The 70,631-nt window shown below is 44.5% G+C and overlaps 8 protein-coding genes and 1 pseudogene across 8 annotated transcripts; 6 read left to right on the top strand and 3 right to left on the bottom strand.

Moving 5' to 3' along the window:
• Positions 1-2,617: 2,617 nt before the first annotated feature.
• On the top strand, positions 2,618-3,946 carry LOC120404090 (olfactory receptor 1019-like). The gene is made up of 2 exons (XM_039536096.1): positions 2,618-2,724; positions 2,961-3,946. The coding sequence occupies exon 2, from the start codon at positions 3,008-3,010 to the stop codon at positions 3,944-3,946; it is 939 nt and encodes a 312-aa protein (XP_039392030.1). The 5' UTR covers positions 2,618-2,724; positions 2,961-3,007.
• Positions 3,947-10,593: 6,647 nt separating this feature from the next.
• On the top strand, positions 10,594-11,545 carry LOC120404089 (olfactory receptor 1019-like). Its single transcript, XM_039536094.1, has one exon. It carries the CDS (start codon positions 10,610-10,612, stop codon positions 11,543-11,545), a length of 936 nt encoding a protein of 311 aa, XP_039392028.1. The 5' UTR covers positions 10,594-10,609.
• A 5,986-nt stretch (positions 11,546-17,531) lies between these two features.
• On the top strand, positions 17,532-21,674 carry LOC120403467 (olfactory receptor 1019-like). Its single transcript, XM_039534536.1, has 2 exons — positions 17,532-18,442; positions 21,671-21,674. Exons 1-2 carry the CDS (start codon positions 17,532-17,534, stop codon positions 21,672-21,674), a joined length of 915 nt encoding a protein of 304 aa, XP_039390470.1.
• A 1,647-nt stretch (positions 21,675-23,321) lies between these two features.
• On the top strand, positions 23,322-26,787 carry LOC120404088 (olfactory receptor 10T2-like). The gene is made up of 2 exons (XM_039536093.1): positions 23,322-23,342; positions 25,831-26,787. Exon 2 carries the CDS (start codon positions 25,840-25,842, stop codon positions 26,785-26,787), a length of 948 nt encoding a protein of 315 aa, XP_039392027.1. The 5' UTR covers positions 23,322-23,342; positions 25,831-25,839.
• Positions 26,788-31,107: 4,320 nt separating this feature from the next.
• On the bottom strand, positions 31,108-32,056 carry LOC120404087 (annotated as a pseudogene).
• Positions 32,057-36,996: 4,940 nt separating this feature from the next.
• On the top strand, positions 36,997-37,932 carry LOC120403452 (olfactory receptor 1019-like). Its single transcript, XM_039534521.1, has one exon. It carries the CDS (start codon positions 36,997-36,999, stop codon positions 37,930-37,932), a length of 936 nt encoding a protein of 311 aa, XP_039390455.1.
• Positions 37,933-45,453: 7,521 nt separating this feature from the next.
• LOC120403472 (olfactory receptor 1052-like) lies at positions 45,454-46,566 on the bottom strand. Its single transcript, XM_039534543.1, has one exon. The coding sequence runs from the start codon at positions 46,390-46,392 to the stop codon at positions 45,454-45,456; it is 939 nt and encodes a 312-aa protein (XP_039390477.1). The 5' UTR covers positions 46,393-46,566.
• Positions 46,567-53,357: 6,791 nt separating this feature from the next.
• Positions 53,358-54,455, bottom strand: LOC120403474 (olfactory receptor 1020-like). Its single transcript, XM_039534545.1, has one exon. The coding sequence runs from the start codon at positions 54,294-54,296 to the stop codon at positions 53,358-53,360; it is 939 nt and encodes a 312-aa protein (XP_039390479.1). The 5' UTR covers positions 54,297-54,455.
• An 11,793-nt stretch (positions 54,456-66,248) lies between these two features.
• LOC120403414 (olfactory receptor 1009-like) lies at positions 66,249-67,288 on the top strand. Its single transcript, XM_039534480.1, has one exon. The coding sequence runs from the start codon at positions 66,249-66,251 to the stop codon at positions 67,191-67,193; it is 945 nt and encodes a 314-aa protein (XP_039390414.1). The 3' UTR covers positions 67,194-67,288.
• Positions 67,289-70,631: the final 3,343 nt, after the last annotated feature.

The following is a 70,631-nucleotide window of genomic DNA, read 5'->3' as shown; positions in this document are numbered from 1 at the left end:
ATCAGAATTGTACAGTTCTCATCATGTTATTTTGTGAACACCCTGGGCACACTAGGACTCCGGTTCTCCCCAGACTGTTCTCACCTTCTCAGGGTTGATCCCAGCTAATGTCTGGCATCCACTGCCCCTTTGAGGGACGGAGCATTTCAAAAGTTATTCAAGGTGAAATTGCATGTTCAGGGGGAGGGCTGAAAGCCAGAGGGTTTGCAGGCAGCCTGGCCTCAGAACAACGAGGTGGCTCAAGATGACTGGATGCCAGGGCCCACCTTGCTCTGTGATTTTTGAATCCTGGCTTTGATAGATTTCTACATTTGTGTGTTGTGTACGTATGACAAGAAGGAAGGTGGAGAGGAGAGCTGAATTGCATGTGTACATGCATGTGGTGGGAGGGAAAGCTTGGAGCAGCCAGGTTTTTTGGGGGATGGTCACAGCAATGGATGTGGTGGAGGGCTGGGCAGCAGAGCAGTGGTAGAGGAATGTGTGCGGGAGGTCCACTGTCCAAACACTAGGACTTTGAAAACCCAGTTTGACTAGAGCTCTGAAGAAGAACTGGCTTTTGAACAATGCAGGGTTTTTATTTTCCTGTGATCCCTTGATGTATAACAGATTGTCCTCAAAGGGGCCTTTGCTTTCTGGGAGCTCAGAGACACTGACAGAGCAGAAACACAAGTGGCAGAACCGGTGGGAAGGGAAGTTGAGCCACCTCGTCCTTCCCCACACATACCCCCCTTCCTCCCATTGCCCCACAATTATTCCCCAAGACTGTTCAACCAGGTGGAGGGGGGGGCTCTTCTTCCCTCTACTTTTCCTGGGTCAAGGGAAGGAACCCCAAACTCCCCACCTTCTCCACACTGCAGTGGGAAAGGGGTAGGCTCACCCTCCCCTTGGGGTGTTTGCTTCCAGGGGAAGGGGGAGGTCTGGGGATTGTGGGGAAGAAAGGAGGGCATCAGAGATCGACAGTGGGACATCTAGGGGGAGCTTCTACTCTCCCTCCCTGTTAAAAAAAAAACTCCTCACAGCCAAGCTCTCTAATTGTGTCCCTTCTTCAAACAATTGCCCCCACTGATTCAGTGTTAATGCTTGTGCTGGTCCTGCATCCTCGACCTGCAGGAGGCCAGGGGATTGGAGGACTGGTCTGGTCTGTACAGATAGAAAAACAGGAGACAAGGAGATGATGTAAAGATAGTGAAGCGACTGACATTTAGCTACTGCCTTCTGTGGCCATGGTATTTCTTGCTAAAGGGGCAGTGGTTGAGGAGAGCTGGGCTGTGGAACATGGGGGTGCCAAAAAATTATTTGGCCAGAGAGAGCGAGTGGTTAGGGTACCCACCTCATGGGCAGGAGGCCCTGGGTCCACTCCCCCTGCACCAATCACTCTGTCTTTATCCACAGTGGAACAGCTTCAGCAAGAGAGACACAACATCCCAGAGGCCAGTGGTTAGAGCGCTCTCCTCAGAGGTGGGCGATACCTGTTTAAATCCTTTCTTCCCTCCCTGCCAGGGATGGGGAATGGAATCTGGGTCTCCCACATCCCAGGTGAGTTCTCTAACCACCAGGCCAAAAGTTATCATGGGGGCAGCAGCACCACAGCTGCCTCCTTCTGCCATTTCGTGTCTAATTCATTCCCTCAAGAAACTGCTACTAAGCCAGGAGAGGGGTACCTGTGTGGGGGTTGCTAGGAGGGATAGGCACCTCCCTTCCACCTGGTTTTATGTGACTATCTGTGAGGAGGGGGAAGTGCTTAGCAAATCAGTGGGTCCTATTGGGAAGCTTAGGAGACTCCCCACCTGGCATCATGCTGTCTGTGGTGGAATGAATTTTAAGGTGCCTCTATGTCCCCATTCATTGTACAGGGAGACTGTGGAAGAGCCTTCACTGGAGGATTTCAAAAAGAGGCTAGAGAGTCGGATGGTTTGGGCACAACAAATCCTGCCACTTGTCAGGGGGTGAAACTCGATGACCCTTGGGACCGCTATGGTTCTATGAGCCTACAGGGAGGTACCTAACTCGGCTTTCTGGATTGCAGTGCTGTGCTTGTTTTTTTTAGGCACCTAAAAGTGAGGTGCCAGGGTGCTCGGCGCCACACTGCCTGAGTCCCTTCATGGATTCCAGCCTATGAGACTTAAACACAGCAGGCCAGATGATCATCCCCACAGACATGCCAAATAGCATCATATCCCACCATTGCCCCCATCGAAGTGAATAGCATCACCGCCCAGCTAGGATAAGTTTGCTGCCCAAGTGAGAAAAGGTATCGGATCTGGTGCTCTGAGTGAAGGAAATTTTTTTTCTTTTTCAGAAAGGCAGGGCTGTAAAACTGGGCTTGTGATAAACACGGCCGTGCAGCTTTAAGAGTTGTCAGGGGTGGAACTGAAGAAAGAGGGTCAGTTTTCTGGAGGGACCTAGCTTATTGTGACGTTAGGAGTGCGACCAGGGGTCAGGCTCCTTCTGCACAAATGCTAGAGGCTCTGCAGGGAATGCTGGGGAGCCTCAGGCTGCTGAATAAAGGTCTCTTTCCTGCAACTCTCTGCTTGCCCACATCCCTTTATGCTAATGAAACTACTAGCCTGGCTCCATAACAGAAAGTGCATAAGCACCCATGCCTCAGAGACATTCACACACCAAGTAGTACTTTGCCCTGCAAAAAGTCTCATTGCCCAGTGGTCGTACTAACTGATGTGGGTGATTGTATCAGAATCTGACCCTGGAAACAACATTGTGCAGGTAGGTGGGTTGTCAGCAGCAAAGATTGATCTCAAGAGCATGAGCCACCACTCCCTGAGCTAGGAAACATAGCTTGAAGTCAGTGGTGGTCTCTGAACACTCCAAACCGAGATCTTCATGGTGGGTGTGAGGCTTCTGGAATCCTGAGATGGATCCACTGCCTAGAATTTATGCTTTGCTGAAAGTGACAGAGTTTGAGGTGTTTGCATTCAGCCCTCATTTGTCTCCTCATTCAGGGTGCGCCTCACTTTCTCACATGCAGTGGAGAGTGCATCGGGGATAAATGGCAGAGAGGAATTACACGGCAGTGACTGCGTTCATCTTGGTGGGATTCACAGAAGACCCGAAGCTGCAGGTCATCCTCCTTGTGTTGTTTCTGTTGATCTACCTGCTAATTCTAGTGGGGAACCTCACCTTGGTCACCTTAATCAGGACTGACTCCCGGCTTCACACCCCCATGTACTTTTTCATCAGCAACCTGGCCTTCTTAAATGTCAGCTACGCCACCATTATCACTTCCAGCATACTGATTACTTTAGTATCAGCGAGAAAAGTAATTTTGTTCTCTGGGTGTGCTCTGCAATTCTTCTTCCTATGCATGGCATTGTCCTGTGAATGCTATCTTTTGGGTGTCATGGCGTACGATCGCTTCACAGCCATCTGCAACCCACTGCTCTACACCGTCATCATGTCCAAGCGGTTTTGTGTGCTGCTTGTGCTGGGGTCGTACCTAGTGGGCTGCGTGAATGCAATTGTTCAAGCTGTATTTATATTCCGTTTGTCCTTCTGCAACTCAAACATCATCAATCATTTCTTCTGTGACGTGCCCCCGCTCCTGAAGTTGTCTTGCTCTGACACCCACATTGCAGACATTGTTCATTTCACCTGTAGTGCTGTGGTGCTAACACCTACTATCTTGATCATCCTCATCTCCTACATATACATTGCGATCGCTATCCTAAGGATCAACTCTGCCATGGGCCAACGCAAAGCTTTCTCCACCTGCGCCTCTCACCTGACTGCTGTCACCATCTTCTATGGAACGGGCTCTTTCATGTATTTACGGCCCAGTTCAAAGTACCTCATGGATCAGGACAAAATCATTTCTTTGTTTTATACCCTGGTGATCCCCATGTTGAACCCCCTGATCTACAGCCTGAGGAACACGGAAGTGAAAAAGGCCTTTATGAGGATGTTACACAGGAAGATTGATTCTCACTGAATTTAAATGTTGGGAATGGGTTTTTAACAGTAAACGGGAGTGAAAGGGGGAGTGAGTTCTTTACAACACTATCTCATTTTTTGTGCATAACCAACCATGTGTGTCTTGCATCTGCTCAGCTCCCAGTTAGGAACCATTTTGTGCTAAGGCCGCATTGCCATCCTCAAGTGAAGGGCAGGCTGGTCCCGGGGTTCAGGCACTGGCTGACGACATAGAAAACCTGGGTTCAGTTTCTTGGTCCACAATGGGCTTCCTATGTGACCTTGGGTCAGTCACCTAGCGTCCCTGTGCCTCCATTCTCCATCCTTACAATGGGGATGGTGGCACTGCCCGGTCTCCTGGAGTGCTGAAAGGGGAGCAATGTTAAAGAAAAAAGACAGTAAAGTGCTTGGAGAGCTACTGATGTAAGCAATAGGCATTTATTTATTTATTTATTTATTTAATATTTATTTTATTAAGTGTTTTAAAAGCATGAGCTGGGCCCTCTAATAATGAGGAGAGTGGCTGAAAAATCATTTCTATTTCATAATAATAATGGTGTGTGTGTGTGTGTGTGTGCTTATTATTTGCCTTCTAGGTTTTGAATATCTGTTATTCAAACCAGTGAATATTTGGGTGAACTCTGGTCATGATTAGGAGATTTCATTACAGGGTCTTACCTAGAGTTCACGGCATGCCCCAATGAGCCACTTAGGAGCATTTCATCTCTGCCTTATACAATACTAGTCCACTTATTTTGTACAACTTTCTACTAACTCACCAACAGCCCTTTCTGTTTCATGGATGGCCACATATAAGAACATAACATAAGAACATAGGAATGGCCATACTGGGTAGGACCAAAGGTCCATCTAGCCCAGGATCCTGTCTACCGACAGTGGCCAATGCCAGTTGCCCCGGAGGGAGTGAACCTAACAGGTAATGATCAAGTGATCTCTCTCCTGCCATCCATCTCCACCCTCTGACAAACAGAGGCTAGGGACACCATTCCTTACCCATCCTGGCTAATAGCCATTAATGGACTTAACCTCCATGAATATATCTAGTTCTCTTTTAAACGCTGTTATAGTCCTAGCCTTCACAACCCCCTCAGGCAAGGAGTTCCACAGGTTGACTGTGCGCTGTGTGAAGAAGAACTTCCTTTTATTTGTTTTAAACCTGCTGCCCATTAATTTCATTTGGTGACCCCTAGTTCTTGCATTATGGGAATAAGTAAATAACTTTTCCTTATCCACTTTCTCCACATCACTCATGATTTTATATACCTCTATCATATCCCCTCTTAGTCTATAATTTACATCTGATAGTTGCTTGGTCATCTATGCTAAAAGCTTTGTATGGGTTTGTTCGTCTCAGGTTTCTAAGGATCACCTGACAAGATTACATAGAAACAAAGCATCAGCATTAGAAGTAAGTTATGCCTACTGAGAATTTGGTCCCATACATATGTTGTGATAAAAATGACAAATGCAGGCATGATGTTGAGACTATTGCATTAACTTTATCAATGTTATCTGTATGTTGATGAGCATAAACCTCAGGAAACATGACAACATCACAGACTGTGATATATTAAGAGGTGCCCAGGAAATATTCATAGCCCTTTGTATTCAATAAGTGTTGTATGTATTTGTGTGTCCTGGTTTCGCTGGGTGGGTTTTCCTTGGAATCTGGTTGAATAATGCAGAAACTTGTCCTTTGGAATAAGTGGCACTGATTGGTTTTACCTGTTTCCGAAGGCCTGAAAAACAAAGAAAGCCTTTTGGGTACAAAGGCTGAATTTAAATTAACTGAGGGGCCCTTGTTTTGATCCAGCAAACTGGCATGAGCCATTAATCAGGGGGGCAAAACCTACTGGGGCCACTTACCTTGAGTGACTCTGGAGTGGCAGTGGTGCGCACCAGGGCTGGCTCCCTGCCTGCCTACCCTCACCCCACGCTGCTCCTTGAAGTGGCCGGCACCATGTCCTTGTGGATTCTGGGGTGGGGGTGGGGCAGCAGAGGGCTCTCTGTGCTGCCCTCACCTGCAGCTACCTCCCGAAGCTCCCATTGGCCGTGGCTCCCCAAAAAACAAAAGTTTGCTGCAAGAAGAACCTGTGTGAACAATCGTGTTGTTGACAGGAGCACTCTCCCGCCGACAATGCAACCGCCACTCGTTGGGGATAGAAATATTTTGTTGGCAAAAGTGCCAACCAAGAGCGTTCACCCTGCCCAACTTTTAGCAACCCAGACATGTCACTAAAAGCTGTGTAGTGTAGACATAGTCTAAGACATAAAAATATATGTGCGTGTTTCAGAATCTTAAACCAACTCATGTCTCAATGTAGGGCTTGAAGAAGAGATGGGGTCTATGGGGGGGGGGATAAATAGTTTGTTCAAGATGGGGAGTTGGAACAAGTTCATTTATATTCATTGAGAATATATATTTAACATACATACAGAGAGGAACCAAATGTCAATGATTTTTATGTTAAATTAAGGAAAACAACAGAACAAGAAAGAACAAATGTAAGTCTTCAGGCAAAAACACAGTGTCTGCATGTCTCTTTAAAAAAGTGCTTTAACGTTGAGTGCCCATATTTAAACACCTGGGCTGACATCAGTAGTTCCTGAGTGACATTTTCTGCAATTTTTAATGTGGTTGTAGCTCTCAAGAGTCTAAAACCAGAGCCCTGTGTGGATACAAAATTTGTCACCGCATCCGATCCGCAATCCGCAAAAACGATCTGTGGATATGAAGTGAATATCCACAGATTTGCAGGGCTCCAGAGACAAAGTTTGTGTCTGCATCCGGTCCGCGATCCACAGAAATGGTCTGCAGATATAAAATGGATATCTGTGGCTTTGCAGGGCTCTAATTAAAGGAACCAGTTATGAATCTGATTTCCAATATATGTCACTTTTTGAACCTTCTGAGGTGAGTTACCCCATGAGCATCTGATCAGGCTTTGGAGGATGGGAGGGGAAGAATGGGCCAGTTCTCCTTGAAACAAAGAAAAGGGGAAGAAAAAAAACACCCAGAAGTTGGAGCAATAACTGGACACAACACATCTTTGTGTGGTTATCCCCAGGGGACATGAAGGTTTTAATGATCCCATCTGAACTGCAGAGCTCTGGGGCTCTCCAAGGAGTCCATCCCCAAATGCCACTGAAACAAATCTATAAACAAGGCTTCCAAACACAATCCGCTTTGCAGTCAAGAGTAACTGATGTCTCCCTCCTGCAGGTAGGTTCAATTGCTCTGGTTCTGATGAAAGTGGAATAAATATTCTCTCTTGGTTCCGGCAATTTGAATGAATTCTGATTCAGAGCCACATCTCATGGAGATCAGATTTATTGACTCCAGAGGTCCTGACATTTTAAGAAGGCTGCATCCTCAGCTGGTCTCAGTTGCTGAACTCCACTAAAGCCAATTTTCCATTTACATGTGCTGATAATCTGGCTCATTAGAGCAGAGCAGTAGCTCCGCTATAGTAAAGGTTGTGACTCACTTTCCATTGCCTCTAAAATCCAGTCTTACTCAGACTTGAAAACAGCTGGTCCTTGTGGAGGTCCAGAGTAGGGTTAATGGAGTAAATTTGGGGTCATGTGTGCAAGGGAAAGCCCCTTGAAAAGTGACTGGATATCAGAATTGTACAGTTCTCATCATGTTATTTTGTGAACAATGTGGGCACACTGGGGCTCTGATTCTCCCCAGACTGTTCTCACCTTCTCAGGGTTGATCCCAGCTAATGTATGGCATCCACTGCCCCTCTGAGGGAAGGAGCATTTCAAAAGTTATTCAAGGTGAACTTGCATGTGCAGGGGGAGGGCTGAAAGCCAGAGGGTTTGCAGGCAGCCTGGCCTCAGAACAACCAGGTGGCTCAAGATGACTGGATGCCAGGGCCCACCTTGCTCTGTGTTTTTTGAATCCTGGCTTTGACAGATTTCTACATTTGTGTGTTGTGTGAGTATGACAAGGAGGAAGGTGGAGAGGAGAGTTGAATTGCATGTGTACATGCATGGTGGGAGGGAAAGCTTGGAGCAGCCAGGTCTTTTGGGGATGGTCACAACAATGGATGTGGTGGAGGGCTGGGCCTCAGAGCAGTGGTAGAGGAATGTGTGCGGGAGGTCCACTGTCCAAACACTAGGACTTTGAAAACCCAGTTTGACTAGAGCTCTGAAGAAGAACTGGCTTTTGAACAATGCAGGGTTTTTATTTTCCGGTGATCCCTTGATGTATAACAGATTGTCCTCAAAGGGGTCTTTGCTTTCTGGGAGCTCAGAGACACTGACAGAGCAGAAACACAAGTGGCAGAACCGGTGGGAAGGGAAGTTGAACCACCTCGTCCTTCCCCACACATACCCCCCTTCCTCCCATTGCCCCACAATTATTCCCCAGGACTGTTCTACCAGGTGGGGGGGGCTCTTCTTCCCTCTACTTTTCCTGGGTCAAGGGAAGGAACCCCAAACTCCCGACCTTCTCCACACTGCAGTGGGAAAGGGGTAGGCTCACCCTCCCCTTGGGGTGTTTGCTTCCGGGGAAGGGGGAGGTCTGGGGATTGTGGGGAAGAAAAGAGGGCATCAGAGATCGACAGTGGGAAGTCTAGGGGGAGCTTCTACTCTCCCTTCCTGCTAAAAAAAAAAACTCCTCACAGCCAAGCTCTCTAATTGTGTCCCTTCTTCAAACAATTGCCCCCACTGACTGTGTTAATCCTTGTGCTGGTCCTGCATCCCCGACCTGCAGGAGGCCAGGGAATTGGAGGACTGGTCTCAGTCTGGTCTGTAGAGACAGAGCAACAGGAGACAAGGAGATGATGTAAAGATAGTGAAGCGACTGACCTTTAGCTACTGCCTTCTGTGGCCATGGCATTTCTTGCCGAAGGGGCAGTGGTTGAGGAGAGCTGGGCTGTGGAACATGGGGATGCCAAAAAATTATTTGGCCAGAGAAAGCGAGTGGTTAGGGAACCCACCTCATGGGCAGGAGGCCTTGGGTACACTCCCCCTGCACCAATCACTCTGTCTTTATCCACAGTGGAACAGCTTCAGCAGGAGAGACACGACATCCCAGAGGCCAGTGGTTAGAGCGCTCTCCTCAGAGGTGGGCGATACCTGTTTAAATCCTTTCTTCCCTCCCTGCTAGGGATGCGGAATGGAACCTGCGTCTCCCACATCCCAGGTGAGTTCTCTAACCACCAGGCCAAAAATTATCATGGGGGCAGCAGCACCAAAGCCGCCTCCTTCTGCCATTTCGTGTCTAATTCATTCCCTCAAGAAACTGCTACTAAGCCAGGAGAGGGGTACCTGTGTGGGGGTTGCTAGGAGGGATAGGCACCTCCCTTCCACCTGGTTTTATGTGACTATCTGTGAGGAGGGGGAAGTGCTTAGCAAATCAGTGGGTCCTATTGGGAAGCTTAGGAGACTCCCCACCTGGCATCATGCTGTCTGTGGTGGAATGAATTTTAAGGTGCCTCTATGTCCCCATTCATTGTACAGGGAGACTGTGGAAGAGCCTTCACTGGAGGATTTCAAAAAGAGGCTAGAGAGTCGGATGGTTTGGGCACAACAAATCCTGCCACTTGTCAGGGGGTGAAACTCGATGACCCTTGGGACCGCTATGGTTCTATGAGCCTACAGGGAGGTACCTAACTCGGCTTTCTGGATTGCAGTGCTGTGCTTGTTTTTTTTAGGCACCTAAAAGTGAGGTGCCAGGGTGCTCGGCGCCACACTGCCTGAGTCCCTTCATGGATTCCAGCCTATGAGACTTAAACACAGCAGGCCAGATGATCATCCCCTCAGACATGCCAAATAGCATCATATCCCACTATTGCCCCCATCGAAGTGAATAGCATCACTGCCCAGCTAGGATAAGTTTGCTGCCCAAGTGAGAAAAGGTATCAGATCTGTTGCTCTGAGTGAAGGAACTTTTTTTTTCTTTTTCAGAAAGGCAGGGCTGTAAAACTGGGCTTGTGATAAGCACGGCCGTGCAGCTTTAAGAGTTGTCACTGTGGTAATGTGAGGCGTGGAACTGAAGAAAGTGGGTCAGTTTTCTGGAGGGACCTAGCTTATTGTGATGTCAGGAGTGCGAACAGGGGTCAGGCTCCTTCTGCACAAATGCTAGAGGCTCTGCAGGGAATGCTGGGTAGCCTCAAGCTGCTGAATAAAGGTCTCTTTCCTGCAACTCCCTGCTTGCCCACATCCCTTTATGCTAATGAAACTACTAGGCGGGCTCCATAACAGAAAGTGCAGAAACACCCATGCCTCAGAGACGTCCACACACCAAGTAGTACTTTGCCCTGCAAAAAGTCTCTGCCCGGTGGTCGCACTAACTGATGTGGCTGATTGTATCAGAATCTGACTCTGGAAACAACACTGTGCAGGTAGGTGGGTTGTCAGCAGCAAAGATTGATCTCAAGAGCATGAGCCACCACTCCCTGAGCTAGGAAACCTAGCTTGAAGCCAGTGCTGGACTCTGAACACTCCATGCAGTTCAGAGAGTAGAGGGAAACCGAGATCTTCATGGTGGGTATGAGGCTTCTGGAATCCTGAGATGGATCCACTACCTAGAATTTATGCTTTGCTGAAAGTGACAGAGTTTGAGGTGTTTGCATTCAGCCCTCATTTGTCTCCTCATTCAGGGTGCGCCTCACTTTCTCGCCTGCAGTGGAGAGTGCGTCTGCGATAAATGGCAGAGAGGAATCACACGGCAGTGACTGAGTTCGTCTTGGTGGGATTCACACAAGACCCAAAACTGCAGGTCATCCTCCTTGTGTTGTTTCTGTTGATCTACCTGCTGATCCTAGTGGGGAACCTCACCTTGGTCACCTTAATCAGGACTGACTCCCGGCTTCACAGCCCCATGTACTTTTTCATCAGCAACCTGGCCCTCTTAAATGTCAGCTATGCCTCCATTATCACTTCCAGCATACTGATTACTTTAGTATCAGCGCGAAAAGTCATTTTGTTCTCTGGGTGTGCTCTGCAATTCTTCTTCCTATGCATGGCATTGTCCTGTGAATGCTACCTCTTGGGTGTCATGGCGTACGATCGCTTCACGGCCATCTGCAACCCACTGCTCTACACCGTCATCATGTCCAAGCGGTTTTGTGTGCTGCTGGTGCTGGGGTCGTACCTAGTGGGCTGCGTGAATGCAATTGTTCAAACTATATTTATATTCCGTTTGTCCTTCTGCAACTCAATCATCAACCATTTCTTCTGTGACGTGCCCCCCCTCCTGAAGTTGTCCTGCTCTGACACCCACATTGCAGACATTGTTCATTTCACCTGTGCCACTGTGGTGGTAACACCTACCATCTTGATCATCCTTATCTCCTACATATACATTGTGGTCGCTACCCTAAGGATGAACTCTGCCAAGGGCCAACACAAAGCTTTCTCCACCTGCGCCTCCCACCTCACTGCTGTCACCATCTTCTACGGAACGGGCTCTTTCATGTATTTACGGCCCAGTTCAAAGTACCTCATGGATCAGGACAAAATCATTTCTTTGTTTTATACCCTGGTGATCCCCATGTTGAATCCCCTGATCTACAGCCTGAGGAACACGGAAGTGAAAAAGGCCTTTACGAGGATGTTAGACAGGATGATTTATTCTCACTGAATTTAAATGTTGGGAATGGGTTTTTAACAGTAAACAGGGGAGTGAGTTCTTTACATCATTATCTTGTTTTTTATGGATAACCAGCCCTGTGCGTCTCACACCAAAAAGAACTAAGGGGCAGATTTTCCAAGGAGATCTGTACCAAACAGCTATGATTTGGCATCTCATCAAGTATCCAGCTTCTCAGAGCTGCTCAGCTCCCAGTTAGGAACCATTTTGTGCTAAGGCCGCATTGCCATCCTCAAGTGAAGGGCAGGCTGGTCCCATGGTTCAGGCACTGGTCGAGGGCATAGAACACCTGGGTTCAATTCCTTGGTCCACAATGGATTTCCTGTGTGACCTTGGGCAAGTCACTTAGCCTCTTTGTGCCTCCATTCTCCATCCTTACAACGGGGATGGTGGCACTGCCCGGTCTCCCAGGGGTGCTGAGGGGAGAAAAGGTAAAGCAAAAAAGACAGTAAAGTGCTTGGAGAGCTACTGATGTAAGCAATAGGCATTTATTTATTTATTTGTTTGTTTGTTTGTTTATTTTATTAAGTGTTTTAAAAGCATGAGCTGGGCCCTCTAATAATGAGGAGAGTGGCTGAAAAATCATTTATATTTCATAATAATAATGGTGTGTGTGTGTGTGTGCTTATTATTTGCCTTCTAGGTTTTGAATACTTGAGTTATTCAAAGCAGTGAATATTTGGGGGAACTCTGGTCATGTTTAGAAGATTTCATTACAAGGTCTTACCTAGTGTTCAGGGCATGCCTCAATGAGCCACTTAGGGGCATTTCATCTCTGCCTTATACAATACTAGTCCACTTATTTTGTACAACTTTCTACTAACTCACCAACAGCCCTTTCTGTTTCATGGATGGCCACATATAAAAACATGACATGAGAACATAAGAACGGCCATACCGGGTCAGACCAAAGGTCTATCCAGCCCAGTATCCTGTCTGCAGACAGTGGCCAATGCCAGGTGCCCCAGAGGGAGTGAACCTAACAGGTAATGATCAAGTGATCTCTCTCCTGCCATCCATCTCCACCCTCTGACAAACAGAGGCTAGGGACACCATTCCTTACCCATCCTGGCTAATAGCCATTAATGGACTTAGCCTTCATGAATTTATCTAGTTCTCTTTTAAACGCTGTTATAGTCCTAACCTTCACAACCTCTTCAGGTAAGGAGTTCCACAAGTTGAGTGTGTGCTGTGTGAAGAAGAACTTCCTTTTATTTGTTTTAAACCTGCTGCCTATTAATTTCATTTGGTGACCCCTAGTTCTTGTATTATGGGCATAAGTAAATAACTTTTCCTTATCCACTTTCTCAACATCACTCATGATTTTATATACCTCTATCATATCCTCCCTTAGTCTATAATTTACATCTGATAGTTGCCTGGTCGGCTATGCTAAAAGCTTTGTATGGGTTTGTTCGTTTCAGGTTTAAAAGGATCACCTGACAAAATTACATACAAACAAAGCATCATCATTAGAAGTAAGTTATGCCTACTGAGAGTTTGGTCCCATACATACGTCGTGACAAAAATGACAAACGCAGGCATGGTGTTGAGACTATTGCATTAACTTTATCAATGTTCCTCTGAATGTTGGTGATCAAAAACCTCAGGAAACATGACAACATCACAGACTGTGATATTAAGAGGTGCCCAGGAAATATTCATAGCCCTTTGTATTCAATAAGTGTTATATGTATTTGTGTGTTCTGGTTTCGCTGGGTGGGTTTTCCTTGGAATCTGGGTGAATAATGCAAAAGCTTTGTCCTTTGGAATAAGTGGCAGTGATTGGTTTTACCTGTTTCCGAAGGCCTGAAAAACAAAGAAAGCCTTTTGGGGACAAAGACTGAATTTAAATTAACTCAGGGGCCCCTGTTTTGATCCAGCAAACTGGCATGAGCCATTAATCCAGGGGGCAAAACCTACCTGTGCAACTTACGTTGAGTGCTCCTTACCGGTGCCACTTACCTTGCGTGACTCTGGAGTGGCAGTGGTGCGCGCCAGGGCTGGCTCCCTGCCTGCCTACCCTCACCCCACGCTGCTCCCTGAAGTGGCCGGCACCATGTCCTTGTGGACCCTGGGGTGGGGGGGGTGCGGGCTGCCCTCGCCTGGAGGTACCTCCCCGAAGCTCCCATTGGCCGCGGTCCCCCAAAAACAAAAGTTTGCTGCAAGAAGAACCTGTGTGAACGATCGTGTTGTTGACAGGAGCACTCTCCCGTCGACAATGCAACCCCCAGTCGTTGGGGATAGAAATATTTTGTTGGCAAAAGTGCCAACCAAGAGCGTTCACCCTGCCCAACTTTTAGCAACCCAGACATGTCACTAAAAGCTGTGTAGTGTAGACATAGTCTAAGACATAAAAATATATGTGCGTGTTTCAGAATCTTAAACCAACTCATGTCTCAATGTAGGGCTTGAAGAAGAGTTGGGGTCTATGGGGGGGGGATAAATAGTTTGTTCAAGACGGGGATTTGGAACAAGTTCATTTATATTCATTGGGAATATATATTTAACATACATACAGAGAGGAACCAAATGTCAATGATTTTTATGTTAAATTAAGGAAAACAACAGAACAAGAAAGAACCAATGTAAGTCTTCAGGCAAAAGCACAGTGTCTGGCATGTCTTTTAAAAAAAGAGCTTTAATGTTGAGTGTCCATATTTAAACACCTGGGCTGACATCAGTAGTTCCTGAGTGACATTTTCCGCAATTTTTAATGTGGTTGTAGCACTCAAGAGTCTAAAACCAGAGCCCTGTGTGGATACAAAATTTGTCACCGCATCCGATCCGCAATCCGCAAAAACGATCTGTGGATATGAAGTGAATATCCACAGATTTGCAGGGCCCCAGAGACAAAGTTTGTGTCCGCATCTGGTCCACGATCCACAAAAATGGTCTGGAGATATAAAATGGATATCTGTGGATTTGCAGGGCTCTAATTAAAGGAACCAGTTATGAGTCTGTTTTCCAATATGTCACTTTTTGAACCTTCTGAAGTGAGTTACCCCATGAGCATCTGATCAGGCTTTGGAGGATGGGAGGGGAGGAATGGGCCAGTTCTCTTTGAAACAAAGAAAAGGGGAAGAAAGAAAACACCTAGAAGTTGGAGCAATAACTGGACAAAACACATCTTTGTGTGGTTATCCCTAGGGGATGTGAAGGTTTTAATGATCCCATCTGAACTGCAGAACTCTGGGGCTCTCCTAGGATTCCATCCCCAAATGCCACTGAAACAAATCTATAAACAAGGCTTCCAAACACAATCCACTTTGCAGTCAAGAGTAACTGATGTCTCCTTCCTGCAGGTAGGTTTAATTGTTCTGGTTCTGATGGAAGTGGAATAAATATTCTCTTTTGGTTCTGGCAATTTGAATGAATTCTGATTCAGAGCCACATCTCATGGAGATCAGATGTATTGACTCCAGAGGTCCTGACATTTTAAGAAGGCTGCATCCTCAGCTGGTCTCAGTTGCTGAACTCCACTAAAGCCAATTTTCCATTTACATGTGCTGATCATCTGGCTCGTTAGAGCAGAGCAGTAGCTCCGCTATAGTAAAGGTTGTGACTCACTTTCCATTGCCTCTAAAATCCACAGTCTTACTCAGACTTGAAAACAGCTGATCCTCGTGGAGGTCCAGAGTAGGGTTAATGGAGTAAAACTGGAGTCATGCATGCAAGGGAAAGCCCCTTGAAAAGTGACTGGATATCAGAATTGTACAGTTCTCATCATGTTATTTTGTGAACACCCTGGGCACATTGGGGCTCTGATTCTCCCCAGACTGTTATCACCTTCTCAGGGTTGATCCCAGCTAATGTCTGGCACCCACTGCCCCTTTGAGGGAAGGAGCATTTCAAAAGTTATTCAAGGTAAACTTGCATGTGCAGGGGGAGGGCTGAAAGCCAGACGGTTTGCAGGCAGCCTGGCTTCAGAACAACCAGGTGGCTCAATATGACTGGATGCCAGGGCCCACCTTGTCCTGTAATTTTTTGACTCCTGGCTTTGGCAGATTTCTACACATGTGTATTGTGTACATATGACAAAGAGGAAGGTGGAGAGGAGAGCTGAATTGCATCTGTGTGCGTGTGGTGGGAGAGAAAGCTTGGTGCAGCCAGGCTTTTTGGGGGATGGTCACAGAAATCGAGATGGTGGAGGGCGTCAGAACAGTGGTAGAGGAATGTGCATGGGGTGGTGTCCACTGTCCAAACGCTAGGGCTTTGAAAACCGTGTTCAGTGGCTGGAGCTCTGAAGAAGAACTGGCTTTTGAACAACGTAGGGTTTTTATTTCCCTGTGATCCCCTAGCCTGGCTCCGTAACAGAAAGTGCAAAAGCACCCATGCCTCAGAGATGTTCACACACCAAGTAGTACTTTGCCCTGCAAAAAGTCTCATTGCCCAGTGGTCACACTAACTGATGTGGGTGATTGTACCAGAATCTGACCCTGGAAATTACATTATGCAATGGGTGGGTTGTCAGCAGTAAAGATTGAATTTGTCCCTCTTGTCAAAGTTAGAATCACAATTTGTCAAGACCCTCTGTTTTATTAGCACAGCGCTCTGCTAATACATTCAGATAATGTGAGACCTCATGCAAGACCCAAACAGTCTTATTTATACCGATAAAAGGGTGTGAACTAAACAAAGGGACAAAGAAAGCAAAACTGTAAAATTTACCTGGGGCACAGCATGCATATCCTACTTCCTTACTAACTCTTATCAATCTAAGGCTAATGCTTCACCAATCGCCCTTAAGTGGAGCAATTGTTCTTCCTTAAAGTCTGCTTTCCTCACACCTGGGATCTCAGCATTCTTTTCATTTCTACTTAAAGGCACATACAACATTCTTTAATTCTTTCTATTTCTTTAATATAATTCATTTCACTTTCACACTGTGGATTCAAGAGCATGAGCCACCACTCCCTGAGCTAGAAAACCTAGCTTGAAGCCACTAGTGGTTTCATAATACTCCATGTAATTCAGCCAGTAGAGGGAAACTGAGATCTTCATGGTGGGTGTGAGGCTTATGAAATTCTGAGATGGATCCACTGCCTAGAGTTTATGCTTTGTTGAAAGTGACAGAGTTTGAGGTGTTTGTATACAGCCCTTGTCAGGGTTCCCTCCCCACTCTGAACTCTGGGGAACAGATGTGGGGACCCGCATGAAAGACCCCCTAAGCTTATTTCTATCAGCTTTGGTTAAAAAACTTCCGCAAGTCACAAATTCTTCCTTGTCCTTGAACGGTATCACTGCCACCACCAAGTGAGCTAGACAGATTCAGGAAAATGACCACTTAGAGTTCCTGTTTCCCCAAAATATCCCCCCAAACCCCTTCAACCCCTTTCCTGGGGAGGCTTGAGAATAATATACCAACCAAATAGATAAACAAGTTGAGCACAGACCAGACCCTTGGGTTTTTAGGACACTAAAAACCAATCAGGTTCCTAAAAGCAGAACTTTATTATAAAGAAAAAAAGCAAAAGTAGCACCTCTGTAAAATCAGGATGGAAGGTAATTTTACTGGGTAATAAGATTTAAAACAGAGGATTCCCCTCTAGGCAAAACTTCAAAGTTACAAAAAACAGGAATAATCCTTCCTCTTAGCAGAGGGAAAATTCACAAGCTAAAACAAAAGATACGCTAATGCATTTCCTTGCTATTGCTTCCAATTTTTGTAAACTTGGAAGCTTATTTCAGGTAGGGTTTTAGGAGATGGTTTTTCCAGCCCTGGTCACTCTGTCCGAGAAAGAACAACAAAGAGACCACAAACAAAACCTCCTCCCACCGATTTGAAGGGATCTCTTTCCCTTCTTGGTCCTTTGGGTCAGGTGCCAGCCAGGTTATTTGAGCTTCTTAACCCCTTACAGGTAAAGGAGGGATTTTATGCTACCTTTAGCTGTATGTTAATGACAGCCCTCATTTGTCTCCTCTCTCAGTGCACTCCTCACTTTCTCACCTGCAGTGGAGAGTGCATCTGGGATAAATGGCGGAGAGGAATCACACGGCAGTGACTGAGTTTGTCTTGGTGGGATTCACACAAAACCCGAAGCTGCAGGTTATCCTCCTTTTGACGTTTGTGCTGATCTACATGCTGATCCTAGTGGGGAACCTCACCTTGGTCACCCTAATCAGAACTGACTCCCAGCTTCACAACCCCATGTACTTTTTCATCAGCAACCTGGCCCTCTTAGATGTTGGTTACACCGCCATTATCACTTCCAGCATACTGATTACTTTAGTATCAGAAAGAAAAGTCATTTTGTTCTCTGGGTGTGCTCTGCAATTCTTCTTCCTATGCATCGCATTGTCCTGTGAATGTTACCTCTTGGGTGTCATGGCCTACGATCGCTTCATGGCCATCTGCAAACCACTGCTCTACACCGTCATCATGTCCAAGCGGTTTTGTGTGCTGCTGGTGCTGGGGTCGTACCTAGTGGGCTGCGTGAATGCAATTGTTCAAACTATATTTATATTCCGTTTGTCCTTCTGCAACTCAAACATCATCAACCATTTCTTCTGTGACGTGCCCCCGATCCTGAAACTGTCCTGCTCTGACACCCGCATCACACACATTGTTCATTTCACCTGTGGCATTCTGGTGGTAACACCTACTATCTTGATCATCCTTATCTCCTACATATACATTGCAGTCGCTATCCTAAGGATCAACTCTGCCAAAGGCCAACACAAAGCTTTCTCCACCTGCGCCTCCCACCTGACTGCTGTCACCATCTTCTACGGAACGGGCTCTTTCATGTATTTACGGCCCAGTTCAAAGTACCTCATGGATCAGGACAAAATCATTTCTTTGTTTTATACCCTGGTGATCCCCATGTTGAACCCCCTGATCTACAGCCTGAGGAACACGGAGGTGAAAAAGGCCTTTACGAGGATGTTACACAGGAAGATTGATTCTCACTGAATTTAAATGTTGGGAATGAGTTTTTAACAGTAAATGGGGGGAGTGAGTTCTTTACATCATTATCTTGGTTTTTGTGGATAACCAACTCAGTGCATCTTGCACCAAAAAGAACTAAGGGGCAGGTTTTCCAAGGAGATCTGCACCAAAGAGCTACGATTTGGCAACTCATCAAGTAGCCAGCTTCTTAGAGCTGCTCAGCTCCCAGTTAGGAACCATTTTGTGCTAAGGCCGCATTGCCATCCTCAAGTGAAGGGCAGGCTGGTCTCATGGTTCAGGCACGGGCTGAGGACATAGAAAACCTGGGTTCAATTTCTTGGTCCACAATGGGCTTCCTGTGTGACCTTGGGCAAGTCACTTGGCCTCTTTGTGCCTCCGTTCTCCATCCTCACAATGGAATGGTGGCACTGCCTGGTCTCCTGGAGTGCTGAAAAGGGAGCAATGTTAAAGCAAAAAAGACAGTAAAGTGCTCGGAGAGCTACTGATGTAAGCAATAGGCCGGGGTTGACAACATGCGGCACGCATGCCAAAGGCGGCACACAAGCCGATTTTTACTGGCACGCTGCTGCCTGTCGGGGTCCCGGCCACCAGCCCCCCTCAGCCTGCTGCTGGCCTGAGTGAACGGGACTCCCGACCGGCAGTGGCTGAGCGGGGCCGTTGGCCGGGACCCCGGCTGGCAGGAGCCATCAGACTGAATCCCATACCGGTAGTGGGCTGAGCCACTCAGCCCGCCGCTGGCCTGGGGTTCTGTTCACCGCCTCCGCTCAGCTCGCTGCCGGTCTGGGGTTCCAGCCGCCGGCCCCTTGCCAGCCGGGGTCCTGGCCATCAGCCCCGCTCAGCCTGCTGCAGGCCTGGGATACCAGCCATCGGCCCCACTCACCTCGCTGCTGGTCTGGGCTTCCAGCTGTCCAGTCCCCTGCCAGCTGGGGTCTGGGCTTCCGGCCCTGCTCAGCCCTCCTGCCAGCCTAGGGTACTGGCAGCCAACCCAGGACTCTGCTCCTGGCCTGGCCCCAGCGCTCTGCAGCCCTTTTCAAAAATTACACTACAATTAACTTAAAAACTTGAAAACTTAAAAACTTTGTATATTACAGGAATCGTTAAAACATGTATAATGTTAATAAATAGGTTTGATGAAACAAAGTATTTCAACTTATGTTCCTGTGCTTAATTTGTGTTTTCTATGATTTACCTTCTAAAAAAATCTCGCATGTCTCACATCCCCAGAAAGGGCATCTCACACCCCCAGGGAGAGTGTGCACCCCAGGTTAAGCACCACTGCACTAAACTGATAAGATCTGCATTTTAATTTAATTTTAAATGAAGCTTCTTAAACGTTTTAAAAACCTTGTTTACTTTACATACAACAATAGTTTAGTTATATAATATACACTTATAGAGTGAGACCTTCTAAAAATGTTACAATGTATGACTGGCACGCGAAACCTTAAATTACAGTGAATAAATGAAGACTCAGCACAGCACTTCTGAAAGGTTGCCGACCCCTGCAATAGGCATTATTTATTTATTTAAGTGTTTTTAAAGTACGAGCTGGGCCTTCTAATAATGAGTGACTAAAAAATCATTTATATTTCATAATAATAAAGGTGTGTGCGTGTGTGCTTATTTGCCTTTTAGTTTTTGAATATCTGAGTTATTCAAACCAGTGAATATTTGGGTGAACTCTGGTCATGATTAGAAGATTTCATTACAGGGTCTTACCTAGAGTTCAGGGCATGCCTCAATGAGCCACTTTGGGGCATTTCATCTCTGCCTTATACAATACTAGTCCACAAATTTTGTACAACCTTCTCCTAACTCACCAACAGCTCTTTCTGTTTCTTGGATGGCCACATATAATTTACATCTGTCATGGAGTGTGGGGGAATCAGGACCCTGCACCCCCGGCTTCCTGCGATTCATCGTGACTCTCAGCCAGCCAGTAAAGCAGAAGGTTTATTTGGACGACAGGAACACAGCCCAAGACAGGTCTTGCAGGCACAGACAACAGGATCTTCCCCAATTAGGTCCATCTTGGGGTCCCAGGAGCACCACAGCCCCATTGGGGGTCAGAGCCCTGTCTGTGCTTCCCTTCCTTCCCCAGCCAGCTCCTGAAACTCTCTCACTCCCCCGCATCTCCTTTCCCCAGCCTTTGTTCAGCTTCCTGGGCAGAGGTGTCACCTGGCCTCTAACTCCTTCCTGGGTTCTCACATTACATGCTCTCTCCCATCCCCCAATGCAGACCATCCTCCCAGGCCAACACTCCCCACTCAGCATTCACAGACCACAGTAAGAACAGTCCCAGTTCGTCACAACATCTGATAGTTGCCTGGTCGGCTATGCTAAAAGCTTTGTATGGGTTTGTTCGTCTCAGGTTTCTAAGGATCACCTGACAAAATTACATAAAACAAAGCATCGTCATTAGACATAAGTTATTCCTACTGAGGGTTTGGTCCCATACATACGTCGTGACAAAAATGCCAAATGCAGGCATGGTGTTGAGACTATTGCATGAACTTTATCAATGTTATCTGTATGTTGGTGAGCAAAATCTCAGGAAACATGACAACATCACAGACTGTCACATTAAGAGGTGCCCAGAAAATATTCATAGCCCTTTGTATTCAATAAGTGTTATATGTATTTGCGTGTTCTGGTTTCGTTGGGTGGGTTTTCCTTGGAATCTGGGTGAATAATGCAGAAGCTTTGTCCTTTGGAATAAGTGGCAGTGATTGGTTTTACCTGTTTCCGGAGGCCTGAAAAACAAAGAAAGCCTTTTGGGTACAAAGGCTGAATTTAAATTAGCAGAGGGGCCCTTGTTTTGATCCAGCAAACTGGATCCAGACCTGAGAAAACAGGTGGAACTTCATTAGCTCACCTTTCTAAGGAGGGATTAGAACTCACAAATGGACTGTCACTGAGTTTATTGCTGAGAGAAACTGTCCCAGAACCCAAGCAGACAAGAGGGGAGATTGTCTGAGGAGGCCTGAGACTCTGAGTCAGGAAATTTTGTTAGGGGAATTATTGGGGCAAGAGACTGATTTGGGGAGGACACTACTGTGCTTGCACAGGCTTTGAAGAAAGAGTCTGCAGGGGGTGGGATTGTGTTTGTTAAGAAGGTTCAGTCACAGAAATGACCTCAGTTGAAGACAGTGCCCCTGGATTCCTTGAGGAAAGCACGGATGAGGGTTACCCCAGAGAGAGAGTTGACCTGGCAGAATGCAGCTTAGTCTGACAGGAGGAGGGCACTGTAAGATAGGCCCGATCTATCACAGTGCCCTTGCTGGGACGTTGAGGGGAAACACAGATGCAGTTGCCCTAAACTGTTACAGGTAGAAGCCCATTATTTTTAGTAGGTTGTCTCTGTAGGGAGTTTTGCCTTAAGACTAAAACTGCGGGGAGGGATAGCTCAGTGATTTGTGCATTAGCCTGCTGAACCCCGAGTTATGAGTTCAATCTTTGAATGGGTCATTTAGGGATCTGTGGCAAAATTCTGTCAGGGATGATACTTGGTTCTGCTGTGAAGGTAGGGGATAGGACTCAATGACCTTTTAAGGTCCCTTCCAGCTCTATGAGATAGGTATATCTCCAGATAGGCAGGGAAATGTAGGGAATCTACTAGACCTGCCCTGAGACTCTATTCCCCAGGGCTGCCAGTGCTAAGCTCCCACCATGGAATTGTAAAGGTTGTTACACAGATCCAGAGTACTCAGATTCCAGGATATAACAAGTATTGATCAGGGTATCACATGTATCAATAATCAGCTTCAAATGTAAACATTTCTATCTTGATCCACATGGCTCCAAATGCACATGGATGGATAATTCCCTTTGAATTGCTTCAGGAGCACCTGGCCTGGATTAGGAGCTGGGAGGGAGCAACAGGGGATTACATCCCAAGCCAGGATAGAAACCCAATATAAACATCTCTAAGCACAGATCCTTCTGGAGTTTCTTTCCTGGTGCTACAGGTATGTTATATGGTGATGGCTTTATGTGGAACTAAATAAACTAATAGATGCTTGTTTAATGTCATGCAAATGTATAGTGATCTACCTGTCTGTCTAGCTATCATCTCAATAATAGAGAGAAAGAAGGATTTAAAAAAGCTGGTAGGAATTCCATTCCATGGGAAATTCTGACATTTTGAAATTTGTTTTCATTCCAAATTGGAAAATAAAGAGGAAAAAAAATCCTACAAAGTGAAATTTTGGGGGGAAAAATTGTTTCAGGCCAAGCAAAATGTTCCATTTCAATAAAATCAAACCAATTCATTTCAATGTCCACCTTTTTAATTTTAAGTTATGTTATAATATAATAAAAAATAAAATACATTTGAAACTGGAAAAAATATTGAAAAGAAAACTCAAAACATCCCCGTCTTCTCAATTTTTCCCCTTCAATTTTGACAAGACAGCCTTTCCTCATGGAAAAATGTTCTATGGGAAAATTTTCCACTAGCTCTAATATATATATATATATATATAAAATATAAAAGAACTGTTGGACTTAGTTTATCAGCTATTTTTCAGTGTGTCTTAATTCAGAAATAATTGCAGGAAAGCATCCTGCGTGCTCCTACATTGCCTCATTCCAGGAAAAATAAAAGCCTCCTGGTCCACAGACAAAGTAGTATGAGTTGGAACATAGGAAAGGGTGACTATTTTAAGATGTATGGATGCACTGAAGGTGCCTAGTGGGAAGATGGTATTAGAAGTACAGTGCCTGGAAGTATAGTGACCAAAATATCTTGGTTGATGCGGTGAATCCTTCATAACTAGAAGTTTTCCTTAGGCACCCAGATTGTGATAGCACTCAGGCTGGTGTAAATCCATGATGTTGCCACTGAAATCAACTGAGTTCCTCTGGATTTGCAAGGTTGTATATGGAAGTTGTCTCTAGCACATTCATCGCCTTATTTCCCCTCTGAGATGGGCGAGAGAGAAGCAGATCGTTTTTACCCATCAGAGTATGATTTTGTCCAGAAAGTTGGATGGTTGGTCTTGCTGTCTCTCTAGGAATGGAACTGAGACTCGCTGAGTGCTGTCTAGCCGTTGAATGGTTTTCAGCAATAGTTCAGAGGAACCTGTTCCTGCACCCATCGTCAGCAACGATGAGAGCTGAATAAGTATGTTAGGGTACAGCTACACTGCAAAGAAAAACTCACGGCACAGAACCTCCGAGCCTGGGTCAACTGATTTGAGCTGGCGGGGCTAAAAATAGAGGTGAAGACATTCAGGCTTAGGCTGGAGCCCAGGTTCTGAGACCTTCCCTTCTTGCCAGGTTACACAGTGCAGACTCCAGCCTGAGCCCGAACCTCCACACTGCTCTTTTTAGCCCCACAGTCCGAGCCCTGTGAGCCTAAGTCCATTGACTCCAGGTCTTTTATTGCAGGTTAGAGACTCTGAGTTACCCATTCCTTGCTAGCTAGTGTTGTAGCTGGGGTTTCCAGGAAAGATTGGATGATGATTATGGTCATATTAATATCTAGCTCTTACATAGCACTTTTCACTAGATTTCAAAGTTCATTTTTTTCTATATCTCCATGCCCCTACCACAACATATGCTTAATAACACTTAGAACTTGTATACAAGTTCCCACATAGATCTCAAAGTGCTTTACAAATGAGTGGTGTGGAGAAAGTGAATAAGGAAAAGTTATTTACTTGTCCCCATAATATAAGAACTAGGGTCACCAAATGAAATTAATGGGCAGCAGGTTTAAAACAAATAAAAGGAAGTTCTTCTTCACACAGCGCACAGTCAACATGTGGAACTCCTTGCCTGAGGGGGTTGTGAAGGCCAGGACTATAACAGGGTTTAAAAGAGAACTGGATAAATTCATGGAGGTTAAGTCCATTAATGGCTATTAGCTGAGATGGGTAAGGAATGGTGTCCCTAGGCTCTGTTTGTCAGAGGATGGAGATGGATGGCAGGAGAGAGATCACTTGATCATTGCCTGTTAGGTTCACTCCCTGGGGCACCTGGCATTGGCCACTGTTGGTAGACAGGATACTGGGCTGGATGGACCTTTGGTCTGACCCAGTATAGCCATTCTCATGTTCTTAAAGCATGTGAGCACAATTTCCCCCATTTTACAGATGAGGTACAGGGAGGTGAAGTGTCTTGCCCATGGTCATGAAGAAAGACAGTTGCAGAGCTGGGAATAGAAACCAGGTCCACTCACTCCCAGTTCTGTGTTCTGTCCGGTTGCTAATAGATATGTGCCCACATCCATTTTTTCCGTAGAGATTCATAGAGTCTAAGATCAGAAGGGACAATTGTGACCATCTAGATTGATCTCCTATATAACACAGACCAGAGAACTTCCCAAAATAATTCCTGGAGCATATCCGTTGGAATTAATAACACTCCTTATGAGTGACATACATTACCCTTCTTTGGGCACTTGCAACAGACAATAAAAGGACTACATAAGACCCTCCTCTCTGATGACTACAAAAACATTGACCGCAGCTAGGCAGATGGTGTGCTGCAGCCACTGCCCATCATCTCATTGCTTCCTTGTACTCCTCCATCTGTCAGTCTGCACCCACCCGTTGTCTATTGTCTTGTACTTAAATTGTAAGCTTTTGTGGGCAGGAACTGGTTTTGTTGTTGTTCTGTTTTCGTACAGCATCTAGCACAATAGATTCTGGTTTATGATTAAGGTTCCTGGATGCTACCTAAATAACTGTAATAATTATAATAAATAATAGTCCATGAAGTCTTGGTTCCTCTTGGAGGATAGGTCCATCAATGGCTATTGGCCAGGATGGACAGGGATGGTGTCACTAGCCTCTGTTTGCCAGAAGCTGGGAATGGGCGACAGGGGATGGATCACTTGATGATTCCCTGTTCTGTTCATTCCCTCTGGGGCACCTGGCACTGGCCATTGTCAGTAGACAGGATACTGGGCTAGATGGACCTTTGGTCTGACCCAGTATGGCCATTCTTATGTTCTCTAGGAGTGATCTTTCTGAAACAAAGTGGAGTCAAGTTGGGGAAATAGGTTGGGACAAACTTACATTGTCGTTGTCCATACTGTATCAGCTCCCCAGAAACAGAGCATATCACAGCCAAAGCTCCTGTTACTACCATAACTTTTATAAATCAATCAAGCAATCAGTCAATATACCCAGCTCCTTAAGTGGGCTCCCACCACTGCCATATCTGAGCAAGGAATACATGACAGTAAAATAAACAATAAAATACCATAAAATAAATCAGCAGTCTCGGGCTTGTTTTAGTTCCTTCACACCCATCATTCGATCATGTCTGAGGCTGTGTTAGAGCTATTGGAAGCAACTCTGATGGTGTTGTATAGCTCCTAAGATCTTTTGCCTCCTTTTCCCCTTGAGTTTAGACGCTTTTGATGATGCCCAGAGGAAACGAGAGCTCCGTGTCTCAATTTCTGCTGCTGGGATTCTCCAGTCTGGAAGAGAGGCAGGTTCTGCTTTTCCTGGTGTTCTCCCCAATGTACGTGATAATCCTGACCTCCAATATCACCATCCTGGCAGCCATCAGTGTTGATCGGAGCCTCCATACCCCCATGTACTTCTTACTCTTCGCTTTGTCCTTCTCGGAAAGCTGCACCACTTTCGCTGTCATCCCCAAGCTGCTGGTGAATTTGCTGCCGGGAAACCAAACGATTTCTTTCCTGGGATGTGCAGCTCAAATGTTCTGCTTCTTCGGCTTCGGGGCCACAAATTGTTTCCTGCTGTCAGCCATGGCTTACGATCGCTATGTGGCCATATGTAAGCCCCTGCAATACCAAGTTGTGATAAACAGGAGGGTTTGCGTTGAGCTGGTCACTGTTTCATGTGCAACTGGCTTTCTTATAGCACTAGGCATCAGTTCCCTTGTATTCAGTTTGCCCTTCTGCGGGCCCAATGCCATCAGACATTTCTTCTGTGACATCTCGCCCGTTCTGAGGCTGGCGTGCAGTGACCATCATATTGCTGGGATGGCCATTGTTTTTCTGTGTGCCTTTGTTTTGTTAGGTCCCTTCACCGCAATCATTTTCTCTTACATCTATATCCTTGCCGCCATCCTGAAGATCCACTCTGCCCCAGGCAGGCACAAGACCTTCTCCACCTGCACCTCCCATCTCATCGTTGTGATCACACACTTCGGCTGTGCTTTTTTTGTATATTTAATACCCAAATCAACCTCTTCCCTAGATGAGGACACTTTCATTGCCTTGTCTTATACCTTCTTTAGCCCCATGTTGAACCCTGTGGTTTATAGTCTGAGAAACAGGGAAGTTAAATCAGCCCTAAGGAAATTAACTGCCCACACATTTCTTTCTCCAAAAATGTGAAAAGTTGCAGATTTGGGCACTTCCAATATATCGATGAACTCTGCATGATGTCACTATTGTCCATAGTATGGTCTTCAAGGCAGTGACCTTGTCTTTCTCTTTGTCTGGGCATCAAGAGCCCCTGTGGCTCAGTATAAATAATGGACAATAAAATAATATTGTTACCCCTTATTCTGAAACTAGTGTTGCCCCTCTGCCAATGTCTGGGGCCTTGCAAGTCAGCTTCTTGGTAGCAGTTAAATCTATGATGCAGAATCTGGCTGTATTCTGAGGGTAACTTGCTCTATTCACACACACACACACACACACACACACACACATATATATATATATATATATACACCAGTCCTGAAATGAGATGGTCAAACAACATGCAGAGCCATCACTTATTCCAGGAATCTCATCCCAACACCGATGCCCAGGGAGCAACTCTGCCTCAAGAATTGTCTCTAATCAGAGGCCAAGGCAGACAGCAAACTCTCCTGCCACTCACACAACTCCCATCCCCTCCAAAGTTGTCTCTACAACTAAAGCCTTACTTTACCCAAATATGATAACACTGCATGTTCCCCCAAAAGTCAAAATTTGCTTGCACACTAAGAGGATGTTTATACTGCCACTGAAGGTGTAATTTCCAGTTAAGGTAGACATACTTCTTCTAGCTCTGATCAAGCTAGCATGCTAAAAACAGAAGCGTAGCCATGGTGGTGAGAATGGCAGGATGGGTTAGCTACCCCGACTATGATCTCATTTGAAACTCTCGGCATGTAATCGGGGATAAGCCCTCGTGCTGTCGGGCTACACGATCAGAGCTAGAAGGGGTATGTCTACCTGAGATGGATGTTACACCTACCAGCTTTAGTGTAGACAGATCCTAAAAAAAAGAACTGAGACCATGGTGGTGCCTGCATACAATATTTTTTCTCTCCTATTTTTTTATTATCTCTGTATATGTATAAGTGCAAACTGTTACTACGTCCAGTCAGTGGCAGTGGAGGAGTTCCTGACTTCTAGCCTTTTAATCAACGTGAAGCATGGACAATCAGTACCTCTCTCCCCCCAAATACACAGATCTTTGCTGGAATGGAGGTATCGGTATTTGGAATCTCAGGGAAGGCGGCTGAACGACTGCCACAGTTTGAATTTTAAGTAGAGCTGGTGGATTTTTTTCCCACAGGAAAAAAGGGATAAACTTTTTTTGTGAATAACGTTCCCCGTTTGACCAGTTCCAGTTTTTGTCAATAGACACCCCTACCCACCCTTCTCCCATCCCCATCTCCCTGCGATAACTGCCAATATCCCAGCACAACTGTTTCCTCCCATGTAAATATTATAAAGGAAAATAATCTCTTAAAGCTCCCTGCTGCCAGTGCCTGCCCAGTGCGCCTCTTTACTTGTGTGAGATGAGGACCGGAGGTATTTGCTTATGTCTCTAAACTTGTTAAACTGAAAAATGACCTCACTTTTTTTTCCCAAAGTGATAAAGGTGAAATTAAAGGCAATTTATGGTCCTAGGCAGATCATGGCATGTTCCCTTCCCCTTCCCTGTAACCTCACTCTCCACTTGGAATGGTGATGACAGAGGGGCCATCCCCTTCCAAAGAGGCAAGGCTAATGCATTTTCTCACCCAGGGGTATCATCATGTTTGTCTGTCCCTCCCTTGGGTAGCATCAGGAGTTTCCTTTGCCCCTAGAGATGAACGGGCTGTGGCAGGACACACACCCCCCCGGTACTTACCCCAGCAGCTAGAGTGTATCTGTTTTTGAAGAGAGCAAGCCAACTGAATTCCTGCATTCCTGCCACACAGAGCTCCCTGCTGGGATGGGTTGACGTAGCTCCCAAAGCAGTGTGTCCTGCAGTTACCTGCCCCATGCATCTGAATGGGGTGTTAACAGAATAGACTCATGGTCACATGCTACACGGTATTGTTATAATGCTTGTACAAGGTTTGCCTTGTGAGGTATTATTTAAAAACACATAGCTTGCTGGTCAAAATCATGGCAAAATGCACGTGGCATCATTACATGTAAAGTTATGAACATAAGATGAAATCATGACTCAAGCATGTTTCCCAGATAAGTCCGGGGAGTAGCTAAACCACTTCCTCAGAGACAAAGGGCAAGCTGACACCTCAGGCATCAAGTCTGAGTCAACAAGGCTGATGGACCATTACCATCTAAGTGGCCATTCTTTGATGAGGAAGTGGGCAGGGACAGAAATCTACATTTGAGCAAAGAAACTTCATGAAGTTTCCTTTCTTCACCAGACTGCCTGTCACCATTCTCCCAGCTGGAAAAGCTTCTCAATGGGGGGCAGGACTATAAAAAGAAGGGGCAGACACCCCAAGACTCCCATCATCTCTCTCCCTGTCTAGCTCTGGAATCACACCTATGAAGATAAAAGAAAACAGCCACTGGACTCGTGGGGAGGGATCCAAACCGAAGAGTTTGGTCAGTAATATGCTGGAGTCTGTAGTGAGAAACTTTGTTTGAATCTAACATAGTTTATTAAGTTAGGCACTTGTAAATATTTTATCTTTATTTTTCTTATAACAGTTTGTGACTTTTAAGCCTCATTACTTGTACTCACTTAACATCTATCTTGTTGTAATTAATAAACATTTTTACTGTTTTACCTAGTCCAGTGTGTTTAAATTGGAGTGCCTGGCTACTCTATTTAAAATAATGAGATGGCATATACTTGGTGGCTAAGACAGATGCTCATGAGAAAGAGGCAAAAGGAAAGGGATAGGAAAGAGGATAAATAAGGTGGGGAAGGAAAATGTCACATGAGGGAGGGTGTGACAGCAGGAACACAAGTCTCCAAGTATTCAGGATTTAGCTGAAGCAGGGCCAGATGGTGATATCATGTGGTTCCTTTTCTCTGGCTTTGTCTGGTGAGGATGTTTTTCAGGATCAGGACAATGAAGGACCAATTGTGTCATGGTGGATGCCAGAGGATGATGGAGGTGGAAGCCATAATGGTAAAGCTCAGGCCTTCCAACCCACTTGTCCCCGTGCTACCATGTACTGACCCCACCCCCAGATAAACAACATCCTTTGAAGCATGAATACTACATCCCATGGATCGTTAACCTATCAAAGCACGTTTGGGCAGATTCAACTATAAACATTTCCTCCCATTTGTGGAATCTTTGAGCTCATTGCCCTGCCAACCCATGACTTTACAAGATGCCTTGCAGACCCTTTAGTGCTGTTCCTTTAACCCAACCATCCAGTTCATAGCAGTCTATCTGTCCCCATCTTTTGACAACTTTTATACACAATTCTATGTTGTGGGATTCATGTTACCTGGGGCATCTTAGATTTCATACATCTGCCCAACCCCAGCATGTAGCACAATGTGGGGCTGGCTCCATGACTGGGGGCACCAGGCAGTACAGCTAATTGAGACTGTGACCTTGTTGTGCCAAGCACTGTATCAGCAGAGAGAGGGAAATAGATTTCCTGAAGGTCCTACAGCAGGTCAAAGTTAGGAATAAAATCCAGGTCTCCTGGCTCCCAGCCCAGTACCTAATGCACTAGACCACATTACTTCTTTGTATTACTTTAAGTGTTATTTTAGCAGCTCTGCAGCTGGGCAAACACTATTAATTGAATAACTTATGTGGAAGCCAGTAAATAATTAACAAGGTTTTGAAGAGATCTTAATGAATGCTAGTTAGCATGAGTTAGGTTAACTGTGACCCTGGTGACGTGAGGAAGCAAGATAATGTAAGACAGAGTGAATTGTGTGAAAGTTATTACGACCTTGCAATGTGCAGTCTTGCAGTCTTGTTTTTCTAGTGAGATAGCAGAAAAACATATGTATAAACAAAATGTATTTGTTGCTTTTTACTGTCTGTATTATTGCTAGAAATTGTCTGTAAAAGGTATAAAGGCTTGCTGTGATTGTTTACCAGTTGAGAGACCTGTCCAGGACCCTGTGTCCTATGGCACTCTCTCCCTCCATGGTAATTACTGGAGAAATAATAAAGTATTTGATTTTGCTGCATCCAAACAAAAAGTGAGAACTGAGTTTTTCTTCGACACTTATATGAGGAATGACATCAACATTTGCTGAATAAATTATCCGTATAATATTTTTAAAGTTCTCATTCAGCTCTGCATAACACTTTGCTTTTGAAGGTACATTTCCTTTGTGAACATCACATGACCTGTCAAAGCGTTACATCGAAGAGTCTCATAGATTGCTAAAAGATGTTTTTGGAAAGGAGAAGAGAGTATGAAAGAGCAGGATAAGCTGTGTCTCAAAAACCTGTAGAAATATATTATGAGATGTTTATTTAAAAAAAAGTTTCACAACAACATTAAAGAGAGTATTTTTAGGCGTATCGTTGATCTCAGAGCGTCCTTTACCTCCTTGTTCCTCAGGCTGTAGATCAGAGGGTTCAACATGGGGATCACCAGGATATAGAACACTGAGACAATTTTGTCTTGTTTGCGTCAGTCTTCAGATTGGGGCAGGACATAAATGCAAATGTCCGTCCCGTAGAACACGGTGACGGCCATCAGGTGGGAGGTGCAGGTGGAGAAGATTTTTGCGCCTGCCCTCAGTAGAGCGGATCCTCAGGATGGTGGAGAGGATGTAAATGGAGGCTAGAAGGATGATTGAAATGGTAGAGATGGCAATAATCCCTGAGAAGGCAAAAAGCATCAGCTCTGAATTGTAGGTGCCGGAGCAAGACAGCTTAACAACTGCAGGGATATCGCAAAATAAATGATTGATGATGTTGGAGCTGCAGTAGGATAATCGAAAGGCACCGCTTGTTTGTACCGAAGCTCCAGTGACCCCAAGGAGATATGACCCAGCCACCAGCTGGGCACAGATCCTTAGGGACATGATGATGACATAGAGCGGTGTCTTACAGATGGCCACATATTGGTCGTACGCCATCACAGCCAGGAGCTAACACTCTGTGGTCAAAAATGTATTGAAGAAGAACATTTGAGCAGTGCAAGCAGCATAAGCAATGGTTTTCCTCTCTGCTAAAAGGTTCTGCAGTGCCTTGGGGGCAATGGCTGAGGAGTAACAGATGTCAACAAAAGACAAATTACGGAGGAAGAAGTACATGGGTGTGTGGAGTCGAGGAATGATTCTAATTAACATGATTATCTCGAGATTCCCCACCAGGGTGATAATGTAGGTCACTAGAAACACCAAGAAGATGGAGACCTGCAGCTCTGGATGATCTGTGAATCCCTAGAGAATGAACTCGGTCACCATAGTGCAGTTTTCTCCTGCCATGGAATCAATACAGGGAATCTACAGCACATAGTATAAGAGGTAGGTTAAAATGAGAGAAATAGTCATGGATTGAAGAAGTCTTTGCACAGGAATCCCCTCTGAATGGCAGAGCATCCCTGCTATTAAACCCATAAGGAACAGAGGTGGTGATAGCAGGGAGGCAATTCATAATCGGGGACAATTTCTGAGTGCCACCAGGAAATATGACAATCTGGCAATGTCTTTTGTACCAGGGAAAAGACACAGAGGGTCAGGTCCACAGATTGTTCAAATTGCTCATCTCAGTGGAGCTATGCTGATTCACAGTAACTGAGGATCTGGGCCACAGTCCGCACTATCCTAAGCGATGACCAAGGGTGGGGTTATCAAAAGCACTCTGAACAGACCAAACTCTGCTCCCATTGAATTGACTTTAGTGGGAGCAGAATGAGACCCAACGATGAGCGTTTTTGCTCCATGAATCCTGTATTGAAAAGTCTTGCTAACACATTTAAGTTGCACATACTGACCAGATTTGAAACAAGTACCTTGTGTGACATGTACCAAAGGCAGGTCCCAGGAGGCTGCATCAGGTATATTTACCAAGAGGATTAACATGGGGAACCATATTTGTTATGTAGAAGGATACAACATTTGTTACCGAGAAGAATACAGTATGTTGCTCTTTGCATCTACAATGAGGCTTTTGCTGGTGAGGGATCCTTCAGCTTCGTGGCTGAGGAAAATGGGCCAATTTTCTTTGAACCTAAGAACAGGGAATGAAATGAGCTCATGAAGTGAGCCCAAGTTTTGAAGACAACACGTCCGTGTGCAGTTATCCCCAGAGGACTTGAAAGACATTTTAATGATCCCATCTGTGCTTAGCCTGATATGCAGAACTCTGTGGGCCACCTAGGGATTACATCTGCAAATGCCACTTAAACTAATATATAAACAAATCCAGCGCTCTCCAAATATAGTTCTTTTGGTGGGGTCAACAATGACAGACATCTGCCTGCTGCAGGTGGGTTTCATCACTCTGGTTCTGGTGGAGGTGGTGTAAATATTCTCTTTTGATTTTTTTTTTTTTGCAAGTGGAAATAGTTCTGATTTGGAGGCAATTCACCTGGAGAACGGACTGTCTGAAGCGTCCATCTATTATTGTTTTCCTTTTGCAGAGTAACACAATGATGAGGAAAGTCATGCTGATGCCTCAAGTTATCTGGGACACACAAGTGACTGGTTAGGTAAGAGTAGTGTATGAAAAAACGTGCAGTGGAGGTAGATTTTACAAAAAGGACATATTCTCCATGGCTGTAATGTCTCTGAAATCAATGCCTATTTGCTCTAGTTGAGGGCCTGGCTTATGAGAGGGGAGTGGTAGCTCTGATATACTTAATGATGGGACTTGTCTACTGTTTAAGATCTGGTTTTTGTAAGTGCTTTACAACCAGCGTGCTTGCTTGGGGTGTCTTGAGAATTGCGATGCCTCCTGGAAGCCAAGGGTAAGGTCCAAACAGATAAAACCCTTATGCTTGAAATTCTCAAGGTACAGCCCCACGGTTCTGAGTTCTTGCTAACCCCAGCCAGACTGCGCTGAGTGTGGACTGAAGGGGACTTGGGCTCAAACCTAACCCAAAACCTGGGCTTGGCGGGCATTGTGGGCATACCCAGGCTGGCTCAAGGTGACAGTCTGTGCTCATCGAGTCTCAGCATCACTCTTCAGCTGTGAGCTTCAGTCCTGGTCTTGGCAGCTTCCTGAGCCTGTGTGTGGACGTTAGTTACATTCTGCAGAGGTTTCTTTTGGAACTTTTGCCCTGAGGCAGGGCTGGCTCCAGACACCAGCTCAGCAAGCAGGTGCTTGGAGTGGCCAAGGGGAAGGGGCGGCACATCCGGCTCTTCGGAGGCAATTCAGCGGCGGGTCCCTCGGTCCCTCTCGGAGGGAAGGACCTGCCACTGAATTGCCGCCAAAGAAGAAAGCAGCGCGGTGGAGCTGCCGTCAAATTACCGCCGATCGCAATCATGGCTTTTTTTTTTATCCCCGCCGCTTGTGGCGGCAAAACCCTGGAGCCGGCCCTGCCCTGAGAGCAAAGCTCCTGGTTTAGGAGCTGATATTTCGAGATGCTTCGAAATGTGTATGCATCAGGGGATTGCCTTTGAAAGTGACATGGTAGAACTGACCCAAGGATGGGATCTGAGAGATAAATTTGGGATCATTTTGTTCCGAGGCTCCAGCCATGCAGCCCTTTCTAAAATCAGCTGCAAATAATTTTCAGGGTACGAAAATCAACATATATATGTAAATTGGTTTCCAAAGTGATATGCTGCAGGGCAGTTTGGAGTAGAGCTGATGGTTCTATTTGGGGGTAATTCGGTTAAGAGATTCCTGAGAAGCCAGGCAGGGGCTTTCAACCTTTTTCTTTCTGAGTCATCCCACCTCACAACATGCTATAAAAACTACAGGGCCCAGCTGTGCCACAACAGCTGTATTTCTGCATAGAAAAGCCAGGGCCGGCATTAGGGGATAAAATTGCCTGAAGCCCTATACCACAGGGGGTCCCGCAAAGCTAAGTTGCTCAGGCTTCGGCTTCAGCCTCGGGTGGTGGGGCTTGGGGCCATGGGCTGCCGTCCTGTATGGTGGGGCTTTGGCTTTCTGTCCTGGGCCCTACCGAGTCTATTGCCAGCCATGCCTGGAGTAAACCCTGAAACCTGCCCCGGACTCCTTGTTGAGAACTACAGAGGTAGGGAACAAAACTAGGGCTCTAACTGCTAGAAACCATATCACATTGGATTGTCCTGGGATCAGCTCCTTTGTGAGTGACACACACTAAGCAGTGTACTCCCTTGGCAATTTAAGGGCACAGGTGCTGTCCCTGGAACCAAAGGACTGTGTGCCCCAACCCTTTACTCCAGTATTTTGTGTGCTGTCCACCTTAGTGCTCTCAAGGTGCCTTTCTGCTCGGTGTTTGGGACCACAAGGAAGCAACTTTGGAAGCATGAGCGGGAACGGTCACTTTAGAGGATGTCCAGCCCTCCACAGACATCCCCCCCCAGTGCCATAGAGCTATCTGCCGAGATATGATGGTGATGGAGAGCCTTGATGATATGGGAGGGAATAGCTGCCACACAGAAAATGACACCGGAGAGGCGAGTGTAAGAGTCCCAGCCAGGATAAATCACCTCTCTGTTGGGATAGACACACTGAACGCATGCCTGGCGGCACTCAATATGATGAACAGGATCTGTGCCAGCCACAAGGAACAAATTCACTCAACGCACAGCACCGGCACACGGGACGGGGTGGGGAGCTGAGAACTGTGCATGGTACAGTACATAGCTCTGGGATTGTAGCCAGGAGCTGAGCATGCATCAATGAGAGCAGACTAAGGAACCATGAATGGGCATGCTCGATGAGTGGCACATGCACACAGTGCTGGGATACGGACTGGGATCCGGGGGTGGGAATGTGATCTGCATGGCACAAGTTCAACGAGGGCTGAGCTGCAATGCTACAGGCACATTCGGGGCACGTTCAGTGTGCGGCATAGTGTACAGACCAGGTGCAGTCAGTGCATGGCACAGAACACAGCTCTGGGATCATAGTTGGGAGCAGGAAAGATGCATGTTTGGTGAATGCACCTGGCACACACTGGTATCAGCACAGGGAGACCAGCACAGGGATCTGGGAATAAGTATGTTTGGTGCCCTGTGCAGGCAGACAACTCTGCCACTGGGATGGGGAGCTGCAAATGGGCTCTGGAGTAGGAAATTTATGTGTCCATGTGTCATATCCTTTCTCACACTGAGTAGAAGCTTGTTATGCAAAGATTCCCATTGGTCAATGGTAGAGCTCATTGATGTGGGTTATGGTCTCAGATTCTGGGTTTTCTATAACCTGTCTTGGAAGCTTATTCCAATACTTACCCATCCTTAGAGTTAGAGAGTTTTCCCCTCAAAACTAACCTAACCTAGAATGGTGGCCGAAGCATAAAGGGGCATATGAGTGTTTAGCATATCTGGCATGTAAATACCTTGCAATGCTGGCTACAAAAATGCCATGTGAACATCTGTTCTCACTTTCAGGTGACATTGTAAATAAGAAGTGGGCAGCATTATCGCCTGTAAATATAAACAAACTTGTTTGTTTTAGTGATTGGCTGAACAAGAAGTAGGACTGAATGGATTTGTAGGCTCTGAAGTTTTACATTGTTTTGTTTTTGAGTGCAGTTATGTAAAAACAATTTTACATTTGTAAGTTGGACTTTCACAATTAAGAGATTGCAGTACAGTACTTGTATGAGGTGAATTGAAAAATACTATTTTATCCTTTTTACAGTGCAAATATTTGTAATAAAATAATAACATGAAGTGAGTACTATACACGTTGTTCTGTATTGTAACTGAAATAAATATATTGTTGAAAACATCCAAAAATATTTAAATAAATGCTTTTCTATTGTTGTCAAATCTGCAATTAATTGCAATTATTTTTTATCTCACAATTATTTTTTTAATTGTTTGACAGACGTACTAGTTTGCTTACGAAAATGTTACGTGCAACTGTGTCAAAAGCCTTACTAAAATCCATATCATATCTACTGCTTCACCTTCTAGGCTGGTTACACTGTCAAAGAAGGGCATTAAGTTGAGTTGGCATGATTTATTCTTGACAAAGCCGTGTTGGCTGTTACTTATTGTTGGCAATGGGGGTCGAACTACGGCTCTGACTTTAACAGTATGAGCTTCTACTGCCAGAACTAAAAGACCCAACTGTGTAGCATGAAGCCAGTAGCAGACTCTTAAATCTTGATACGGTCTAGTCACTAGTGACACAGAGAAGCATAGGGTATATTTGATAGTTATATCTTCAGACCTGTGCACTGACTACAGGCCTTATTTGTCTCCTCTTTCAGTGTACACCTCACTTTTCTCACCTTCCGAGGACAGTGCATCTGGGATAAATGGGAGAGAGAAATCACACTCTGGTGACTGAGTTCATCTTGTTGGGATTCACAGACAACTTGAAGCTTCAGGTCACCCTCTTTGTAGTGTTTCTGTTGATCTACTTGCTGATCCTAATGGGGAACCTCACCTTGGTCACTGTAATCAGGATTGACTCCCGACTTCACACCCCCATGTACTTTTTCATCAGCAACCTGGCCCTCTTAGATGTCGGCTATGCCACCATCATAATTCCCAGCACGCTGATGACCTTTGCAGCAAGAAGAAAGGTCATTTCATTCACTGGATGCACTGTGCAGTTCTTCTTCTTCTCCATCGCCATCTCTTGCGAATGCTGGCTGTTGAGTGTGATGGCGTACGACCGCTTCACGGCCATCTGCAGCCCATTGCTCTACACCGTCGTCATGTCCAAGCGGTTCTGCGTGCTGTTGGTGCTGGGGTCGTACTTCATGAGCTGTCTGAATTCAATGGTGCAAACTGCATTTATATTCCGTTTGTCCTTCTGTGAGGCCTATATCGATCATTTCTTCTGCGATGTGCCCCCTCTTGTGAAGCTGTCCTGCTCTGACACCCGCATCACAGACATTGTTCATTTCACCTGTGCGACGATGCTGGTATCAACTACCATCCTGATTATCCTCATCTCCTATATATACATCGTGGTCACTATCCTAAGGATCAACTCTGCTAAGGACCAACGCAAAGCCTTCTCCACCTGCGCCTCCCACCTGATGGCTGTCACCATCTTCTATGGAACGGGCTCTTTCATGTATTTACGGCCCAGCTCAAAGTCTTCCATGGATCAGGACAAAATCATCTCTGTGTTTTATACCCTGGTGATCCCCATGCTGAACCCCCTGATCTACAGTCTGAGGAATAAAGAGGTCAAAGAGGCCTTTAGGAGGATAAGAGAGAGGAAGGTTTTTTCTCTGTAAATGCAAATACTGGGTATGACTTTAATTCAATAGAGGGAAGGAAAGGCAGGGAGTGATTTCTCTGTATTGTTAGCTTGATTGCTGTGAATAACCCAATGTGTGCACCTTCCATGTAAAGGAACAAAGGAAGGTAGATTTTCCCAGGGCCGCTGACTGGGGTGGGGTGGGGGAGGAGGGGCGGGGAAGGGAGGCAATTGACCACAGGCTCTGGTGACTTAAAAGGGCCCAGGGCTCCCAGGGCCACTGCTGCTGCCAGGGTAGTACCGGCAGGAAGCTCCCTGCCACTTTTAAGTCACAGTAGCGGTGCAGTGCAGTGTGTCAGCAGCTGGGGGAAGCCCCCGGGCTGCTCAGGGCTCCCTGCCACTTTTAAATCACAGTGATTTAACCACTGGCCAGGCCAGCAGCAGAGTGGGGCACCCAGAGCTGCCAGTGGGTGTGGTGTGGGTACCCCAGCAATTCTGTCAGCAGCCCTGGATTTTCCAAAGAGCTTGGCACCCAACAACCACCAGAAGGGCACCCCAGGGAGTAGGCAGATGGTCACAGCAACTCAGATCCCAGTCAGGCACCAGTTTGTGCTAAGGCCGCATTGCCATTCCCAGGTGCTCAAAACCCGTGAGTCAAATCCTCAAATTGAGAGTGGTTGAAAAAAGCATTTTTTTAAAAAATCCCTCTACATCTTGAACCTTTGAGTCCTTTCAAACACTTAATATTTGGATGAACTCTCGTCATGTGTACCGGATTTTCCTTCCAGGATGTTAGTTAGAGAAAAGGACTTGTCCCACTGAGCCAAGCTGAAGCATTTTAAACTCACTTTTATAATGCCAGGCCATTCTGTGACACCTTCTACCTTCTCGGCAATAACCCTTTTTGTATCATGGACATCCACATGTAATTTATACTTAATGGTTGCTTGGTTGCCTAAAAGATTGACAGTGGTTTGTTTCACTAAAGTTTCTAAGAGAAACCTTCCAATTAAGCCTCATAATACGAAGTAAATTACTTCAACAGAGTTATACCAGCTGAGAATTTAGCCTAGTATACACATCTAGAGTGGACATTTGTTTAGGTGGTTGATTTCTTCTTAGAGGAGACAGACTGCTTTGTAGACAGCTGTCACTTCTTCCTGGATTATTGGGTTCTCACTCCACTTTGGCTGGACTGGGCTTAAGGTTAGTCAAGGTTTTGTTAAATCGCACTTCCTTATAATTTCATCTGTGATGTGCCCCCCCAGCCTGAAGCTGACCTCCTCTGGCACTCGTATCGCAGACATGGTTCATTTCACCTGTGCCGCTGTGGTTGTAACATCTCCTCTCCTGATCATTCTCATCTCTTACATGTACATTGTGGTCCCTCTTCTAACGATCAAGCCCATGAAGGGCAAGAGCAAAGCCTTCTCCACCTGCGCCTCTCACCTGATGGCCATCGCCATCCTCTATGGAACAGGCTCTTTTATATATTTATGGCCCAACTCAAAGTACTTCATGGAAAAAGACAGGGTCACCTCTGTTTCATACCCTTGTGATCCACATGCTGAACTCCTGGATCTACATTCTGAGGAACAAGGAGGTGAAAAAATGGAGTCCTGTGGCACCTTAAAGACTAACAAATTTATCTGGGCATAAGCTGACGAAGTGGGTTCCAGCCCACGAAAGCTTATGCCCAAATAAATGTGTTAGTCTGTAAGGTGCCACAGGACTCCGGTTGTGTTTGCTGAAGCAGACTAACACGGCTACCCCCTCTAAACAGAGGTGAAAAAGGTCTTTAGGAGGATGATAGGAAAGAAGGTTTTTCCTCGGTGTAAATGTTAGACATGGAGTTTAATCAATAAATGAGGGGGAGATGGAGAAGTGAGTTTTCTGTATCATTATCTTTATATGAATAACCAAATATGTTTCTTTCATTTAAAAAAAAAAACTAATGCCCAGATTTTTCCAAAAAGCTCTGTATCCAATAGCTAACTTTTCAGCACCTGAACAAGTGAGTAGATTTTCCAAAGGTCTCCGCTCCCATTTAGGGAACTAAATTATTCATTTGGGACCTGCACTATTTATCTCAGTGTTGGGTGCTGACCACTGCTATAATTTGGACTTCTTAACTGCGGTGTCTAACTGAAAGCCCAGCACCTCTGAACATCTGCCTCCAGTTGTAGGTGCTGCTGGACACGTTGTACTGTCTGTCCCGAAATGTACGCTCAAAGCTTTATCCTCTTTTGAGGTGTATTGCCAGTTTGGAAAGATTTCCCATTTTACCAGACTAGAGCTCTTACAAATAAATGTCCCAGTTCTGGAAAGCCCTTAAGTATGTGCTCGTACCCATCTCTATCTAGTGAATCCATTAAACGTATGCTTGACATTGATCACGTGATTAAATCCCATTGAATTCTGGGGGATTTAAGCACACTCTTAAATGATTTCCAGAATAGAAATATTTGCCTAAAATGGGAGCAGAATCTTTAAAAAACAAAAAAACCACAACCAACCATTTGAAGGATTTAATCCTAAGACTTAAAGAAAGAATCACAACAACAGCAGACTTAGATCAAGCCTGATCAGTAATTACCCTAGCGGAATCCATGTCACATGGCAAATGACCATTTCCAAGAGATGTGTTGACTGGAAGAAGGACAGGCCCCATCGTGTGTCCAGCCAGGTCAGAGGCACAATAGACAAACCCATCTTGCAAAGTTCTTACATCACTAAATCTGGCAGGAATAGTTAGTTATCAGAGAAGAAACAGGGGACTTTGTCAATGTTTGTGCAGCTGGCTCTTATAACACAAAAATATATTAGGAAAACCTGTCCAACAAACAGAATCATGAACCAGCAATGCAAATTGCCTTTTGCTGACTAATAGAAAATAGATGCATTCAACTCATGCAGGCAAAACATATTAATGAAATCATGGAATTTGTTTGTTGTTGCAGCTATAAGTTCAATTAAAAAGGAGATGTGATGTAACCACAATAAGAAAGTAGTGAATAGGTATAGTGCATTGTATTTAGAATGTTTTCTATTCATGCTGAAACTGTTCTGCTGTTAGGTGATGTAATCTTTGCATGACCCTTGCTCTGTATACAGCAGGGGAATTCTACATGGCTAGAGAAACACATTCAACCTGAGAGCCTTTAGGTATTCTCCTATGCTTGGCTCCTGCATCTATCTATCTATCTATCTATCTATCTATCTATCTATCTATCTAAATGTTTTATAGTGTTAGCCAATATCACATACAATATTATATATAATAGTAGGTATGTTTATACAAGTATGAATTGTATTCATATTAAGATCTTCCAAAATTATTTTTTACTTATGTTATGCTATTTAGCCAAGGGGAGATGTGAACTATTGTAATCTCAGAGAACAAGGACAAGAGAAATAATTTTGCTAATGCCTCACTAACGTGTGCTTTATAACAAGTTTTTACTGGTAGAGGATACTTCTAAGGTTTTGCCAACTTCTCAAATATAGTGGTCAAAGCATAGATAATAAACTAGTTATACACGTTGTCCTGTTAACTTTCCAGTCTGTGCAAGCTTAGCAAAAACATTCAAAAATATGTCAAAGGTAAGAGATAAAAACCCCTCAACTCTAGGATAGATAGAAACAGAGTGAAGCTGAGATTTTAAGGCAGTCTGACCTCTGCACTGTTACCATGTGGATAGGTTGGTAATATATGTAGTCTTCCTTTCTCTGTTATGCTGCATTTTTCTGTTACTAATAATCTTTTATTCCTAAAAGTTGATTAAGCCGAGCCATTTGGCATTATTAAATTCAGTCAAACCTGTAACACATAGTAATGATTTAGGGCAGGATCCAGTGTGCCTTAAAAGCCAAGTGCACAACTCCCACTGATTTCACTGATGCAAATCAAGCCCTTAAAGGGGGTGGGGAGAGGGAATTCTCTGAGCTTGTCCATTTTCCAAATGATTTTTATTTACCCATCTTGCACAAATATCTGAAGAGCTAAATTCAGCTTGGGCCAGTAAATGCAGCAAAATGAAATTTCCTCTCTCGGTAACATGACATGACATGTCCCAATTTTGGATGGTATCTGTGCCATTAATAGTTTCTCTGTTTATACCTTGGAAACTATTCAAAGTGATACTTTAAAATGTCATGTGATGGGAAGATGGATAAACTTAACTGCTGATCTGTCCCTTAGGTGAGATCCATTTTGATAGTGATAGCTATGGTTTCCATGTATTTGTCTGGCACATTTCATCCACTGAAGGATCTCCGAGGATGCCGCAGGAGTCATATGCGCATTATTTCCCCCACTGCTTTATCACAGTTGCCGCTGTGGTGAGGACGATCTGGGCTAATGCAATGTAGCCAACATGAGACACCTCAAGAGTTAATGGTCCAGCTGCCTCTTTGAACCTCTTTGGCCAAATCCCTGGAGGACTGGTGGAAAGCCTCCTCCACGTGCATCTTCCACCTGGCGGCCATCAAAGAGTTCTTTGGAACTGGCTCCTCTTTGTAGTCACAGTATTTTGTGCCCTACCTCAAGTGTCTGGGCTCCTGCCTTCACCTGTCCTGGGATGGAATCCCCAGACTCTCCCACTCTTAGGTTATCGCCTCCTGTGTATCTACAGGGGCTTCTCATCTGAGCGTGGGGCCTGCCAGTCTTCCCTTCAGGAGCTGTGATGAGTGATTAACACAGTGACCAGCTTTCTTAAAAAACCACACACTTGTATTTCATCTTAACAGCAAAAACACAGCGCAGCATGGGAGGAAAAGGATTTTCAGACAGAAAATCGGTCTATGTGCACGAGTGTCCCACCTAAGGCTTGAGAACCCCCGGGGAGATTAGCAAGGCCCTTCTGCCGGGCTCATGGCTATGTCAACCTAGAGTCTCACAAACAGCACCTGACCACTGCCCCCGGCCTCTCTAGAGATTTGCTTTTTAACTATTTCCTATCCTTTCACTCTATTCCCACCTGTATAGGGACTGATATGCACTGAAAACTAATGTCCGTGTAGCTACGTCTCTCCAGAGTGTGAAAAATCCACCCACACCCTCTGAGAGACGTAGCTATGCCAACATAACCTCTGGCATACACAGTGCTAGGTCCATGGAAGAATCCTTCTTTTAATCTAGCTACCGCCTCTCGGGAATTTGGATTAACAACACAGATGGGAGTACCCCTCCTATCCCTGTCATGAGCGTCTCCACTGAAGTGCTACAGGTGCAGCACCGCCCCTGTGCTGCGTTAGTATTTGAAGTATAGGCGCACCCTAATTTTGGGCTGAAGGCAAGGATTTGGGCACCATTTCTTAGTGCTGTTGCAATGTGAAGGATGGGAGAGTTGATCCATAACCATTTATGGCTCCTGTATATGACATGGATAGTGAGATTAAATACGGTCTAGTTACACTGGGTTCTTGGAAGGATGTCATAGATACATTGATTAAGATGGACTGTTAATAAATTATCATGAAGGCAACAAAATATCTAGTAGAAGTAACATGCTGGTAAACATGGCAGGAGTCATTAGCATCTTCCTATTAATTTCTTTGGCTGATCTCTGATTCTTGTCTTTTGTGAAGGGGGATATAGCATTTCCTGGGGTAAATAACACTGCCTCATCCACTTTCTCAATATCGTTAATGATTTTATTGACCTCGATCATATCCTCCCCATTGTCGTCTCTTTTCCGAACTGAACTGTTCCAGTCCTTTTAATCTTTCCTCATATGGAAGCTGTTCCATAACCCTGGTCATTTCTGTTACCCTTCCCTGTATCTTTTCCACTGCTAATATATGTTTTTGAGATGGGCTGACCAACACTGCACGCAGTATTCTAGATGTGAGTGTAGCGTGGATTTATATAGTGGCCTTATGATATCTTCTTATCTATCCCTTTCCTAATAGACTCCAAGGTCTCTCTCTTGAGTGGTAACAGCTAATCTAGACCCCATTTTGCGTGGATAGTAGTATGACTCCTCAGTCTGGTACGGTTCCTCAGATCCATCACCTAAAATGAAGGGCTCAGGTGTGGGAAACTCCCTCACATCCTCTGCAGTGAAAACCAATGCAAAGAATTCATTTAGCTTCTCTGCAATGGCTTTGTCTTCCTTGAGTGCTCCTTTAGCACCTCAATCATCTAGTGCTACCCCCCTATTCTTTGTCAAGATTCCTGCTTCTGATGTACCTAAAAAATGCTGTTAGTTTTTGAGTCTTTGCTAGTTGCTCTTCAAATTATTTTTTCACCTGCCTAATTAGACTTTTACACTTGACTTGCCAGATTTTATGCTCTAGGTGTATATTATATTTAATAGTTTAATATAATATAAAAGTAAAAAAAAAAATAAGGTTGAACCAAAACATTTTCCTTATTGAAATGATACATTTTTACCTTCTCAAAACAGAGTTTCAACATTATTAAAATGAAATGTTTAGACATTATCAGAATGAAACCTCCTGATGGTCCCAAAGTGAAATTGTTCCAAATTGTGTTTTTTGTGGGAAATGTCAAAATATTGGCTCTCTGTTACAATTCGGAATGAAATGTGGGAATTTTCTGAGGAAGAGGGATAGCGGTTTTTTGACCAGTTCTATGTCTAACACAGCTCTACCAATGTTTAAGGAGCGCTCGGCTGACTGGATGTTGAACAGGGTTATGCCATTGCCTCCAGTGGCTATATTCCTTGCCTGCTGCTCAGCCAGCATGGGGGGGTGGGGAAGTTGCCATTATTGACTCTGATTCTCTCCTGCCTTGCTGCTTGTGCTATCGTTTACACCAGATCACAGTGACTACTAAAGAGAGGATCGACTATTATATTTCACTCAAATACCTAATTCGGGGGGAAAATAACACTGAATTAGGATGATTTCAGCCCATCTGCACCTCATGAAGAAAAGCATCAAATATATCAAGTCCTTCAGAGAGAAATTATTTTAAAAAGCCAGTTAAATAAAGCGGATTGAATATAGAAAAAAACAGGGGCTAGGGAAGCAGACAATCTGGGCATCCTAGAAGTCAGGGCAGTCGCAGATCCTGGGGATGCAGGACTTTCTCCAGTCCATCAGCACAGCAAGCAGGAAGCTTGGGCAACTGGCTGCCAAGGAAGATGGGGATCCCAGGGACCAGGTAGGCTGGGAAGCCTGAGAGCTTGGAGGAACAGGGCGGCTTGCCCACCCACCCATCAGCCAGCAAGCATGCACATGTGGCTTTGAGGCAGCCCTGCAAGTGGCCCCTCATCTCAGTTTCCCTTTTGGGTAACTCCAAGCTCTTAATTTCAGACTCTTACTCAAATAGGAGTCATCCTGGGGGCCAGTTCCCCAGGCTGCCTGCCTGGTGTGCTGCTGGCGGTGGGGAGTGGGGATGACTGCCTGAATCTGGGATCTCCCTGACTTCCAGGAAAGTACTGAATATCATCCCATATTGTCCTGAGTTAGGATGACTCTTTTTTTTTTAAATCTCAACATTTTCCATAGGAGAGAAATTCCATTCTCAGGCCAGCTCCTCTAATTTCTATTTATTATTAAATCATGAAATTCATCCTCTCAGTTAGATTCAGTGAGGAATAATTTTCTGGTATATTGTCTTCCTCAAGGCGTCCTTCACCTCCTTGTTCCTCAGGCTGTAGATCAGGGGGTTCAACATGGGGATCACAAGGGTATAGAACACGGACACCACTTTGTCGTACTCCGCTGAGTTGCTGGATGTGGGTCGTAAGTACATAAAGAACAGAGCCCCATACAGTAGGGACACCGTCGTCAGGTGGGAGGCGCAGGTGGAGAAGGCTTTCCGTCTGCCCTGGTTGGAGCGGATCCGCAAGATGGTCACCATAATAGAAATATAGGAAATGAGGATGACCAGGATAGTACTTAATGCAGCTATGGCGGCAAAGAGGAAATGCACAGTGTCACCCATGCGCGTGTCTGAGCAGGAGAGTTTCTGGAGTGGGGGGATGTCACAAAAAAAGTGATCAATGATATTGGGACCACAGAAGGACAGGCTGAACAAAGAGCCTGTGTGCACAATGGCATTAATGGAGGCATAAATGTATGATGCCGCTACCAGCTGTACGCAGACTTTCTTGGACATAATGAGCGTGTACATCAGCGGCTTGCATATAGCTATGAAGCGATCATACGCCATCACAGCCAGAAGTAAACCCTCAGAGTTCACGGAGAATGAGTGAAAGAAAAATTGCGTGGCGCACCCTGCAAAGGAAATGACTTTCCTCTCTGCTAAGAAGTTCACCAGTGCCTTAGGGGCAATAATGGAAGAGTAAGTGATGTCTACAAGGGACAAGTTGCTGAGGAAAAAATACATTGGGGTGTGTAGCCGCGTCTCGATCCATATTAAAGAGATCATGCTGAGGTTCCCCGCCAGGCTCATGCTGTAGATAAACAAAAACATCACGAAGAGGAGAGCTTGCAGCGATCGACTGCCTTTGAATCCTAGAAGGATGAACAACGACACTCCAGTGTGATTGCCATGCGCCATATATTCCAGGTGCTGTTGGGGTAAAAGAAAGAAAAACAGCCAAGGAACAGTTTATGATTCAAGATCAACTGAATGGGACTGGGAGGTGGATACCACCATTGTGAAATACAGTAGAAAGCCAAGATACAAAAGCCAAGTTATGCTGTTCTGGTTGTGTAACATTTGCAAACTTAAACTAATTTCATGTGAGTCTGAATAATTGCCAAGATTTTACTCCTTTTAAAGAAAAATAAAATAAAATAGAAAGATCACTTCAGAATTTTCAAAGTCTGCATCCCTAGCAGGCAACTGTATTTGCTAATATCTCTTCGTGGCATTCTACAGCTCGGCGTCATTTGAAAGGATGTAGAGAAACTAGAAAGGATCCAGAGAGGAGTGACAAAGGGATAGAATGCAAGTCATGTGAGCAAAGGCTGAAGGAACTGGGTATGTTTAGTTTGGAAAAGAGGAGATTAAGGACAGACATAATAGCCATATTCAAATACTTGAAACGTTGCTATAAAAAAGTTGGAGAAAAGTTTTTTCTCTCTCGCCACAGAGGGCAGGACAAGAGGCAATGGGTTCAAACTACAGCACAGCCGATTTAGATTAAACCTCAGGAAAAGCTTCCCAGCTGTCAGAGCAGTAGGACAATGGAACAAACCTGCCAAGGGAGGTTGTGGAAGCTCCTTCACTGGAGGTTTTCAAAAGGAGGCTGGAGACATCGGTCTTGGATTAGTCCAGGAGTCGGCAACCTTTCAGCAGTGCTGTGCTGAGTCTTCATTTATTCACTCTGATTTAAGGTTTCACGTGCCAGTAATACATTTTAACATTTTCAGAAGGTCTCTTTCTATAAGTCTGTAATATATAACTAACCTATTGTTGTATGTAAAGTAAAAAAGGTTTTTAAAATGCTTAAGAAGCTTCATTTAAAGTTAAATTAAAATTCAGAGCCCCCAGGACCGGTGGCCAGGACTCAGACAGCATGAGTGCCACTGAAATCAGCTCACTTCCCACTTCGGCATGCGTGCCATAGGTTGCCTACCCCTGGGTTAGTCAGACACAACAAACACTGCATCTTGGCTGGGGGTTAGACTAGAACACAACCCATGTGGTCCCTTCTAACCCTGTGGTTCTATGATTTTCTGAATTCTGCAACAACCTGATATAGAGCAGAAAGGTGGATGAGGTCTTTGAAAACCTATCCTTAAAGATGATCCCTCACTCTCACAGATCTTGGGAGACAGGCCAGTCCTCGCTTATAGACAGCCTCCCAACCTGAAGCAAATACTCACCAGCAACCGCACACCATACAACATAAACACTAACCCAGGAACCTATCCTTGCAATAAAGCCCGATGCCAGCTCTGTCCACATATCCATTCAAGTGACACCATCACAGGACCTAATCACATCAGACACACCATCAGGGGCTCGTACACCTGCACATCTACCAACGTGATATATGCCATCATGTGCCAGCAATGCCCCTCTGCCATGTACATTGGCCAAACCGGACAGTCTCTACGCAAAAGAATAAATGGACACAAATCTGACATCAGGAATCATAACATTCAAAAACCAGTGGGAGAACACTTCAACCTTTCTAACCACTCAGTGACAGACTTGAAGGTGGCAATTTTGCAACAAAAAAACTTCAAAAACAGACTCCAAAGAGAGACTGCTGAACTTGAATTAATATGCAAACTAGATACAATTAACTGTGGTTTAAACAAAGACTGGGAATGGTTGGGTCATTACACCAATTGAATCTATTTCCCTATGTTAAGTTCTCCTCACACCTTCTATGGGCCATCTTAATTATCACTTCAAAAAGTTTTTTTTCCTCCTGCTAACGATAGCTCATCTCAATTGATTACACTCTGCCTGTTGGTATGCATACTTCCACCTTTTCATGTTCTCTGTATGTATAAATATCTCCTGTCTGTGTGTTCCATTCTATGCATCCGAAGAAGTGAGCTTTAGCTCACGAAAGCTCATGCTGAAATAAATTTGTTAGTCTCTAAGGTGCCACAAGTACTCCTGTTTTTTTTGCGGATACAGACTAACACGGCTGCTACTCTGAAACCAGCCTTATATTGCAGCCCTTGCACCCTTCCATAATTAAATCATCAGTTAGGAACCAGGATATATTCATGACAAGTCAGCCAAAACCTCACATTGGAATAAAGTCCCAGAGTAAATTCCACAAAAACAATTCTTTTGGAGATAACTAAGTTAATATTCACAGAGGGGGTGTTTACATAACTAAAGGAGGTATCAATGAACAGCAGAGGTCAACAAAGGGAGGCTGTAGTTAAACCACGGTTGAAAGAAGCTCTCACACTTGTTCTGGCCCCTGGCACAGGCATGGAACTGGTATAACTCAGCAGGGAATCAGAAGCAACACAAGTGGGCTTGGAAAAGATCACCATTCAGGAGAGAAACAGCCTACTGAATACGGATACAAATAAAACCCCTCTCTCATGTTCACTGTGGAAATAGCTGATCACCCTCCCCCCCTCACCTGGTGTCAGAGCCCAGACTCCAACCTGAACCTGAATGTCTACACAGCTATATTTTTTGCCAGTAGTGCAATCCCCAGGAGACAGTCAATTGACCTGGCCTCTAAGACTCTCTGCCATGGGTTATTTTTCCTTTCTGCAGTGTAGAAAGACATTAAATCTCTATTAATCTCTCTCATGTACCCAGAATGTGTGGAGACAGTGAGAGTCAGACTCGATGATCATAATGGTCCCTTCTGACCTTTAAGTCTATGAGTCTATGAGGACCGGCCTTTCTTTCTCCGAAGATATTTTGAAAGCAGAGACATTAAGCAGCTTCATAGTGAATACACACCTGATAGCCACCTAGAACTCCACAATGAGATGCCCCGGTAGCAGGGAGTGTCGGTCAGACAGCGTCCAGGGAGACGTTTCCTTGGAATCCAAGTGGGTCCAAATGTGCTTGTTCTTCCACTTCAAGCTAATGAGAAAAATCTGAAATATACACGAGCTTTTTATTTTCATTCCATTATCCCTGTGTATCCACCCTGAACCCGCAAGACCTTCCATCGGAGCAGAGACTGGTGTGTTGGGGGAAGCCAGCGGAGCCCGTTTTGTACAGAACCTTTTTTCAACAGAGAGAGACCATTTCTCTCTAGGGCTGCTAATCTAGAATATTTCACCAGCAGAAAACCTGCTCGGAGAAGTTTAAAATGAAAACATTTGTTGTTCAAAACCATGAACTGCATTTAGAGAAAACAAAATCCCTAGCAACTTGATTCCTGGCAAATAAGCAGCATTTTTGTCTTAACTTTTCCCTTTTTTCATTTGAGGAGCGTATACAATAACTTAGCTCATTAAAGCACATTGGGCCAGATCCTTAGCTAGGGTAAATCATCACAGCTCTATTGAGGTTGATTGTCATAGCACCATCAATAACACCTGAGGATCTCTAGCCCCATATACAACCCTTCCCCCCGCCACATAAAAAATCACATGCCGCTTTCAGGGTATTTTAGGTTTTTTGTCCCATTTTACTGCAAATTATACAGTGAGAGATAATCAAGACAACATTTTGGTGGTAAAAGAGTCACCATTTTGAGAATAGGAAAAAAAACAACAACCTGTTTCTCATTGAAAAGAATGGATCTGGGTGTATTTACCAGGTAGCTGAAGAAAAGAAAACATTTATTTTACTCACGTTAGTCTTCGTCCTGTAATATTAAAGCTGCCTGTTGCAAGAGAGACATCTCTCTTTCTTTGATTCAAATGGCATAATTAGAGGCAGGGTGTATTTATGTGGTCTGCAAGCATTTGGAGACAGAATCCCTTAGAGCTGTCAATCTCACGCCTGGCACAAAGGGCGTCATTAAAATGCCCTTTAGGTCACATGGGAGCAGTAGATAGTGGGATGCCAATCTGTTGGCTTCTAACTTTGTGCAAGTTCTTTGAAGCGTTGATGCTGCTCTCCATCCCCTTCCCCTGTTTTAAATCTAAACCTCCCCCTAGCAATAATTATTTCCAGTCAGGAGTAAATGTGGAAAAGTTTATTGAAAATGCATTTTCTGTTACATGTATTTAATTATTTTGTAATTGCAGAGAAAATTAGAATTGAGTCATTCATAACACTTTTTTTTGAAAGCCCAGAGATAGGAAACATTATAAGCAGTTATCAGGTAGAATGCAATGGATTGAGATTAAGATGCTTTTTTTTTTTTCATCAGAGATGTCTAAAAACCTGGGATTGGAGTGGCAAAACTGGCGGAAGATGAGGGTTGAGGAGCACTGGCAGACTCAAGGGTTCAGAAAGGGCTGCAATAGTATAGAGGGATGGGTTGACTGGATGAACGCCAGGCCCCATTGTGTGTCCAGCCAGGTCAGAGGCACGATAGACAAACCCATCTCGCAAAGTTCTTACATCACTAAATGCAGCAGGAATAGTTATCAGAGAAGAAATGGGGGTCTTTGTCAATGTTTGTGCAGATGGCTCTTATAACACAAAAATATAGATATAGGAAAACCTGTCTAACAGAATCATGAACCAGCAATGCAAATTGCCTTTTGCTAACTAATAGAAAATAGATGCATTCAACTCACGCAGGTAAAATATATTCATGAAAGCATGGAATTTGTTTGTTGTTGCAGCTATCAGTGCAATTAAAAAGGAGATGTGATATAATCACAATAAGAAAATAGTGAATAGGTATAGTGCATTGTATTTAAAATGTTTTCTATTCATGCTGAAACTGTACTGTTAGATGACATAAGCTTTGCATGACCCTTGATCTGTATACAGCAGGAGAATTCAACATGGCTAGAAAAACACATTCAACCTGAGAGCCTTTAGTTATTCTCCTATGCTTGGCTCCTGCAACCATCTATCTATCTATCTATCTATCTATCTATCTATCTATCCCCTGACACTCCATCTATCTATCTATCTATCTATCTATCTATCTTAGTTTTATAGTATTAGCCAATATCATATATAATAGTAGGTATGTTTATACAAGTATGAATTGTATTTATCTTAAGATCTTCCAAAATTATTTTTACTTATGTTAGCCAAGGGGAGATGTGAACTATTGTAATCTCAGAGAATAGGGATGAGACAAATAATTTTGCTAACACTTCACTAACGTGCTTTATAACAAGTTTTTACTGGTAGAGGATACTTCTAAGGTTTTCCCAACTTTTCAAATATCGTCATCAAGACATAGATAATAAACTATTTATACGTGTTGTCCTGTTCACTTTCCAGTCTGTGCAAGCCTAGCAAAAACATTCAAAAACATGTCAAAGGTAAGAGATAAAAAAACCCTCAACTCTAGTATAGATAGAGACAGAGTCAAGCTGAGATTTTAAGCCAGTCTGATCTCTGCACTGTTACGATGCGGATAGGTTGGTAATATATGTAATCTTCCTTTCTCTGTTATGCTGCATTTATATGTTACTAATAATCTTTTATTCCTAAAAGTTGATTAAGCCTAGCCATTTGGCATTATTGAATTCAGTCGAACCTGTAACACGTAGTAATGATTTAGGACTGGACCCAGTGTGCCTTAAAGCCAAGTGCATAACTCCCACTGATTTCACTGATTCAAATCAAGCCCTTAAAGGGGGTGGGAAGAGGGAATTCTCTGAGCTTGTCCATTTTCCAAATGATTTTTATTTAAATATCTTGCACAAATATCTGAAGAGCTAAATTCAGCTTGGGCCAGTAAATGCAGCAAAATGAAATTTCCTCTCTCAGTAACATGACATGACCTGTCCCATTTTTGGATGGTATCTGTGCCATTAATAGTTTCTCTGTTTATACCTTGGAAACTAGTCCAAGTGATGCTTTAAAATGTCCTGTGATGGGAAGATGGATAAACTTAACTGCTGATCTGTCCCTTAGGTGAGATCCATTTTGATAGTGATAGCTATGGTTTCCAGCCTTATGTATTTGTCTGGCACATTTCATCCACTGAAGGATCTCCGAGGATGTCACAGGAGTCATATGCGCATTATTTCCCCCACTGCTTTATCACAGTTGCCGCTGTGGTGAGGACGATCTGGGCTAATGCAATGTAGCCAACATGAGACACATCAAGAGTTAACGGTCTAGTTGCCTCTTTGAACCTCTTTGGCCAAATCCATGGAGGACTGATGCAAAGCCTCCTGCACCTGCATCTTCCACCTGGTGGCCATCAAAGAGTTCTTTGGAACTGGCTCGTCTGTGTCTTCACAATATTTTGTGACTCCCTCACATTTGGGCTCTTGCCTTCACCTCTCCTGGGATGGAATCCCCAGACTCTCCCACTCTTAGGTTATCGCCTGCTGTGTATCTACAGGGGCTTCTCATCTGGGCGTGGGGCCTGCCAGTCTTCCCTTCGGGAGCTGTGATGAGTAATTAACACAGTGACCAGCTGTCTTAAAAAAACACACACCTGTATTTCATCTTAACAGCAAAACCACAGCGCAGCATGGGAGCAAAAGGATTTTCAAACAGTAAATCAGTCTACGTGCACGAATGTGCCACCTAAGGCTTAAGAACCCCCGGGGAGATTTGCTAGGCCCTTCTGCCCATGGCTATGTCAGCCTAGAGTCTCCCAAACAGCACCTGACAACTGCCCCCGCCCTCTCTAGAGATTTGCTTTTTAACCATTTCATATCCTTTCACTCTATTCCCACCTGTATAGGGGCTGAACTGCACTGAAAACTAACATCAGTGTAGCTACGTCCCTGGGGACCAGTTACCCAGGGTGCCTGCCTGGTGTGCTGCTGGGGGTGGGCTGGAGGGGTTACTGCCTGAATACCCAGGATCTGGGATCTCCCTGACTTCCAGGGAAGTACTCCATATCATCCCATATTGTCCTGAGTTAGGATGATTCTTTTTTTTTTATATCTCAACATTTTCCATAAGAGAGAAATTCCATTCTCAGGCCAGCCCCTCTCACTTCTATTTATTATTAAATCATGAAATTCATCCTCTCAGATTCAGTGAGGAATAATTTTCTGGTATATTGTCTTCCTCAAGGCGTCCTTCACCTCCTTGTTCCTCAGGCTGTAGATCAGGGGGTTCAACATGGGGATCACAAGGGTATAGAACACGGACACCACTTTGTCGTACTCCGCTGAGTTGCTGGATGTGGGTCGTAAGTACATAAAGAACAGAGCTCCATACAGTATGGACACAGTCGTCAGGTGGGAGGCACAGGTGGAGAAGGCTTTTCGTCTGCCCTGGTTGGAGCGGATCCGTAAGATGGCCACCATGATAGAAACATAGGAAACGAGTATGACCAGGAAAGTACTTAATGCAACTACGGCGGCAAAGAGGAAATGCACAGTGTCACCCATGTGTGTGTCAGAGCAGCAGAGTTTCTGGAGTGGGGGGAGGTCACAGAAAAAGTGATCAATGATATTAGGACCACAGAAGGACAGGCTGAACAAAGAGCCTGTGTGCACAATGGCATTAACGGAGGCATAAATGTATGATGCAGCTACCAGCTGGACACAGACTTTCTTGGACATGATGAGCGTGTACATCAGCGGCTTGCATATAGCTATGAAGCGATCATACGCCATCACAGCCAGAAGCAAAGCTTCAGAGTTCACGGAGAAGGAGTGAAAGAAAAATTGCGTGGTGCACCCAGCAAAGGAAATAACTTTCCTCTCTGCTAAGAAGTTCACCAGTGCCTTAGGGGCAATAATGGAAGAGTAAGTGATGTCTACAAGGGACAAGTTGCTGAGGAAAAAATACATGGGGGTGTGTAGCCGCGTCTCGATCCTGATTAAAGAGATCATGCTGAGGTTCCCCAAAAGGCTCATGGTGTAGATAAACAAAAATATCCCAAAGAGGAGAGCTTGCAGCGATCGACTGCCTTTGAATCCTAGAAGGATGAACATCGACACTCCAGTGTGATTGCCATGCGCCATATATTCAGGTGCTGTTGGGGTAAAAGAAAGAAACACAGCCAAGATAAAGTTTATGGTTCAAGATTAACCGAATGGGACTGGGAGGTGGATACCACCATTGTGAAATACAGTAGAAAGCCAAGTTATGCTGTTCTGGTTATGTGACATTTGCAAACTTAAACTAATTTCATTGGAGTATGTATAATTGCCAAGATTTTACTCCTTTTAAATAAAAATAAAATAAAATAGAAAGATCACTTCAGAATTTTCAAAGTTTGCATCCCTAGCAGGTAATGGCATTTGCTAATATCTCTTCGTGGCATTCTACAGCTCAGCATCATTTGAAAGAATGTAGAGAAACTAGAAAGGATCCAGAGAGGAGTGACAAAGGGATGGAATGCAAGTAATGTGAGCAGAGGCTGAAAGAACTGGGTATGTTTAGTTTGGAAAAGAGGAGATTAAGGACGGACATGATAGCCATCTTCAAATACTTGAAACATTGCTATAAGAAAGTTGGAGAAAAGTTTTTTTCTCTCTTGCCACAGAGAGCAGGACAAGAGGCAATGCGTTCAAACTACAGAACAGCCGATTTAGATTAAACCTCAGGAAAACTTCCTATCTGTAATAACAATAGGACAATGCAACAAACCTGCCAAGGGAGGTTGTGGAAGCCCCTTCACTGGAGGTTTTCAAAAGGAAGCTGGATCACCATCAGTCTTCGGTTAGTCAGACACAACAAACACTGCATCTTGGCTGGGTTAGACTAGAACATGACCCATGTGGTGCCTTCCAACTATATGGTTCTATGATTCTCTGAACTCTGCAACAATCTGATATAGAACAGAAAGGTGGAGGAAGTGTTTGAAAAACAGCCTCATATTGCAGCACTAGCACCCTTCCATATTTAAATCGTCAGTTAGGAACCAGTATATATTTATGACAAGTCAACCAAAATCTCACATTTGGAATAAAGTCCCAGAGTAAATTCCACAAAAACAATTCTTTTGGAGATAACTAAGTGAATATTCACAGAGGGGGTGTTTACATAACTAAAGGAGGTATGAATGAACAGCAAAGGTCAACAAAGGGAGGCCGTAGTTAAATCATGGTTGAAAGAAGCTCTCACACTTGTTCTGGCCTTTGGCATTGGCATGGAACTGGCATAACTCAACGGGGATCAGAAGCAACACAAGTGGGTTTGGAAAAGATCACCATTCAGGAGAGAAACAGTCTATGGAACAGTGATACAAATAAAACCCTTCTTTCTCTCTCTCTCATGTTCACTATGGCAATATCTGATCACCCGCCCACCTCGCCTGGTGTCAGAGCCCAGACTCCAGCCTGAGCCTGAATGTCTACACAGCTATTTTTTGCGCTGTAGCGCAAGCCACACAAGGCAGAATCAATTGACTTGGCCTCTAAGACTCTCTGACATGGGTTACTTTTCCTTTCTGCAGTGTAGACATACTTTGAAGCTCTGTAAATCTCTCTCATGTACCCAGAGTGCGTGGAGACAGTGGGAGTCAGACTAGATGATCATAATGGTCCCTCCTGACATTAAAGACTATGAGGACCGGCCTTTCTTTCTCCGAAGCTATTTTTAAAGCAAAGACATTAAGCAGCTTCATAGTGAATACACACCCGATAGCCACCTAGAACTCCACAATGAGATGCCTCAGTAGCAGGGAGTGTCGGTCAGACAGCGTCCAGGGAGACTTTTCCTTGGAATCGAAGTGGGTCCAAATGTGCTTGTTCTTCCACTTCAAGCTAATGAGAAAAATCTGAAATATACACGAGCTTTTTATTTTCATTCCATTACCCCTGTGTATCCACCCTGAACCTGCAAGACCTTCCATCGGAGCAGAAACTGGTGTGTTGGGGGAAGCCAGTGCTGCCCGTTCTGTACAGAACCTTCTTTCAACAGAGAGAGACCATCTCTCTCTAGGGCTGCCAATCTAGAATATGTCACCAGCAGAAAACCTGCTCGGAGAAGTTTAAAATGAAAACCTTTTTTGTTCAAAAGCATGAACCTTATTTTAAAAAAAATAAAAATCCTTTGCAACTTGATTCCTGACAAACAAGGGGTATTTTTATCTTTCTTTTTCCTTTTTTTTTCATTTGAGGAGCGTATACAATAACTTGGCTCATTAAAGCACATTGGGCCAGATCCTTAGTGTAAATCATCACAACTCTATTGTGGTCCATGCTGCTATGATAATCAACAACAGCTGAGGGTCTCTATCCCCATATAAGACCCTGTCAAAAAAATCACATGCTGCTTTCTGGGTATTTTAGGCTTTTTATCCCATTTTACTGCAAATTATACAATGAGAGATAATCAAGGCAACATTTTGGTGGTAAAAGAGTCACCATTTTGAGAATAAGGGGTGGGGGAAACTGTTTCTCATTGAAAAGAATGGATCTGGGTGTATTTACCAGGTAGCTGAAGAAAAGAAAACATTTATTTTACTCACGTTAGTCTTCGTCCTGTAATATTAAAGCTGCCTGTTGCAAGAGAGACATCTCCCCTTCTTGGATTCAAAAGGAGTAATTAGAGGCAGGGCGTATTTATGTGGTCTGCTGGCATTTGGAGACAGAATCCCTTAGAGCTGTCAATCTTAGGTCTGGCACAAAGGGCATCATTAAAATGCCCTTTAGGTCACATGGGAGCAGTAGATAGTGGGATGCCAATCTGTTGGCTTCTAACTTTGTTCAAGTTCTTTGAAGCACTGATGGTGCTCTCCGTCCCTTTCCCCTGTTTTATGCATTCCATAAATCTGAACATTCCCCCAGGAAGAATTACTTCCAGTCAGGAGTAAATGTTTATTGAAAATGCATTTTCTGTTACATTTACTGAATTATTTTGTAATTGCTGAGAAAATAAGAATTGAGTAATTCATGACATTGGTATTTTGAGAGCCCCAAAATAGAAACTTTATAAGCAGTTACCAGGTAGAATGCAATGGATCAGGATTAAGATGCTTTTTTTCCCCCAGAGATGTCTAAAAGCCTGGGACTGGAGTGGCAAAAATGACTGAAGATCAGGATTGAGGGGCACTGGCAGACTCAGTGGTTCAGAAAGGTCTGCAATAGCATAGAGTGATGCATAGAGTAATGGGATGAAGGGCATGGCTGGGGGCATATCTCACCCTATATAAGCAATAATGTGTGTCTCTCTCTAGCAGTGATGATGAAATGGAATTTTAAAAATACCAGGATGAGCATGTCATGATAGGGACTAGCAACTTGTGATTCTACTATGGAAAATCATTCCTCATTGATCTACTATAATTCTTTCATTTTGCCGACAAAAGAGTGAGTATGGGAGGAACCGTTTGACATAATATACTTGGAATTTCTTTGACAAAGTCCCTCACATAAGGCTATTAAAGAAGTTAGGTAGTCGTGGAATATGAGGCAAAATACTGTCACGAATGAGAAAATGCTTACGCAACAGAAAATAAGTGCCCAGATCCTCAGAGATATCTAGACTCATAACATCCGTTGATTTCAGTGGAAATTAGGAGCCTACCTACCTTTGAGCATCTGGGCCAAAGAGTAGAATAAATCATCAATTTCAACACCGCAACAGGTAAAATATGGGTTGACACAATGTTCAGCATTAGGACTGGTGGTGTTTCAAATATGTATTAATGATCTGGTACAGGGGGCGAGCAGTGAGGTGGCAAAATTTGCAGATGACATGGAATAGTTTTGGTGAGTCCAGGCTGGGGAATGAGAGTGAAAACTTCAGAGGGACCTAGCTGAAAGTTGTGTGAATGGGCAGCTCAGTGGCAGGTGAAATTAACTGTTGACAAAGGATTTGAACAGCTCACGCACAATTCTGTGTTCTAAGGTCAGAACTGCCAGTGAAACATTCTCTAATGTTACCAGAAAGAGCTGAATGTCTTTTTGGAAATGTTTCCCTGCGGCTTTAGGGGAGTTATTGTTTGGGTGTCTCGTGTGGCAATTCTTCTCAAAGAGCTGGGGTGTCTGGCAGTATTGTATCTCCCATTGTTCTGATACTGGGGTGCCCAGCCTATGGCCTGCAGTCCATATATGGGCCGCCAGAGCATTTTGTAAGGTCTGCAGCCTGTTTCAACACAATCTACTGATGGCCAATTCAGGGGCGTTGAAACGATTTATTTAGTGGGGCTGCTGGAAGCCATTGAACCAAACTGTAAACCCTGTATATGATGGAAACCACCTGAAATCAGGGGGTGCAGCAGACCCCCTAGGTCCAGCACCTAGGGGACAATTCACTAGTGTTTTGGCACCATGTTTACATCATTTTAGTTTACACATGTGTGTAAATAGACCATTCTGTACATAGAAACAACCCACAGATGCACAAAACACGCTGAACATAAAATATAAATCAATATCGGTTACTTTAAATCTTATTAAAACGTGTAGAATCTGCATGCCCCCACCCCCTAGTGTTTGGTTCATGTGGCCCTCCTGTGTAATAGGGTTGGGCATCACTGTAGTCTGATCCATTAAAACAATTTCTTATGGCCCAAATCCTTGGGAGTTAGGTGCCTAAATAACGTTGAGGATTCCTATATGTTCCTATATGCAGCGCTAGTCAGGAAAGCAAAACTAACATGTCAGACTGCATAAGGGATAAGATAGATTTACAGATTTTAAGGCCAGAAGGGACCATTATTATAATTATATATTACAATTAATATTGAGCAGCACTTTTTGTTTAAAGGTCTTCTCTTCTATATGCTTAAAGATCCGATTGCTTCTTTGGATTAGATTTTCTGTTTTACGTCTCTGTTGAACCAAGAGCATTTCCAAGCAGCCTGTTGTTACAGCAACGTGCATGACCCCTGAGTCTGAACTCATGTGGCTGACCAGAGCAACTGCCAGTGCCGTAATCACTAAAGGGCAAGTTTTAGCACATTAGCTCGAGAGGAGCTAAAGTGAGTCTGCCTAACCGGGCTGGGAGGCGAGCTCCCAGCCGCAGTATAGAAATACCCTGTGTAGCTTAAGGCTAGGTCCACTTAATGTAAGGGTGTTTTACACTTAAAACACTACAGTGTAAACACGACCTGCACTGATGGGAGGGAGTCTCCTGTTGGCGTAGGCAATCCCCCTCCTCGAGAGGTAGTAGCAAGGTTGACAGAAGAATTCTTCCTTTGACCTAGCACTGTCTACATAGGCCCTTAGGTTGGCCTAACTACATCGCTCAGGGATGTGGATTTCTGGTGTAGACTAGGAATGGCAGAAAGGATATTGAAATTATGTTTCCTGAAAAATGGAACTGAGGTATGTGTATGCTGCATCTGGAAGCGCACTTCCTAGAGCAGACAGACAGACAGAAGTAAAGTTGTGCTTTTTGATATAACATTATATAATATAATAGTTTAATTATATTATATATAATGTTTAATATGTTATAAAAGATTAAATAAAACTAATTGTCATAACAACATTATTTGACATTTTCAGAGGAACTGGTAATTAATCACAATTTTTTGAATATTAATTCTGTAGTAAATTCCAAAATTTCCTACCACATAAATGTCAGAATTTCCTGCAGAATGGAAAGTCATTTTCTGACCAGGTCCAGTTAAAAAAAAATTGAAAATTACACTCTGCCACTCCTTAATCCTATGAATTGCTTCACGTTGGTTCAGAACCATTTGCAAATGTGCCAGGGTAACACAGTATGGTGAAACTGATGCTTCATTCCCCCCCACTCAAATAGCCCCATAGCTCAGATGAATGAGCACTGGGAACAAACACATGAGCTTTTCGCCACATCACAATATTCGTTTAATTCAGACTCACACCACCCATCTTCTAGGAAAAGGGAGAACATTGTCACTCCTGTTTTACAAAAATGTACAGAGAAGATCAAACCCAATGCTTAAATGTCTGGAGGAAAGAGCTTGGGAGGAAAGATTTAAAAGAGCAAAGCGTCTCTAATATACTAAGGACGTTGGATTTAATCGATACAAAATTCCTCGAATCAACATGAAAAAACTTTTTTTTTACATTATGACATATATATATTGTGACAAAGGTCCTCACTTATTGGTGGGTCCTGCACTTATTGGCGGATTTGCTCACCTCACAGATTCACCCTGTGGGTCAGGAAACAGCCCGTAGACCTTCCCCTCTGGTAGAAACCACAGTCCAGGTCAATTCCTCTTGTGTTTGATCAGGAGTTGGGAGGTTTGGGGGGAATCCGGGTCCACCCTCTACTCCAGGTTCCAGCCCAGGGCCCTATAGACTGCAGCTGTCTAGAGTGCCTCCTGGTACAGTTGCGCAACAGCTACATCTCCCTGGGCTACATCCCCATGGCCTCCTCCCAACACCTTCTTTGTCCTCACCGCCGGACCTTCCTCCTGATGTCTGATAACGCTTGTACTTCTCAGCCCTCCAGCAGTATGCTACTCACTCTCAGCTTCTTGCACACCTCTTCCTCACACAGACACACTTCCTCTCCTTTGGTTCCCTTTGGCCTGACTGGAGTGAGCCCTTTTATAGCATCAGAGGGGCCTTAATTAGAGTCAGGTGCTCAATAGCCTCACCTGGCTCTTAGCAGGTTAACTGGAGTCAGGTGTTCTCATTAGCCTGGAGCCGCCCCTGCTCTGGTCACCCAGGGAACAGAAAACTGCTTATCCAGTGGCCAGTATATCTGCCTTCTACTACTCTGCTGTTCCCATCAGGCCTGGATCTATTACTATATATATGAATTTATATATGTATAAAGCAATTCTCAAATGACCATTTAATTAATTATACAAAAAGGAAGAGCATCAACAGGAGAGACTGGGACAGGCCCACCCCAGAATTTCCTATAGTCCAGTGGCTAAGGCCCATTCTTGTAATGTAGGGGTCCCAACTTCGAATCTTTTTCTCCATCTCAGGCAGAGGGAGTAACTGGTCCTGAGTATCCCACAGCCTCAGAGAGCGAGAGGCAGCAGCCTGGGAGCTGGCTGCAGAGGAAAGGCCTGATATCAGGCAAGCTGGGAATGAAAGGAAGAGGTAGGCAGAGCCTGTTGCTCCAGCAGCATACAGGACAGTGGCCTGCATGCAAGATGTGTGTGTTTGGACACACTACTGAGGGACCCCATTGCTACACATCTGTTGAGGGTGTCTCTTATGCTATACAATTACTGTGGGAGCTTATTGCTACACAGCGAGGACGGGAGTCTCTCCAATTAGAGCTGCTCAAAATTGAATTTCAAAATTTTCGACCACATGTTTTGTGAACAGGTCAAGTATCAGTGAAAAGAACAGGATGCCTTTTTGTGTGTACGAGAGAAAAGTTTCATCAGCATTTCCAACACACCACAAGGTAGATCTGGGTTGAGGGAATTCCTCTTGGACTATGAGACATCCAGGCCTCATCGAGGGCTGTTCTGTGAACAACCATCCTCCATCCTTCTGGCTCCATGGTACGTCTATCTCGCCTATGTCATGGGCCAAATTGTGCTCTTGGTTTTCTCCGTGTGAATCCAGCGTAACTGCAGTGAAGTCAATGGAGTTCCTCTGGATTTACCCTACTGTAGCCAAGGGCAGAATTTGATCAAAATTGGCCAGCTCCCCAGCAGATGTAAATCAGAATCTTTGTTGACCTATATGGAGCTATGTTGATTTATACCTGATGAGGATCAGGCGCTATGACAGTATTATCTGAGTGTCTTTAGCCCTCATTTGGGATTTTAAGCTTAAAAGCAGGATACACCCCTTTAGTTTTGAGTCTATTTCACAACCTATTCCTGGAGAGAAGGGCTTCTCTATGTGAAGCATATCCCTATTTCTGCAATGAGCACATCCTTTCGAAAGAGGAAAAAAGAAGAGTAAACAAACACCCAACAAATCCACATGTGATTCTTCCCAGCTCCCAGGAGAGACAAAAGACATTTTGATGATCCCATCAGTGCCTGGCTAGAGATTCAGAGCTCTGAGATGCTTCAGGGATTTTGCACTAATATGCCACTAAACCAGATATAAACATATCCACCATCCTGATATGATCAATTTGGAACTGAGAAGCACAGTAGAGGCAAGTTAGACCATTTATTTTGGATGGTGGGGGGAATCTCTTTAATTTCAAATTTCTGCAAATGGCTACAGCATTAGACTGATCCACTCAGAACTGAGATTTTTTTGGTACAAGCGATTTTGGTTCTTTCCCCTTTTCTAGCTCAGCATAAGTTACACTGAAAAGGGAACAGGACTCTTGAAAGTAGTCCACAGACTGAATGCGATAACAAGGTAAGCATGTGAGGTTTTGAGATCAGTTCTGGCATCTGCAAATGATAAATGAAATATTGTAGAATAATAAGCATGTGTTTTGTGGCAATAATATTGGATTTTTCAATTATGTTCAATCTAGAAATGAGGGGGTGGGCAAATATGGAAGGACAAATATGTTTGTTTTAAATTCTCTGAAGTGTCTTTTATGCTGGATGATAGCTGCCCTCCAGACAGAAGTCCTCACTGGCTTTTGCCAAAGCCCACTGGAGTCAGTGGCAGTTCTTCTGGTGAGTTCAGTGGGCTTTGGGTCAGGTTCCTATCTGCTGAGATGCTACTGTTGGGTTCCGAGTGGCGCGGGATTTCCCAGCACACCACCACCTCAGGAAGGGATGGGGGTGTGATGCCTGCCAGGGAGAGAATTGTCCAGGTTGTCAGCTACCAGTAGGTTGCAGCTGAACCAGAGACAGACCCCGCTCTAGGGAGCATAGAGAAATGTGTCCCAGAGGGGAGGCCAGAGGAGGGTGATGGAATCTCAGAAACCACTGAGATGGGTGAGGGTTCCTGTGACTCTGTAACACAGGGAAGCAGGGGGCTTCCAAGCATGGGAGGGGCTGAGACTGGCTCCTTTCCAGCAGAAGGCAACACACCCTCAGGATCGGGGGCTGGAAAGGTGTTGTCACTGATTAAGGAAACTCTCTCAGTTGTTAGCTGGCAGAGTTTTATAGCTGAACAACGGACGGACCGCTTCCGAGGGAGCACAGAGAAATGTGTCTTAGCCAGGCACACAGACAAGGGAACTGGGGAAGGAATAGTGAAAATACAGGACTGTCTCCTCACTGGTCACTTGGGAAAGGATGCCCAGGCCCGAATGGCCAAGTCAGCATCTGTGCACCCAGGCACTCAGCCCATGGCCCAGGTTTTGAGAGGGAACCGTGTGACCGACCTCCTGGACTTCTCAGGGACAGAGAAAGGGAGGATACCCCAATCCAGGTCCCAGCTTTTCAGGATGCTATTTCTGATAAATTTTTGGAAAGTATCTGTGTCTCTTTGCATCAAGATGCAACTCCAACGCCTGTGATAACAGAAGAGTTGAGACCAGGAAATTGCCAGGTGGTAGTTTGTGAGAATTGAAATGACCTGGCTGATGTGGGGGAGCTGGGTTTTCCACCAGGCTGGTGAGACACGGAGAGCAGTGATGGGAAAGATGCTGGGAACAGGTGCCTCTGATCAAAGAGTAGATACTCTTAGCCCCAACAGCACAGACCACAGCCCTTGAGGAAAAGGGGGCAGGGAAGGACTCAGTGTTGGGAGGGGGAAAGAGGGGAACCCCAAAAACGGAGCTGGATTTTTTGCATATGTAAAGGCCTGGGGTTGGGAGACAGCTCCCCAAAGGGCCAGCAACATGCACAGCCATTGGTGAGCAAATGTAGCCTGAATCAGAAAGTACCAAGAAGTTGCCCAGGAGAAACCAGTTTGAGCACGCAACACATATCCCAGGAGAAAGGAGAGAATATTCATGCACATAGATTGTTCAGAATGTATTTTTTTTTATTTGTCAAAGACTTAAAACAAAAAATGCATTCAAAATATTAAAGTGCTTGATCTAGCTCCACCAGTCCTGATTACAAGAGATGTTCATCTTTTGCAGGAGATCAGGGGAGGATACGTTTGTGTCCGGATGTGTTTTCTGCTAGCTGAGTTGTTCACTGCACTTGTGTTTGCTGTTTCGATGTGGATTGTGTTTCTACTCATCTATTAAGGCATCTAAAGATAGCAGAGATGTCTTTTAGGTCTTTAAAGTCTAAAGACAATGAATAATGTATGGGAGGCACAGGAAACTGCAGTGGAAAAAGCTTAAACTAGGACAAGGATATTCAGAGGAGGGCTAGGGAGTCAGGCATAAGGATGTTCTCATGGCTGAGGTGCTAATCCTAGCCTTGGTAGACCAGGATTCAACTACTTGTTCTGCCAAAGACTTCCTGAGTGATCTTCACATCTTGCTTTATCTCATTGTGCCACAGTTTCCCAATTGTGAAGTGGGGATGGTCGTAATTCCCGACCTCATAGTGGTGTAGTGAGGCTAAATACATTGAAGGTTGTGAGCCGTGCAGTTGTCATGCTATTGAGGAGCATGTGAATGCCATGGATGGTGGATGCCCAGCTCTCTCTTAATTTCAAGTGGATCGGTACATCTAGTTTTCATCTATTCTTTTGAACAGCCCAGATGAGATGCCTCAAAGAGCAGCTCCTTGCTGGCCTGAATGCACTGGATTTTACGTAGGGTTTAAAAACAAAGCAGACCTGGGTTTGGACAGAGTTTGGCTTATTAGTTAATATAAACACTTTAGTTTTTCAAAGATCACCTCTGGGTTAATTTGCTTGTCATTCTGCACTTCCATAGGCCCTTCAGTCCATAGTTATCCAGCACTGGGTAATGTGACATGCCATTCCACAGTGAGTCAAATCTTAAGCAAAGGCCCAGCCATTTCTTAACTGCCCCACCTGGGAAGTCGTGAAAATGTGGCTGAACTGGGTATGGCTTTAGGTTAAAAATCCATCTTTTCCCTATAAGGTTTTGTGCACCTGATAGCTCTTGTCTTTAGACCGACTGGAACCAGGGGGCTATCAAGTAGCTAGATATCTGGCTTCCTTTAATTGCAAACATGAAAACCTCAGGGACAAACAGGGAGGACAGGTTTTTACATATTTGGACCATTGCATCTCTCATATTGCATTTTTGCATGTTAGGTTGCTCTATTTGTCCTGCCCCTGTTGGCTAGAACATGAGCAGAGCTTTCTGAGACTGCTGCTGCCTTCAAGCTGACAATCCTGGTTATTTTGCTTAAACAACACAGGCCTGTGCTTTGCGACTCTGCTTTTAATATTCCAATTTGGTGCATTGAAAAATCCCATATTCAACATTTTGTTAAAAAGGAGGGTGTGTTTTCCCCCTTTTAGTTCACATAAATTTTTAATTGTTAGTTGCCTTGAAAATACCTTGGATCAGGGAGTTCAGAAAGTTCAAACACATGGAATACTACCTTTCATCCCTTTGCACTCTTTTAGGTGTCAATATCAGGTTTCACCATTTTCTTAAAGGGCCTGATCCAAAGTGCACTGTAGCCAATGGAAAACCTGCCTTTGGCTTCCATCAGCATTGGTTCAGACCCTCATAGAGGGAGTGGAAACACTCAATCCCTGGGAAGTAGGAAAATATGAATGTTTTTCTATGTAAAATTGCAAGAAGAAATTAAAAACAAAAAATCAAAAATAATTTTCATTCAAATTTTCCATGGAAAATTTCAGCTGTTTGCCCTCCAAAAATAATAATTTAATTAATTGGGAATCTTGCCATGGTCTCTCATGGGAGCTGTAGTTCAAGTTCCTCGTGTTCCCATCCTCTTCCATAGGCACGGCTCACTGCTTGGACTACATTTCCCATGGTGTACATTTCACAATCAAAATACTTCTGACTGCAGACAAAATATATCAGATTACAGCCAAACTATTTTATAGTTATATAACGTGGACTTTTCCATGGGAAATTAAATAAAACAAAACCCCATTTTCGAACTAGCTTTACACACTACTCCCCTATTAAATATTCTCTTTCGTATCTAATTTCTGTTAAAAATGTTAACATCAACTTTTACTGTACATCAGAGGAGCCATTGGAGATATTTTGAGATACCCATTGTTCTGTCCTCTCCTTTGTCTCTTCTTTGGTCGCAGAGAGCCTCTACAGGATAAATGGCACTGGGGAATTATACCACAGTGACTGGCTTCATCCTCCAGGGAATAACAGAAAATCCAAAGCTGCAAATCATCCTCTTCATGGTATTCTCCTTCATCTATTTCTGCACCCTGCTGGGGAATCTAGGGATGATTGTGTTAATCCGTGTTGATCCCCGACTCCACACCTCCATGTATTTTTTCCTCAGCAGCTTGTCTTTCTTAGATATTGGCTACTCCTCTGTGATTGCCCCAAAGATGCTGGTAATCTTTTCCGCAGAGACTAAAGACATTTCTTTTGCAGGGTGTGTAGTTCAGTTTTTCTTCCTCTCTCTCTGTGCCAACACTGAGCTTTGCCTCCTGGCTGTGATGGCCTACGATCGCTTTGTAGCCATCTGTAAACCATTGCTTTATCATGTTGTTATGTCCAGGAGAGTCTGCATCCAGTTGGTGGTGGGCTCTTATCTCTATGCCTTTGCCAATGCAATCGCCCACACTAGTTCTTTGTTTTGTCTGTCCTTCTGCCACTCCCATGTCCTCGATCATTTCTTCTGTGACATCCCCCCTCTCCAAAAGATCTCATGCTCCAACACGCGCATCGATGAGCTGGTGCATTTCACCTTTGCAGCTATAGCAACCATTGTCACCATTGTGATCATCCTTGTCTCTTACACATATATCATCTTTGCCATCCTGAGGATCCGCTCTGCTGAGGGCAGGCGCAAAGCCTTCAACACCTGCGCCTCCCACCTGATGGTCGTTGCTATGCTGTATGGGACTCTCTTCTTTATGTATCTGCGCCCCATCTCCAGCGACTCAGCAGATCACGATAAAGTGGTGGCTGTGTTCTATACCCTGGTGATCCCCATGCTGAACCCCCTGGTCTACAGCCTGAGGAACAAGGAGGTGAAGGACGCTCTGAGGAGAACAATATATCAGAAAATTATTCCTCGCTATATGTAAATATGGGGACTTTTTTACTGATCAGTATTGGACCACAAGCATGAGCTAGTTCTGAGTCATTAAATCAACATGCAGAAATTTCCTTCATTATGTGATATATAGGAGAAGACAATAAAGAAATGGAAACTTGAGCCAGATAATGTAGGAAGGTGCAATTTCACTTGATAACCATGTCCAGTAACAGTGTTGTAGCTTTTCCATTATACATTGGTAGCAAATGAAACAAATGAGGAAGATACTTATCCTTGCAGACACCACATATCAAACTGTGTCAGCTAGTGTATCAAGAGACACAAAGAGATGATACCAAGAATGTAATTTTTTCGGTTTGCCACTCCTGTCACCTCAGTACCGACATCCCACATCAACCATCACTTTACAAGGAAATAAAGTAAATTGTATATATGGAGGTATATTTGTAAATAGACTGACAGATTGATGGTTATGCACAGGGCTGGATGGGTAGCTAGACAGATCGATGTGTGGATAGCTAGACAGACAAACATCATTGTACATACACATGCTAGAGGAAGGACGACCCATTGGCCAACCTAAGGCTAATGAGGGATGAGTTCAAGTTCCTGCCATGTGACCTTGATCAGGTTGAGATCATACAATTTTTATCATATAATTATAAAATAGATTGCAACTCTCCTGTTGAGAAACCCTGATATAGTACATAAAGCAGTATAAAGAAGCCATTGTCTGTATATAACTTTAGTTTGTACTGACTTCGCTAGCACTTCTCATGTAGTCTGTTGGAAAACTAGGCAAATATCTAGATGAGTTGATGTACCCCCTGGAAGACCTCCGCGTACCCCCAGGGCTGCGCGTACCCCTGGTTGAGAACCATTGATTGATAGGACTCCTTTCCTTCGATCACACACACTGGGGGGACTGAGATCCATGTCTCGTCATATCTCAGTCACAGCTCCAACTTATTCCTCTGCCATTTAGTACATCTACCGTACAGTACAGTGAATGCAGCTGGAGTGCAAGCAGATAATTCCCAGTGGTTATTACCAGCTCTAGTGGTCAGAGTTACGGTTGTGTGGGCATTTCCCTGAACTTTGTATTTCCTGGTTTTCACAAGTTTGAGTTTTGCTGAACTCAACATTCTGGAATGGCACGAGCCATCATCGGGCAACCATAACTCTGTGCTAATGTAGGGTGGTTGTTTCTTTGCCATTTATTCACTAGTTAGTCTGGAAAATACTGATGTAAAGACTATGATGCTTATCTGCCTGTTGCATGCCTTTATTGGTTCTTGTCTAATACTGAGATTGTGGGGCAGGGAACATGTGAGTCTGATTTAATTTTGAAACACCTTGCACATTGCTGGCTGCTCTGAAAATAATAATAAATAATAATAAACATAAGTGTGATGCTAACATGTTAACTAATCCATCATGTCCTCCTCTTATTGTAGCATATAGGAATAGGGTGCTATTTCTTTAGTCTGTGGGTGTGTCTAGGAGGAGGGAGAAAAATTATTCTCCTTAACCTCTGATGATAGGACAAGAAACAATTGTCTTAAATTGAGCAAGGGAAGTTAAGTTAGACATTAGGAAAAACTTCCTAACTGTCGGGGTGGTTAAGCCCTGGAATAAATTGCTTGGGGAGGTTGTGGAATCTCCATCATTGGAGATTTTTAAGTGCAGGGTAGACAAACACCTTTTCAGGGATCATCTAGATAATACTTAGTCCTGCCACGAGTGCAGGGGACTGGACTTGATGACCTTTCAAGGTCCCTTCCAGTCCTGTGATTCTTCAGAAAAGCAGACTTTGACTCCCTCAGGGAACTGATGGGCAGGATCCCCTGGGAGAATAACATGAGGCTCTCTGGACAGCTCACTGCAGGCAGGACTGAGCCTAGAACCTAGCCAGACTTGGCAAGGATACCATGATGGTCCTTGCTCGCCTGATTGAAGACTGAGTTCAGGGACAGCTGCCAAAAAGGACATCCCAATGAAGGGTAGAGAGATGGGCCCCTGTTGGACGGTTGGAGAAAGCAGGGTCTCCGGGAAGGAAGCCTTGGTGTTATGCCCCCATACCAGGGCCATGAGAAAGAGCTAGAGACTGTATAACCCAGAATGGGGGGACAATGTTTGTGACTCGGCTAGAGGGCCGAGTCACTGAAAGCCACCTGCCGAAAGAACCACTAATAAAAATATATATATTTTAAAAAAAAAATTAATCTGCTGGGGGAGGCGCTCACAAGAGGTGGGAGTCACCCCATTGTATGAACTGAAATAAAAGCCACCTTACACCCAAGCAGAAAGGGGGTGCCCGCGAAAGGTGGGTGCTTCTGTGTTCCAAACTGAGTGACTGTATGCACTTAGCGGACAGAGTGGGGGTGCTCATGATAAGCGGGTGCCAAGGCTGTTACAATGAAATCTGAAGTCAGGTTTGATTCAGGTCTGACTTTAACAGCTACAAATAGATGCAAATCAAGAAGAACTACACTGAAATCTCCTGGAGTTCCAGCTGTGTAAAATCAGTGTAAACCAGATCAGAATAATAATAATAAAAATCTCTATCTCAGCCATATACTCCACTGTACAGAGCTTTCTCCATGGGGTACTCCTGGGGGAATTCTGCACCAAAACAATATTTTAAAATTCTGCATATTTAATTTGTCAAAATAGCACTATATAATCACACTGGTTTCAATTATTTTGGTAATTTTTCAAAATACCTGCCAGCCACAGGGACCCCCTGGCACAGACACCTGTACCCCCTACCATCCCCCAGAGCCCAGCTGCAGCCTTCCTAGCCCAGACACTCGCACCCCTCCCTTTTCAAAGTCCAGGGATCCAGAGGGAGAAACAACCTGATGCTGGGCCCTGTGCTTGTATGGAGTTCCCTGCATGTCACCTCCTCCTCTCAGGGTGTGCCGGGAACCCTTCATCTCCATCTCTCTACCCTGGCAGCATCTTCTATGGGCAAGCTGGGAGCTGAACTCTGCTGGGTCCAGCGGCCCCTAGTGGCAGCCAGCAGCTCTGCAATGCCAAATCCGGAGGAGGTGAAGGAAATTCTGCACAGAATATGAATGTGGTGTGAATTCTGCATTGTGCAATGGGCAGAATTCCCCCAGGAATAATGGGGTGAAGTGGTGAGAATAAACAATCATGTCACTCAATACACGGCAGGAAGATGCTCAGATATTATGGTGATGTAAGTCTGTATAGAATAGAATCAGAAATTGGGGGGTTATTTTGGGCCTCCTTCCAGCCAAATGTGGAAGATCAATTATCCTTGTTAAAAAAAACCTGGAATAGAAATAGTGGGCATATGAGTAAAAATCTCTTCTCGCACTCCCAACAGAACAATATATCTGAGGGCAATTATTCTGCACCCAAAATGTCTGCCTGCAACATGAGTCTTAGTTACTTAATTGTGTGATTCTGTCACCAAGAGATCTGAAAACTCCAGGGA

Source organism: Mauremys reevesii, linkage group 4 (assembly GCF_016161935.1).
Source record: "Mauremys reevesii isolate NIE-2019 linkage group 4, ASM1616193v1, whole genome shotgun sequence".
Lineage (NCBI taxonomy): Eukaryota > Metazoa > Chordata > Testudines > Geoemydidae > Mauremys > Mauremys reevesii.
The sequence above is the reverse complement of the archived record's forward strand: the minus strand, read 5'-3'. Positions and strand labels throughout refer to the sequence as shown.

Excerpts from the sequence above, each read along its gene's own strand:
- LOC120403474 (XM_039534545.1), bottom strand. The coding sequence starts at position 54,296 with ATGGCGCATGGCAATCACACTGGAGTGTCGATGTTCATCCTTCTAGGA.
- LOC120403472 (XM_039534543.1), bottom strand. The coding sequence starts at position 46,392 with ATGGCGCATGGCAATCACACTGGAGTGTCGTTGTTCATCCTTCTAGGA.
- LOC120404090 (XM_039536096.1), top strand. The coding sequence starts at position 3,008 with ATGGCAGAGAGGAATTACACGGCAGTGACTGCGTTCATCTTGGTGGGA.
- LOC120403452 (XM_039534521.1), top strand. The coding sequence starts at position 36,997 with ATGGGAGAGAGAAATCACACTCTGGTGACTGAGTTCATCTTGTTGGGA.
- LOC120404088 (XM_039536093.1), top strand. The coding sequence starts at position 25,840 with ATGATGCCCAGAGGAAACGAGAGCTCCGTGTCTCAATTTCTGCTGCTG.
- LOC120403467 (XM_039534536.1), top strand. The coding sequence starts at position 17,532 with ATGGCGGAGAGGAATCACACGGCAGTGACTGAGTTTGTCTTGGTGGGA.
- LOC120404089 (XM_039536094.1), top strand. The coding sequence starts at position 10,610 with ATGGCAGAGAGGAATCACACGGCAGTGACTGAGTTCGTCTTGGTGGGA.
- LOC120403414 (XM_039534480.1), top strand. The coding sequence starts at position 66,249 with ATGGCACTGGGGAATTATACCACAGTGACTGGCTTCATCCTCCAGGGA.